This window comes from Eschrichtius robustus, chromosome 11 (assembly GCF_028021215.1).
Source record: "Eschrichtius robustus isolate mEscRob2 chromosome 11, mEscRob2.pri, whole genome shotgun sequence".
Lineage (NCBI taxonomy): Eukaryota > Metazoa > Chordata > Mammalia > Artiodactyla > Eschrichtiidae > Eschrichtius > Eschrichtius robustus.
The window spans coordinates 109,015,602-109,076,549 of NC_090834.1; the positions used below are offsets into that span (position 1 = coordinate 109,015,602).

At 60.0% G+C, this 60,948-nt stretch overlaps 10 protein-coding genes across 18 annotated transcripts in view; 4 read left to right on the forward strand and 6 right to left on the reverse strand.

Annotated features, from left to right (window-relative positions):
* The window catches only part of PPP1CA (protein phosphatase 1 catalytic subunit alpha), a 3,342-nt gene extending 3,068 nt beyond the window's left edge, over positions 1-274 (reverse strand). Inside the window, exon 1 of the mRNA XM_068556760.1 lies at positions 133-274. Within this exon, the coding sequence (XP_068412861.1) occupies positions 133-187 (55 nt within the window). The 5' untranslated portion in view covers positions 188-274. The remainder of the gene's footprint in view (positions 1-132) is intronic.
* A 737-nt stretch (positions 275-1,011) lies between these two features.
* Positions 1,012-7,127, forward strand: TBC1D10C (TBC1 domain family member 10C). Its single transcript, XM_068555291.1, has 10 exons — positions 1,012-1,290; positions 1,523-1,701; positions 2,450-2,549; positions 2,775-2,882; positions 2,970-3,076; positions 3,280-3,394; positions 4,087-4,152; positions 4,278-4,467; positions 6,030-6,184; positions 6,484-7,127. The coding sequence occupies exons 2-10, from the start codon at positions 1,550-1,552 to the stop codon at positions 6,829-6,831; spliced, it is 1,341 nt and encodes a 446-aa protein (XP_068411392.1). The 5' UTR covers positions 1,012-1,290; positions 1,523-1,549; the 3' UTR covers positions 6,832-7,127.
* Positions 7,128-7,943: 816 nt separating this feature from the next.
* Positions 7,944-8,821, reverse strand: LOC137772677 (small nuclear ribonucleoprotein-associated protein B-like). The gene has a single exon (XM_068556761.1). It carries the CDS (start codon positions 8,727-8,729, stop codon positions 7,944-7,946), a length of 786 nt encoding a protein of 261 aa, XP_068412862.1. The 5' UTR covers positions 8,730-8,821.
* Positions 8,822-16,791: 7,970 nt separating this feature from the next.
* Positions 16,792-21,074, forward strand: CARNS1 (carnosine synthase 1). Its single transcript, XM_068556757.1, has 6 exons — positions 16,792-17,279; positions 17,512-17,686; positions 17,772-17,857; positions 18,596-18,827; positions 18,921-19,201; positions 19,848-21,074. The coding sequence occupies exons 1-6, from the start codon at positions 16,797-16,799 to the stop codon at positions 21,072-21,074; spliced, it is 2,484 nt and encodes an 827-aa protein (XP_068412858.1). The 5' UTR covers positions 16,792-16,796.
* Positions 21,075-23,102: 2,028 nt separating this feature from the next.
* RPS6KB2 (ribosomal protein S6 kinase B2) lies at positions 23,103-28,778 on the forward strand. 3 transcript variants are annotated; one of them, XM_068555513.1, is made up of 15 exons: positions 23,103-23,274; positions 23,469-23,683; positions 23,780-23,900; positions 24,248-24,316; positions 24,840-24,987; positions 26,077-26,134; positions 26,254-26,354; positions 26,433-26,523; positions 26,608-26,698; positions 26,816-26,923; positions 27,468-27,530; positions 27,674-27,751; positions 27,835-27,942; positions 28,042-28,154; positions 28,355-28,778. In XM_068555513.1, exons 1-15 carry the CDS (start codon positions 23,197-23,199, stop codon positions 28,545-28,547), a joined length of 1,635 nt encoding a protein of 544 aa, XP_068411614.1. In that variant the 5' UTR covers positions 23,103-23,196; the 3' UTR covers positions 28,548-28,778. The 3 variants fall into 3 exon arrangements, with proteins under 3 accessions (XP_068411614.1, XP_068411615.1, XP_068411616.1); XM_068555514.1 differs by having other exon boundaries at positions 23,104-23,274; positions 23,643-23,683; XM_068555515.1 differs by having other exon boundaries at positions 23,104-23,274; positions 23,643-23,683; positions 27,838-27,942.
* A 127-nt stretch (positions 28,779-28,905) lies between these two features.
* On the reverse strand, positions 28,906-31,133 carry PTPRCAP (protein tyrosine phosphatase receptor type C associated protein). The gene is made up of 2 exons (XM_068555516.1): positions 31,100-31,133; positions 28,906-29,737 (listed from the first exon to the last, which is right to left on the reverse strand). Exons 1-2 carry the CDS (start codon positions 31,100-31,102, stop codon positions 29,123-29,125), a joined length of 618 nt encoding a protein of 205 aa, XP_068411617.1. The 5' UTR covers positions 31,103-31,133; the 3' UTR covers positions 28,906-29,122.
* Positions 31,134-31,803: 670 nt separating this feature from the next.
* On the reverse strand, positions 31,804-37,229 carry CORO1B (coronin 1B). Its single transcript, XM_068555511.1, has 11 exons — positions 37,154-37,229; positions 36,147-36,346; positions 35,625-35,747; positions 35,386-35,515; positions 35,038-35,219; positions 34,830-34,949; positions 34,030-34,134; positions 33,803-33,948; positions 33,564-33,621; positions 32,454-32,732; positions 31,804-32,279 (listed from the first exon to the last, which is right to left on the reverse strand). Exons 2-11 carry the CDS (start codon positions 36,342-36,344, stop codon positions 32,154-32,156), a joined length of 1,467 nt encoding a protein of 488 aa, XP_068411612.1. The 5' UTR covers positions 36,345-36,346; positions 37,154-37,229; the 3' UTR covers positions 31,804-32,153.
* A 4,585-nt stretch (positions 37,230-41,814) lies between these two features.
* Positions 41,815-43,176, reverse strand: GPR152 (G protein-coupled receptor 152). The gene has a single exon (XM_068554068.1). It carries the CDS (start codon positions 43,174-43,176, stop codon positions 41,815-41,817), a length of 1,362 nt encoding a protein of 453 aa, XP_068410169.1.
* A 2,129-nt stretch (positions 43,177-45,305) lies between these two features.
* Positions 45,306-48,119, forward strand: CABP4 (calcium binding protein 4). Its single transcript, XM_068555586.1, has 6 exons — positions 45,306-45,662; positions 46,055-46,085; positions 46,166-46,309; positions 47,369-47,478; positions 47,830-47,977; positions 48,091-48,119. The coding sequence occupies exons 1-6, from the start codon at positions 45,306-45,308 to the stop codon at positions 48,117-48,119; spliced, it is 819 nt and encodes a 272-aa protein (XP_068411687.1).
* Positions 48,120-54,816: 6,697 nt separating this feature from the next.
* TMEM134 (transmembrane protein 134) lies at positions 54,817-59,653 on the reverse strand. Of its 7 annotated transcripts, none has more exons than XM_068556212.1 (7): positions 59,418-59,653; positions 58,402-58,466; positions 57,929-58,018; positions 57,697-57,773; positions 55,548-55,592; positions 55,279-55,332; positions 54,817-55,198 (listed from the first exon to the last, which is right to left on the reverse strand). In XM_068556212.1, the coding sequence occupies exons 1-7, from the start codon at positions 59,589-59,591 to the stop codon at positions 55,116-55,118; spliced, it is 588 nt and encodes a 195-aa protein (XP_068412313.1). In that variant the 5' UTR covers positions 59,592-59,653; the 3' UTR covers positions 54,817-55,115. The 7 variants fall into 7 exon arrangements, with proteins under 7 accessions (XP_068412313.1, XP_068412308.1, XP_068412314.1 ...); XM_068556207.1 differs by having other exon boundaries at positions 55,548-55,691; XM_068556213.1 differs by lacking the exon at positions 55,548-55,592.
* Positions 59,654-60,948: the final 1,295 nt, after the last annotated feature.

Genomic DNA, 60,948 nt, shown 5'->3' on the forward strand with positions numbered 1-60,948 from the left:
CACGGGACCTCGCGGCCCGTCCCCGCCCAGTCTAAGCTGGCCCTGGGAGGGGCAAGTCCACCCGCGCGCCACTTCCGGGCCGGGCAGGGGACCAGGGCGCGGCCGGCGCCCACCTCCCCTGCCCCGGCCAACCTTCCAGCAGGCGCCCGATGATAGAGTCCAGGTTGAGCTTCTCGCTGTCGGACATGGCGGCGCCGCCGCTCTGGCCCCAGCAGCTCCGGGCCCGCTCCTGCCTCCCGCCCTCCCGCTGCCTCCTTCCGGCCTCGCGCTTCTTCCGCCCGCCCCGGCTCGCCGCCCCGCCTCCTAGGCCGCCCGCCCCGCCTCCTAGGCCGCCCGCCCCGCCCCGCCCCGCCCGCTGCCCCAGCGCTCTAGCGCCTCCGCCGGACGCCGGGCGCAGGGGTCGCGGCAGCCCGGGAGGCGGGGCCTCGGTCAGGGGGCGGGACTTGGACTGACTCGTGTGTCTGGGGCGGAGCCTGCTCGGTGGGCGGGGCTTCATGGGGTGAGGTCAAGCCTAGCTCCGCCCTTGAGGAGTTACCCTCCGCTGTAAGGAGGAGGTGCGGTCGGAAGTACTGTGGAAGTTGTTTTTCTCTTTCAGGGGCTGAGCAGTCCTTCCCACTTCTGTCCTGGTCGGGAAGGTGGTGTGACCTCATCGGTTACTCACTGGGTCTCCCCAAACAGTTCAGATTAAGCCCTTGAAGTGCAGGAAAGGAAACTGAGGCTCAGAGATAGTAAGAGCCTCAAATTCACAGAGGACCTCTACCTCCTGAGTCTGGGGCCCTCGGGCGACTGGCTAGGTAGATCCAGACACCTGTTGCTGAACTCCGAGCTCATTTTGGTCCACACTGCCTGTGGTGCATGCTAAATTATTATTTTTTGTAATGTCTCATCCTTGCCTTTTGAGTAGCATAGTAATGCTACATTGTGTGCATATTGAAAGTATTACTTTGTAAAGAGCAAACACTAAATACACCATGATACTCCTTGGACCCTGAATCGAGTGTTTTACGTGCCAGTGACCTCAAATCTGGAGGCAGCCTGCCCTCTCTACCTCTGGCAGGCCCTGGCCGCATCACACCCAGCACAGGAACCCAAGCCTGCACCCACCCAGCCCACCGGGATGGTGGGAGGAGCCCATGGCCCAGGGCCACTGGGGCAGGCCGGAAGAGCCCGGGACAGGAAGGGGTAACTACCCCCCCCCCCCCGCCACGCACTTAGGAGGGGCCCCCCGGCTGGTTGCCGAAGCTGTGGCTGAGGAGGAAGTGAGAGGAGGAGGTGAGGTGCAGCAAGGAGGTAAGCTGGGCTGCAGGGGATAGGGGCCTGGCCTTTCTGCCACTTCTGGGCCCATGCTCCACCCCCACCCCACAAGAGAAGAGGGGACAGAAGGGGCTTGGAGAGATACCCTGAAATCTGCTCCCTCTGACCACGCAGTCAGGTCCTGGGGCTGGGGCCTGGCTGGATAGGAGCCCAGGCACCAGGCTGGCTAGGAGCTGCCTCTCACATTGGCTTTCCCCACATCTTGCAGCCTGTGGCATCAGGGGTCTGCGGCACTATGGCCCAGGCCCTGGGGGAGGACCTGGTGCAGCCTGGTGAGCTGCAGGATGACTCCAGCTCTTTGGGGTCTGACTCAGAGCTGAGTGGGCCCGGCCCATATCGCCAGGCTGACCGCTATGGCTTCATTGGAGGCAGCTCAGCAGAGCCAGGGTAAGTAGGGAAGGGATGGGGTGGGGCGGTGGGGTGCTGGGAATAAGGGTGGGAGCTGAGGGCTGAATTCTAGGGTGAGGTCCAACCTCGAGGGTCCTGGGAGGGTCTGGGGACTCAGCCAGTATCATCCCTTCTCGGGTTCCAGATGGAATTCTAAGGTTAGCAGGGCTGCGGGGGGTGGTCCCTGTATGTCTCTTTTACTCCCAGTCTCTGAGGGTTTCCACCCACCTCTGGGGCCAAACATTCTGCCCCTTTTAATCTGGCCCAGGAATCCCAGATCCAGATCACAGAACCCACACTTCTTCCCCCACCAATCCTCTCCATTCCCAATGCACAGACAGGAAGACAAGTCCAGAGACAGATAGGAAGGTCACACAGCAGATCAGAGACAGAATCAGACTCAAACTCACAACTCCTGGCTTCTAGTCCAGGACTCTGTCTACCCAGCTTCCCCGATGACTTGTCTGTGTCCCTATCCTGGGGGACAATCAACAAGCCCCTCCCTCAACACACACCTACACACCCCCTTCAGTCTCTCCTGCTTCCACCCACATCGGAGCCACATCCTTTCCTGTCCCCATGACAACCACTGGCAACTCCTGGGTGACAGGTCACCACCCCGCCCCAGAGACTCCCAGAGATCTCCAGGGCCAGGAGTTAGGCTCACCCAGGTAGCATGAAGGGTGGCGGACGCGGGCTCTGGGTAACAGCTGCCCAGCGCCTGGATGCCTGTGCCATGTGTCCCCAGGCCAGGTCACCCTCCTGCAGACCTTATCCGCCAGCGGGAGATGAAGTGGGTGGAGATGACCTCACACTGGGAGAAAACCATGTCTCGGCGGTACAAGAAGGTAAGGGGGAGAGTGGTCCCACCCAGGCCTCCGTGGCTCAGCCCCCTTTGCCTCGGCCCATGCCCTGGCAAAATTCACCCCTCCCGTGTCCCAGTACCTCCTGCCTTTTCTCCCTGCTACCCAAAGTGGCTCTTGCCTGATGACAGGTTGTGCTTGGGGCCTGCCGACAGGAGCAGGGGAAGCTGGCGTGGCTGGCCTAACGGGGTCCCTTGGCCTCACCCACAGGTAAAGATGCAGTGCCGGAAAGGCATCCCCTCGGCCCTGCGGGCCCGGTGCTGGCCCCTGTTGTGCGGGGCCCATGTGTGTCAGAAGAACAGCCGTGGCACTTATCAGGTGAGGGAACTGGCAGGGGTCCCACCTCCCCTCCCCTGGCCCTTCACCACTCTGGGCCTTCACATCCACCTTTTTGTCCACACACAGGAGCTGGCTGAGGCCCCTGGGGACCCACAGTGGATGGAGACCATCGGCAGGGACCTGCACCGCCAGTTCCCTCTCCATGAGATGTTTGTGTCACCCCAGGGTCACGGGTATGAGGCCAGTGATGCCCAGGGACCCCCAGCCCCACAACCCCCAGGTGCTTTGGCCTAGTGCCGCCCCGCCCCGGCTTTATATCTTTGCATCTCAGAGGACCCATCAAGGCCCTCGGGGGGCTGAGGCCTGGGCAAGGGCCGCCAGAGGGTGGGGAAGGGAAGCCCGGAGGACCGGCCCCTAATGGGGTCTTCTGGCACAGGCAGCAGGGGCTCCTCCAGGTACTCAAGGCCTACACCCTGTATCGGCCGGAACAGGGCTACTGCCAGGCCCAAGGCCCTGTGGCTGCCGTGCTGCTCATGTATCTGCCCCCAGAGGTGAGTGCCCTCAACCCTGCTACGGGGACCCAAGACCCTGACCCCCTAACCCCAGTGATCCATGACCCCCAACGCTGGTGACCTAGGGACCTAGTAATCCTGTGCCCTGGACCCATGACCCCTCCATCCCCAGGAACTCTGGCCTCAGGGACCTGGGATCCTTGACTCCTACCCAAACCTGTCCTAGTGAGTGACCCAGGGCCTCATGACCACCAATCTCAGCGACCTTCAAACCCAACGACCTTGACTGCAGGAACATGGAGCCCTGAGCCCTGACCTTTGCCCCAATGATCTAGGAGTCTGGATGTTATTACCTTGACCTCATGACTTCTGATTCTGAACCCTGTGACCATGATTCCTGACCCCAGTGACCCCAAGAACCCAAGACTTGAACTTTGGGACCCTCCCTAGCCTTGACCAGTGAGCCCCTACCCTGTGACCCTCAAATTCAACCCCCTGAGCCCTGTGACTTCCAACTCCCTACACCCCTTGGTAGGCTTCTATCTGGGCAACGGGAAGCTTTTTGGTAAGACCTGCCCCTCCCCACCAGCCCCAGCACTGAGTCCAGGCTCCTGGCTCCAGAGTCACCCCAGATGGTGTCCGAACCCTCCCCTGCGCCCCTTTCCCCCGCCCTGCGGTCCCCTCCGTGGTGCCCTCTGCGGTGGGCACTCAAGGCCTGTGCCCGCCCCCAGGAGGCCTTCTGGTGCCTGGTACAGATCTGCGAGGTTTACCTCCCTGGCTACTACGGGCCCCATATGGTGAGAGGCTGGGATGGGGCCAGAGGGCACAGGGGGAGGGGCTGGGCGGGGGGGTGGGGAGGGGCCTGGGGACTGGGTGGGGACCTGGGGACCGGGTGTGGAGGTGCTGATGGATGTGGCCACAGGAGGCTGTACGGCTGGACGCCGAGGTGTTCACGGCCCTGCTGCGGCGGCTGCTCCCGCGTGTGCACAAGCACCTGCAGCAGGTGGGCGTCGGGCCCCTGCTCTACCTGCCCGAGTGGTTCCTGTGCCTCTTCGCCCGCTCCTTGCCCTTCCCCACGGTGCTGCGTGTCTGGGACGCTTTCCTTAGCGAGGGTGAGTGGGTGGCTGGCCAGGTGGGCGGGGGCAGGCGTGGGAACTGGGGCCGGGAGCCTCGGGTGCCTGGTGTGCAGAGGGGATGAGGGTGCCAGCTCTGCTCTGCCCCACCGCCACTGCCAGTCCTGGCCTGGGGTCTGGGTGCTGGGGTGTGCTGAGGGTGACAGCGCCCTGTGGCTCTGGGGAAACGGCCCAGCCCTTGGCCACGGATCACCAATGCAATGAATGATAGCCCTCACCCCCAGCAGTGAGACCACCACAGGGAGGGCACCATCTCCTTGGGGGAGGGCTGGAGTCGGGGGGCGCTTCCGCAAGGTAGATAGGGCAGGAGCTGCAGAGATCACAGCAGTGAGACAGCTCAGGGACTGGGCGCAGTGGGGGCATGGCCGATGGAGCCCCACGGGCCCTTGGTGAGCGCTCTCGGAGGCCAGCGCTGCTCTGGAAGCCAGGGCCACTTGAATGAGTGAGACCTACATTCTGGTGGAAGCCAGGGCCACTTGAGTGAGTGAGACCTACATTCTGGTGGAGGTGGGGATGGGAGGTGACGGTACCAAATTAACAAGATATTTATAGATTGTCATAAGTTCTGTGAAGAAAATAAAACAAAGGATGTGCCAAAGTGTAGGGGGGCGGCAGGAGGAGAGTGCCGTTTAAAGGTGCTCGCGGCTGCTCTGTGGAAGAGGCAAACTTGAACGGCCAGTGTGGAGGCGGAGAGGCCAGGTTACAGACGACTGACTTGGGGGTGCGGACGTGGGAGAGGTGCCAGGCCAAGAGCAGGGTGGTTGGACCAAAAAAATGGTAGAAATCAATCAGTACATCTATTGAGCACCTGCTGTATGCCCAGTTGGCTTCAGGCTGGCTTAGAGCTCTGGCCACGGGTGTCCAAGTCGCCATCTACATGTCCTCCCCTGCAGACTCAGACCTCGAGGGCGGGGCAGGGCAGGGTCCCCCGTCAGGGTGGCTGAGCTACCCTTGCTCTCTGCCTCAGGCTCCCTTTCATAACGGTGACGCCGTTAGTAGTCACTGCTGTCCCTTTACAAGTCACAGTTGTCACCAGACCTCACTGGTCCCCTGACTGCTGTTCTCAGCAGACCCGAGGCTACCAGGAAGGAATTCTGAGGCTCCAGGAACAGGCCCAAGGTCACACCCATGTGCGTGTGTGCGTGTTTATGTGCATGTGTGTCCTATGCTCTTGGCTTAGAGGTGAGGAGTTCTGGCTAGAATCTTTCTAGAACCAGAAGGTCACAGGTCTGAGCTGGAAAGGCCTTCACGTCACCACCCAGCCCTTCCTTGGAGGGACGAGGAACTGAGGCCCAGAATGAGAAGGCTTGGCGTGAGGCGTTCAGTAGCCCCTGGCTCCTGGCAGGCTGCTCTGCCCAGAAGTGTCTGTGGCCGCTGAGACATGCTGGCCAGTGCTCTCAGATTGCCACCCTGCTCTCAGTCATTGGCTCCCAGCAGCAGAGCTGCAGGAGGGTGGAAGGAGTCTGGCTGAGGGCAGGTTCAGGTGTAGACTGAGGAAGCCCAGGGCTGGCCCCCCAACTGAGTGAGCCCCCGGCCTGCAGGTGTGAAGGTGCTGTTCCGTGTGGGGCTGACACTGGTACGCTTGGCACTGGGCACCACTGAGCAGCGCCTGGCCTGCCCGGGGCTCCTGGAGACACTCGGCGCCCTTCGAGCCATCCCGCCCACCCAGCTGCAGGAGGAGGTCTTCATGCCCCAGGTGGGTGCCCCTTGCCCGCCCTCTGCAATGGCCCAGCCCCCCTGCACAGTTGCGGAAACTGAGTCCCAGAGGGGGAAGTCAGAGTAAGAACCGGGGCTCAGTTCTTGTCCTCTGAGCAGCAGAGAATGTGGAAACCCCAGGCCCCAAGTGGCTTTCTGTGGCTCCTTTAGTCTCTTTGTCTGTCAGCCCCTCAGCCCTCAGCCACTTCCTGCGGCTGTGTCCTGCCCGCCCCGCAGGGATCTCATCGCTTCCTGCCCTCCCCCAGGCCAGGCAGATTCAGTATCAACTGTTCCCCATAGGTGCACAGCGTGGCCCTGTCCGAACAGGACTTGCAGCGGGAGATCAAGACCCAGCTGGCCCAGCTGCCCGCATCGGCATCTGGGCCACCCCCGAGGCCGCAGGCCCGCCTGCCTGGGGCCCAAGCCATCTTTGAGGCCCAGCAGCTGGCAGGAACCCGGGGAGCCACCAGGCCTGAGGTGCCCCGCATCGTGGTGCAGCCCCCGGAGGAGCCCAGGCCGCCACGGCGCAAGCCCCAGACCCGAGGCAAGACTTTCCATGGGCTGCTGACTCGGTCCAGGGCCCCCCGTATCGAGAGCCCCACCAGGTCCCATCGAGGCTCCACCTCCTCTCTGGACACCCGATTCTGAAGGTCCCACTTCTGAGGGTACCAGAGACTCAGGGTCCCCCAACCCCAACTGCCTGAATGGTGGATGCCAGCCTCAAAGTAGGCCCCGCACTTTACAGCCGGGATGGATGCCTCAGCTTTCCCGTGGACTGTGTCAGGCTTGAGGATGAAGGAAGGTCAGAGAGTGAGGTTTTGGGGACCCAGGCCCATCATCCGCCCATGGAGCTGCCCTGGTGCCTGGGCCCCTGCAAGCATCAAGCTGGCGCTGAAGGAGGGTGAGGTTAGGGGCACGGGCTGGGCTCAGGGGACCCCAAGGCTCCTGGGGAGGCCTGGAATAAAGTCTGAGCAGAAGCCCGTATGCAGTCAGATGGAATGCCTTCCAGCCTCAACCCTGGACCAGCTGCTCCTTCCCCTCCGGCCCTCACTCCCCTCACAGCCCCGCCCCTCCTAGTCCAGCCCTGGCTCCTCAGGGCACACTGAGGCTTCCCATTGGCTGCTGGAAGGTGTTTACCAGCAACAGGAGCCAATGGTAAGCTGCAGTGCCCAGCCTCTTGGGGTCAGGTAAGGCCTCTGTACCTGGGGGAAGAGGGCTCCCCAAGTGGATGCTGGGCCCAGAAGTGGGACTCTATCCCCTCTTCTGCTCCCTCTCCCTGCTGGTTCAGGATCCCCCCCCAGGGGTGTGGGCACTCTAAGCCAAGTCCGCCCCCGACCCATGGTCCTGGTCCCGTCCTCAGAGAGAGCCAGCTGAGAACAAAGGCCTAGTGTGCCTGGACAAAGGAGAAAGGGCCCGCCAGCCCTTGCCCCCTGCCTAAGCCCCAGCCGCACCCCCTGGGGACTGCCACCGTGGAAACCCCTCCCACACTTGCTAATTGCCCCCGTGGGTGCCTGAGGTGCCTGGGACAGGAGCCATCGCCAGGACAACGGGGGCTGGTTCTGACGTAGGCTTATGTTCCCGCAGGGCCCATTCCCGGTGCCCTGCCTCCCTGCTTCCTTGGGTGCCCTCCCGTGAAGGGGGGAGGGGGAGGGGGGGTACCCGGAGAAAGTGTCTGCAGTCCCGCTTAAATGGTGGAGTGGTTTTTGTTTTTTTTTTTTTGCATTTATAATATTCTCTTAAGAGTTTAATATAAACTAGTGTCACAGGCCACAAGGAAGTAAAAGGACTATGTACAGCCTTACGGGAAACAGGCAGGGAGCTGAGGAGGGCCAAGATGAGTCTAGGGCCTTGGGTGGGCGCATTCCCGGGGGAAGGGGCCCTCGCATCCCTGGGGGAGGGGGCATGCACATTGGAGTGCCTCGTCCAGGGGGAATCCCCACTGGGGGACCCATGGGAGGCCTCATACCAGGAGGTGGGCCCATCATGCCTGGAGGGGGTGCCCCTCGGCCCATAGGTGGGGGAGGACCCGCACGGCCGGGTGGGTACTGGGTTGGGGCCCCTGCAATACTGGCTGTGGCAGCAGCTGCAGCTGCTGCAACAGTGCCTCTTCCTTGTGGAGTCATCACCTGTTGGGATGGCCCACCAACCCCACGGACCGGCCCAGTAAGTCCTGCAGGAGCCTGGGGCATGGGAACACCAGCTGGGATTCCTCTGCCAGCAGCTCTGCCAATCCCTGGGCCCCCAGCAGCTCCAGCAAGTGGCACTCGTGCAATGCCAGTATCTTTGGGAGGTGGTCCCTCTACTGTCATTGAGACCAGGTTCTCCCCTCGAAGTGGCACCAGACCAAGGACTCGCTTCTCTTCTCTCTCCGCTTGTTTTGAGTTCTTTGGTTTGATCTTCCTGAACTCATCACAGTCACAGAGGATCAAATTCATATGCTTGTCAAAAGCTTTAAAGGTGCCAATGAAGATACGGCCATCTTGCAGGATGCACCTCATCCTGTAGTCGATGTGCTGCAGCATCTTGCTGCTCTTGCCCACGGTCATGGTGGCGGTTCTGATGGCTCCGATTCCCGCCGGATTCGCCTCCGCAGAGGCCTAGAAGCCCGCCACTAGCTCGCTTCCCGCCGCCGCTACCGGAAACCGTGGAGTGGTTTTTTTTGGCCACGCTGCGCATCTTAGTTCCCTGACCAGGGATCCAACCCGAGCCCCCTGCAGTGGAAGCGCGGAGTCTTAACCACTGGACCGCCAGGGAAGTCGCAGTGGTGGAGTGTTTGATCCATGCTTCTCAGTGGCTGAGCTGCAGTGTTGGCACCCTCAGATCCAGTGACAGGGCCACGGCTGCAGGAACACGCTCCCTCCACCTGTACTCTTGTGGCGCTGACTGTGTGACTGGCCAGGCCCTGGGTCCTGGGCAGACCATCCCACCCCCTGAAGGAGGGACTCACGGAGGTCCAGACCCAGAGCTGAAGTTTACCTGGGGGGAAACTAAGGCTCAGGAGGGGAGGCAACCGGGCCAAAGCTTTGCTGCCCAGGGCAGACCCAAGGTTCACCACTACCCCCGCATCAACAGCCATGAACCTGACACCTACCTCCGTCTGCCATCCTGGGGCTGCTCTCTCTCCTGCTCCCACCCACTCCCCCAGTCTCGCCCCAGCCTGGGTTCTGAGTGTGGGCCAGGGGCTGGGCTCCCGTGAGTTAAAGAGAGCTTCCTGAGCCCTCCCTCCCCCCTCCCCACTCCACTAGGGTACTTGGAGCTTAATAATAACACAGCCCCCTGCAGCTCACAGACCCCTTTCTCAGACCCCCACACCCTCTCTCTGCAGGTGGCACTGAGAGCCTCTTTAGAGAAGGGGGAGATGGGCAGGTTGAGCGCCCAGCCCAGGATCACAGTGGGGGGCAGAGCCAGCTAGACCTCGCCTTAGGCTTAGGGCGGGTGTCTCATGGACTCTCGGCCGGGAGCAGGTAGGTGGGGGAACCTGCAGGGAGTTTATGGGGTTTGCCCTGCACTCCCTGCCCTCCGTGCGCTCAGCTCTTCTGCTGGGAAGGTAGAGGAGCAGGAAAGCAGCAGCCTTGGCACCAGGGCTGCTGAGTCTGGAGGAGAGGCCACGTGGTAGGCGTTCCCCCTGGATATAGACCCCGGGGCAGGTGGTCTCCAGCACGGGCCTCTCGAGCTGGGGCTGAGTCACTGCCTTGTCTACTGTGGGAAGCATTTTCTGGGCAGTCCTTCTGCAGGTCCCGTTATCAACCATCCATCTGGGAAGCCTGAGCCAAGGGGTCAGACCAAAAGAGGACCAGCTCCCTCCTTGTCGGAACGCTTTTTTACCCACGCTGTTCCCACAGGGCTGCGCTAGCCCCCTATGGCTCCTGTGCACTAGTTGGGAAAAGATGCCCCTCCCCCAGGTACATGCATCCCTTGCAGGACAGAAGGGAAGTGACCACTCAGCAGGGTACCTTTGTGCAGTGAGCAACCTGCACAACCACACTCAGTGAACCTAGCAGCCCCAGCTCCCTACAAACCTGCCTGGAAAGGGGCTCAGAGAAAGCAAGGCATGCATCTGAGAGTACTCAGCCTGTGGGGACCAAAGCTGGGATGGCACCCAGCGATGTCCATCGGCCTGGGTCAGCCCAGGGGACAGGAGTGGGGAGCAAGCAAAGAAGTGGAAGGGCAAATGGACCCCCGTGTGGGGGACCATGGTCTCCATCTCGACTGCCACCCCCCCCCCATAAGTCCCCCCATCCCCACACTCTCCGGAGGCCAGGCTTGGACTCCCTGGAAAGTCCCTGCATGGGAAAGGCCTTCTCACTGTCTCTGAGCCTCAGTCTCCTCCTACAGATAATAGGGTAATAACAGCTCCCACCCTAGTCCCAAGACCACTCTACCTGTCTCATTTCTATGATGGTTATTGTTTAGTCAAGCTGGGCAGTCACCCAGGGATTGCCTCTCGTCACCCCACGCCTACCTGGCTCAGCTCAGCCTCAGGTGACCTCCAGGCTCTCCTGGCACAAACAGAGCAAGACTGCCCTGCCAGCCTGCTTGCCCCAAGGCCCAGGGCCCTGGGCTGAGCTGCAGTTGCCCAACCCTGATTTCCCTCCCTGCATCCACAAGGCAAATGCCATCACAGCCGGTGCCCAGCCAGGGCAGTCTGGGAGTGGGCACAGAACCACACTGCTCTGTGTGCATGTATGCACACACTCTGGCAGAGGGAAGACCCCAGCCCTGCCTCTCACCAGCCGTGTGACCTTGGGCAAATCGCATCACCTCTCTGAGCCTCCATTGCCTCATCTGCAAAAGGCAGAGACTCATAACTGCTACCCAACAGGGTTAAGTGAGATATGGCACATAAAGCCCTCTGTACAGTGCCTGGGACAAGTCAAAAAACGTTTGCTGGCACGGCTACCTTCTGCCAGGTGCCCCCTGTCCAGCCAAGCCTGGGCTAAAGTATGCAGTATAATCCCCATTTGAGGATGAGAAAACTGAGTCCACAGATGCTACACTGCTTGTGTTAAAAACAAGACAGCAGGGACTTCCCTGGAGGTCCAGTGGGTAAGACTCTGCACTCCCAATGCAGGGGCCCGGGTTCAATCCCTGGTTGGGGAAATAGATTCCGAATGCATGCCGCAACTAAAGATCCCGCATGCCACAACTAAGGTCCAGTGCAGCCAACATACATACATACATAAATAAATAAATAAATAAATAAATAAATAAATAATTTAAAAAGAGTTTAAAAAAAAAAAAAGCAAAAAACAAGACAGCAGGCCCAAGGTGGAGTCACTTACGGTAAGCCCCATGTCACCAAACCGGGATAACTTGATTACAGTTTCAGCTCTCCTGGAAATTGTATCTTAAACTTTCAGTCAATCAGGGATTGCCTGACCAGCACTAGCAAGTTCATCTGCCTGATAGACCCCTGCTGTTGCCTAAAAGAAAGTGATCTTGCAATAACCAACCCACTTTTTTGCCTAAGTATAACTTCTTTGTGTCTGCTCCCTTCTGCCTATAAAAGTCTTGCATTTTACACAACTTCTTGTAGCTCCTTTCTCTCTGCTAGACGGGATGCTGCCAGATTCATGAACTGCTGGATAAAGCCGATAAGATCTTTAAAATTTACTCTGTTGGATTTTGGTTTTTAATATTTGTTAAGTGTCAGATCTCATGCTCTTTGGTGACATCCATGCCCCAACCCTGCTCCCTCCCGTGGATCTCCCTGGAGCTCAGGCTACCCCCTCAGCAAGAGGATGGATCTTCTTGGGTGGCCGCACCTCATTCCAGGAGCCTGAGCTGGCCACAGGGAGGAGTGGAGTGTGGATCTGGTGCTGGGGAGCCCAGAGCAGCCCTGGAAAGCTGTGTGGGGAATGTGGGCTGGGCTGGGGGGCCCCAGGTAAGTCACTTCTCATCTCTGAGTCCCTCCACTGGTAGACAGGGTGGTTCCTCACAGGCTGCTCTGTGTACGGTTGTAGAAAGGGGCCAAAGCAGCCACCTTTGCCTCCACAAGTGCTGCGGGGCCGTCAGTACCCTCCCCCAGCCCAGGAGGCTCTAGGGAACAGTCGGGGGTGGGGGGGTGTCTCTGGAGAGAGGGTCTGAGTTTGCGGGGGTGAGGTGGGAGAATTGCAACAATAGCCTACGTGTGCTGGGCTCAGGATGCTGTGATAATCTTCACCGCAGTCCTATGAGATGGTAACTAGACCCATTTAAGTCAGGAGTAGAGGGAGGTTCAGACCAGGAAGGGGAGGTGCCCAGGCCCCACAGCTGGATCTAGGATCGGAATCCACCTAGTGGGACAACACTTGTGAGCGTATGAATCTCTGGGTGTGTTTCTTGGGGGTGCATGTGCGGCTGTGATCCAGGTCTCTTGAGGTGTGCTTTTGTGGGTGTTTGGATGGGTGCACCTGGGGGTAAGGATGTGCGTTTTGGGGAGATTGTGGGTATAACTGTGGATGTCCAGCTGACCTGGGTGTTGATGGGCAGGGCAGATCGTGTAGACAAGCCCCTTCCTTTGCTGTGCTCAGACCCACTGGAGCTCTCAGCCTGGCCACCCTCTTCCCTCTTGGCCCCCAGCAGGGCAGAGGGTGTCCCAGGGAACTGGGACTGCCCTTGTGGGGGGCGTCTTACCTAGTGGCCACTACGCTGTAGGGGCTGGGAGAGCTGAGGAGGGGACCCCGCAGATGTACAGGGACCCCTGTTCAAGAAGGCCTTTCTGGGACTGCTTGCTGCCATACGGCACACTGCTCCTTGGCAGACAGCTGCGGCCCAGGGTGCTGGGGAGCTCAGGACTCCATCCAAGGTCAGGGCTCCGGACTGTGTGCTCCAGCCGCTCTCCTGGCCACCCCACCCCTGAGGGCAAGCCCTGGTAACAGTCTCTGCCGGCTCCAGCTTTCCCCTCCCCCTATATCCTCTTTCCATCTCTCTTCCATTATGGGTCTCTCTCTCTCTGTTTATCCCCCTCTGTCCTCTGTCTTTTCTTAACCGCGGCCCCTAAGTCTGTGACCCTCTCTGACGATCGCTATCCGTTAGAACCTGGCCCTCTGTTCGACTTACTGTGTCTCCGAAGGTCTCCTGTCTGTCCCTCTGCCTGTCCCTCTGTCTCTCCCTGGCCCCCCGGGCGCCTTGCCTCTGGCAGGGTCGGGCCCGCCCACCCCCAGGACCCGAGGTTCAGGATGGGTGGCGGAGGTTTTGCCGGGTCCCCCGGCTGGAGGACGGTGGGGCCGGGCCACTTCGCCCCGCGCCGCCCCCCGCCTGGCACTGGGCATGCCCCGGGCGCTTCTATATAAAGCGGCGCCGCCTCGGCCGGGCGCTGTGCCGCCGCCGCCGAGTCCCGCCGGGTCCGCGCCGCCCGCCGAGCCCGGCAGAGCCCCGCCGAGCCGCTGCCAACCGCCAGGTACCCCGGCTGCTGCCCGCGCCCCGGGGAGAGCCAGGGAGGGGGCTGCGGGGCAGGGGCCGCGGGGACGGGACCTTGAGCGCCCGCGCCCCCCAGCGGGACCCGCGACACCGCCTGCACACCCCTCCCAGACGCGCGCACACACGCGCGGGGACCCGGCGCGCCCCCCGCTGGAAGGGCTGAGCGCCAGGACCCCCGGCCCTGCCCCGCACAGCTTGGGATGTGTGAGCTCGGGGTGCGGGCCCCATGGGGTCCGGGCGTCAGAAATCCCTCTGCTTCCTTGGGGTGGGGGTGGGGCAGCCTTGGACACCTCCTGGCTGGGACAGGAGAGCGGCGCGGTCGCGGCCACTTCTCTGCCCCAGAGTCTTAGGGGCTGGGCTCTGCGGAAGAGATCCGGCTGCCCTGACTCCCTCCTCTGTCTCTCTGTGTCAGTCTCTTCCATCCGTCTCTCATCCTCTCCACCTGTGAGATGGTGAGTCTCCCCTGGTCCCTCCCCACCAAAGCCCAAGCCCCTAATCAGAGGGAGGGCCCGGAGGGCAGCATCGGGCACGTAAAAGCCTAGCCCTGGGGCTGCCTGTGCAGACAGACCCGTGACCAGCTGCGCACACACCCCTTGACCGCCCACTCTGTGTGCCATGGGACAAGCAGCTGCTGTGTGCCAGGCACTGCCTCTCTCCCCCATCAGCTCTGGGAGGCGGGCACTCTTGGTCCCCTTTGGCATTCATTCATCCTGCAACTTATTATTACCATGCGCCCTGCCCCATTCTAAGTTTGGGAACATAGCAGTGAACCCATTCTGGGCTCTCAGGGGACTCAGCTCCTAAGAAAGGGCACCAAGCCTCAGAATTTGGCACCGGCGAACCGGGATTCCAGGCCAGGTCTGAGGCCCAGACCTCTGCCCTCCCGGCTGCCTGCAGTATGCCGTCTCGCAATGACCGCGGTGATTCTCTAGGTCCAAGCCTCATCAGCACCCCGGCGGGGTGGGGGGCGGGGAGAGTGACAGGGCAGGCACCAGGCACCCACAAGTCCCAAAGAAACCTCACGATTTGTCCAAGGAGGCCCAGCCTGTCCCCCGGAAGACAGGCCCACCTGTGTCTGCACGTGTGTTCACAGTGAGCCTCTGAGCAGCCTCATTTGGGAGTCAGCCAGCCTCAGAGAGGGGCAGGGTGTAAGATTTCATCTAAAGTGAGCATTTCCGTGACTCAGAACATCTGAAAAGAAGGGCACCAGCTTTTTCCTTACTAATGCCTGGCCCAGGACTGGGCGTATGGTAGATTCTCCAGCCTACTTGGAGATGACCGTGGACCAGATTCACCCACATATTTAGGTCTCAGCAGAACTCCACGATGGTACATGGGTCACTGAGGCCAGGGAGAAGAGAGCAGCCCAAGAGTGATTGCTTGGTTCATTCGTTCACTTATCCTTCAGTCATCAAATCTTGAGCAGCTACAGCGTGCCAGGGCTGTTTTAGGTCCCAGGGCTGCCTCGATAAACAAAACCGGCAAAAAACCTCTGCCCCTCTGAACCAAGCTGGGGCAGACCTGGACGTGGGGTGAGGGGGCAGTGGTCCAGCCAGCAGTGCATTGCTTTCTGCCTCCACCCGCTGGGGCACTGCACATACAGTTTACAAAGCACTCCCGCTTACATGTTCCTGGTGACAGGCCTTCATCCCCCAACCCAACCCAACCCATCCTCTTTTGTTCCTAGGACAGTGTCTGCCCAAGGTTAGGAGAGTGGGGGGCTTATACCCTTGGGTGACTTAATATGCCCCTTGACCACCCTGCCCAAGACCCACCACTTCTGCCTCCCTCAGCTGTCCCTGGATCCGCTGGGTCCCGAGTGTGACTCCCCGCTGGGCTCCAAGGACCTGGAAGAAGAGGAGGGCCCATGGGGCGGGGGCTCTGGCCTGCCACCCCCAGGCTGCTTCCATGGTTCCTGGCGCCATGACGTGGCCCTGGACTGCAAGGGCTCCCCCGAGGGGGCGGAGGCCCGGGCCTGGGCTGTCTACTACTACAGTCTCCTGCAGAGCTGTCTGCAGCAAGCTGGCCTTCCAGAGACCCAGGACCGCACCCAGGTGCCCCGCACAGGTGCCCGAGGGCTCCACGGAGGAGGGGGGACCCCTGGGGGGAGGGGGCACCCCTAGAGGAGGGAGGCACCCTCAGCCCAGCCTGCTTCCCATCTCTGTCAAGGTCGGCCCCTTCCCCTAGGCTCTGGCTTGGTCTGAAGCCAGGGAGACAAGGCCAGTCAACCTCCGGAAGGCAGGCATTTCAAAGGGCATCTGGCACCAGTAAAGTCAGAGATCAAGGCTTCCCTCCCACCCCCAGAAAATCCAGCCCTGGGATTTGCAATCCATGTTCTGTGGACCCAAAGCTTCTACAGAAGTGTCTTGGGAGCTGCTGTGGAGGCAGCTAGCAGCTGGGACCCAGGACTCCTCCTCTGCTTTATCTGTTTCATGTATCAGGCAGCCACAAAAGATTTTGTGTGGACAGAGGGCTTACAGCTAGAGTGCGTGAACATCACAGACTGGGCCCCATTGTACAGACTGGGAAACTGAGGTGCAGAGACTCCTCCCCTCACCGCACAGGGACCAAGGGTCACACAGAAAGTCAGTGGCAGAGCTCAGGCTAGAACACACGTCTCCAGTCACCCAGCCTCCAGTGCCTTCTGGGCCAGCTGCAGAGGGAAGGGAGCTAGCCTCAGAGGGCAAGGTGGGCAGGCAGCTTCCCCTTCGCTCTCCAGCTTCCTCTGTCCCCTTTACTTTTCTCGTCCGATACCCGGGGAGGACCTGGGGGTCCAAGGGTGAGGGCAGGGCTATGGGGGTGGGGAAAGGTGGGCGGAAAGAGAGCAAGGGGAGCCCCTGGTGAGCTTGGCAATGTTCTCCTCCTCAAGGCTGCCCTGGAGCGGAGGTGACCTTGTGCATTCTGGGATCCCCTAGCACCTTTCTGTCTCTGCTGCTGGAGGGCGGGGTCCAGAGCCCGGGTGAGTGTGTGCCCAAGTTCCCCCACCCCCTCCTACAGAAAGGGCAGCCCTGCCCTGGCCCAGCCACATCCCAAAATACCCGCCAACCCTGGCAACTGCCTGCATTCCACCGGGCCAGCTGCCCTACTCCGAGTGGGGGTGGGTTCTGGGAGCAGCTGTCCCGACTACCCAGGGGCCCAGGCTGGAGGTGGAGGGCATGGGGGCATTAAGTCTTCCCTGGCCAGCAACCCTCCTCCCTCTGCCCACAGGAAACATGCTCCTTTGCCTGTCCCCTGCTTGGCTGACAAAGGTGCCAGCACCAGGGCAGCCGGGCGAGGCAGCCCTGCTGGTCTCCAAGGCCGTGAGCTTCCACCCGGGGGGCCTGACATTCCTGGATGATTTTGTCCCCCCTCGCCGCGCCACCTACTTCCTGGCGGGCCTGGGGCTGGGGCCTGGCTGGGGTCGAGAGGCAGCTGAGCTCGCTCGCGACCTGACCTGCCCCACAGGAGCCTCAGCCGAGCTGGCCCGGCTGCTGGAGGACCGGCTGCTGACGAGGCGACTGCTAGCTCAGCAGGGTGACGTGGTTGTACCAGCTACCTTGGCTTTCACCTACAAGCCGCCGGCACTGCTGCGGGGAGGGGATGCCAGCCCGGGACTACGGCTGGTGGAGCTGAATGGCAAAGAGGGCCAGGAGACACTGGTGAAGGAGGAAGTAGGGGCTTTTCTGCACTCCGAGGCCCTGGGTGATGCCCTGCAGGTAACGGGCTCCTGCCCCCGAGGATGTGCAGAGGCCAGCAGGAGGGGACCCGTGGAGGGTTACCGGGTCCTGCTGGGAAGCGGTCCCCAACTTTGAGCCCTACCACTGCCCCATCTCTGTGGTAATCCCCTGCCTTCTTACCTCAGTTTACTCATTAGCTCCTGTGGTATGAGCGTCCCACCCTGCAGGTCCGTGGGGTGGTGAGGAGGCCCCCTTCCCCTGCCTGTTGCAGGTAGCCGTGAAGCTCAGCGGCTGGCGCTGGAGGGGGCGGCAGGCAATGCGTCTGTACCCCCGAGCTGAGCTGGGCCCAGTGGTGGACACAGTGCTGGCACTGCTGGAGAAACTGGAGGAGGAGGAGAGTGTCCTGGTGGAGGCTGTATGCCCACCTGCCCGGCTGCCCTTCCCAGGTGAGAGCCACCTGTGCCAGCCAGAGGTGGAGCCTGGCTTGGCCTCCTGGCCGCTCTGTGCTCAGGCCTCACCGTCTTCCCCCAGGCAGCCCCCCGCCTGGCCCTGAGCTGGCTCTGCGTATCTGTGCTGTGGTCTGTCGGACACAGGGTGACAGGCCCCTGCTGAGCAAGGTGAGCATGGCTCAGGTTCAGGTCATGCCCCTGCTGCCACACCCCAGCCCAGTTCCACTGAACTGATGAGGACCCCTGGGCAGAGAGAGGACACAAATCTTGCGGGGCGGGGGCGGGGGCGGGGGTGGGGGCGGAGGATTTTGGTTGCCTCTGGGAGGACTCCTGGGTCTGACACTTTCCCTCCTCTCCAACCCTTCCTGTGCTCCTCCCACATCCGGAGCCCTACCTGGTATCCCATTCTGGGTACCAGGGGCCCAGGGCTGAAACCTCTTCCCAGGGAGCTCTTCCCCACAGAAGAGGCTGACCCAGGGTCCCTGACAAACCTCCACGGCCTGGAGCCCTTTAGGAGGGAGGCTTAGGGACCCTCCTAGGTACACAGCTCTGGGCCAAGCTGAGAGGGAGAGACTCAACCTTGCCCTCAGGGAGCTCTAGGGCTAAGCCCACCAGGGTGGAACAGGCCCCCAGGGCTGTAGTGAGTAGGAGCAAGCATGCTTAGAGCCCTTAGGCAGCAGAGACCCCAGCTGGGCCTGGAAGCCTGGGTAGAGTCCCCCCAGGGGGACCAGACGAGCAGTGGCAGGGAAGGTGGTTTGTGCAGCGTAAGTCACATTGGAGCACAGGACTTGAATGTCCAGTGAGGGGTGTGGCCTGGATCGTGGCATAGGGGAAGGTGTGCTGGGGCCGGGGATAGTCCCGGGCGGACTCCTCCTGGACCGGCCCCCTGAGCCTCACCTTGCCCAGGTGGTGTGCAGCGTGGGCCGTGGGGACCGGCCTCTGCGGCACCAGAGCTCCTTGCCACGGACGCTGGAGGCGGCGCTGGCCCAGTGCGGCCTGGGTGAGGCCTCGCAGGTGGCAGTCGTGCGGCAGCGCGTCAAGGCGGCGGCCGAGGCCGCGCTAGCCGCCGTGCTGACCCTGGAGGCCGGCCTGAGCGCTGAGCAGCGCGGCGGGCGCCAGGTCCGCACTGACTTCCTCGGTGAGTGCGGGCCGCCCGGGACGGGGACGGGAGGAGGGGGGCCCGAGGCCCGAAGGCGGCCCGCACTCAGCCCGCGCCCCCTGCCCGGCCCAGGGGTGGACTTCGCCCTGTCAGTGGCCGGCCGCGCGCTGACCCCCGTGGCCCTGGAGCTGAACGGAGGCCTGTGTCTGGAGGCGTGCGGCGCGCTCGAAGGGCTGTGGGCCGCGCCGCGCCCGGGGCTGGCGGCCGAGGAGGCGGCGGCCGCGCCGCTGGTGGAGACGATGCTGCGGCGCTCGGCCCGCTACCTCATGGAGGGGAAGCAGCTGCTGGTGCTCGGCGCGGGCCGTGTCAGCAAGAAATTCGTGTGGGAGGCGGCGCGCGACTACGGGCTCAAGGTGGGCGGGGTGGCGCGGGGCGGGGCTCAAAGTTCCGGCCTGAGTGGTGGAGGCAGGGCCCGGGGCGGGGCCAGGGGCGGTGTTGGCCTTGGGGCGGGGCCTGCGCGGGGCGATCTAGCCGGGGGCCTAGAGCCCAAGCGTAGGGGTTCCCCGTCCAGGTTAGGAGTCTCAACTTTTTCCCGCCCCCTAGCTGAATTTTGTCCCTGCTAGGAGTAAAAGGCCACTCGGGACACCAGACCAGCAGTCCCAAGCCCTAACCCTGGTGGTTTCCCTACGAACCCTGGTGGTTCCCTACAAACCCTGGCCAGACTGAGCCTGACAGTGGGAAAGAGTCCACCAGCCCTCTCTGCCACCCCTCCCATCTAGATGACACACCCCCTCCTGCAGCCATCTTTCCTCTGGCTAAACCTTACTCAGCTCCCAGCTTAAGCACTGCCTCCTCTAGGTTGCCTTCCCTACCCTCTTGGCTGGATTAGGTGTCCCACCTCTGTACCTTCTACTCAATCATCAACAAATATGTTTTGAGCGCGTAGCACTGGTGAAGCTGTCTCCCCCGAGGGCCAGGACCATGTTCTAGGCCCCATCCTATTGCCCAGCGCCCAGCACAAGCTGATCTCGGTGTGTTGCCGCCCTGTGGTTTCTGCAGCTGCACCTGGTGGAGTCGGACCCCAACCACTTTGCGTCCCAGCTGGTGCAGACCTTCATCCACTTCGATATAACAGAGCACCGGAGGGATGAGGAGAACGCACGGGTGCTGGCGGAGCTGGTGCGGGCACGCGGCCTGCAGCTAGACGGCTGCTTTTCCTACTGGGATGACTGCCTGGTGCTCACGGCCTTGCTCTGCCAGGAGCTGGGTCTGCCCTGCAACCCGCCAGCCGCCATGCACCTGGCTAAGCAGAAGAGCCACACCCAGCTGCACTTGTTGTGCCGCCATGGCCCACCCTGGCCCGCACCCTCCCTCTATGCTGTGCCCTGCTGCCCACTGGAGAGCGAGGCCGACGTGGACAGTGCTGTCCGCCAGGTGCCCCTGCCAGGTGTCATGAAGCTGGAGTTTGGGGCGGGTGCAGTGGGTGTACGGCTGGTGGAGGATGCGTCGCAGTGCCATGAGCACTTTTCCCGGATCTCCCGAGACCTGCAGGGCGAGGCCGACCACCCCGGCATCGGGCTGGGCTGGGGCAATGCCATGCTGCTGATGGAGTTCATCGAGGGCACCGAACACGACGTGGATCTGGTGTTGTTTGGGGGGAGACTGCTGGCTGCCTTCGTCTCCGACAATGGCCCCACACGGCTGCCTGGCTTCACTGAGACGGCGGCCTGCATGCCCACTGGGCTGGCACCGGAGCAGGAGGCACAGCTGGTGCAGGCAGCCTTCCGCTGTTGCCTGGGCTGCGGGCTGCTGGATGGGGTCTTCAACGTGGAGCTCAAGCTGACTAGGGCTGGGCCGCGGCTCATCGAGATCAACCCCCGCATGGGTGGCTTCTACCTGCGAGACTGGATCCAGGAGCTTTATGGTGTGGACCTGCTGCTCGCTGCTGCTATGGTGGCCTGCGGCCTGCGGCCTGCCTTGCCTGCCCACCCACGCGCCCGTGGCCACCTGGTGGGTGTCATGTGCCTGGTGTCCCAGCACCTGCAGGCGCTGAGTTCCACCGCCAGCCGCGAGACCCTGCAGGCTCTTCACGACCAGGGCCTGCTGCGTCTCAATCTGCTGGAGGAGGCCCTGGTGCCTGGAGAATACGAGGAGCCCTACTGCAGTGTGGCCTGTGCTGGGCCCAGCCCGGCCGAGGCCCGTCTCCGCCTGTTGGGCCTCTGCCAGGGCCTGGGCATCGACGGGCCCCACTACCCCGTTGCCTACTTCTTGTCCCACTTCAAATAGTGCTGGGGCCAGAGGGCAGGGGCAAAGTGCTGGAGGGGACGCGGTGGTGCTCTCTGCTTCCTGGTGCTCTCCCTGGTTCTCTTCCCATGGCCCTGCCCCAACCGTTGGAGAGGTCTGGTCCCCTCCAAGGCCCCAGGTCTGTTCCAGAGCGGCAGGGCTATTTTGACACCACGGCCTCCTGGACTTGAGGGGCCACAAAAGAAGTAGCTGGTGGGCTGCTTGCCCTCCCGAAGGCCCCAGTCCAGCCCATAGCTTCCCAGGACTCTAGTCATGGAGAAGCAACAACAGCTGCACACACACACACACACACACCCCGCCCCCAGGTTAGTGCGAGTGGGCCCAAACCCAGCCCATCCTTCCCACCCCTCCAGGTCTGTCTCTTCCTGCTGCCTACAGGAGAGAACCTGGCCTCTGGCTTTGGACAAATCCCAAGAAAACCTGAGACTAAACCCCTCGTCCTCCTACTCTCACCCCCTCATTTAACAAATTCTAGATAGTTCTGGAGCCTGCTGACAATGTTTGGCAGTGCCCCACCTGCCTCATTTGGCCTGAGCAGTAGAAGCAGGTGACCTGGGGTCAGCAGTAACCATCTCCCCTCCAGGCAGACACTATTGCCCCATTCTACAGAAAAGGAAACGGGCTCAGAGAGGAAAAGCCACTGCCTCGATGTCATACCACAGTGGATGAAGAGTCGAGGGACAAGATGCAAGGTCCAGGTTTCTGCTTTTACTAAGTTGTACCTGCCCACTCAGCTTCCAGGCCCCACTCACCTCCTATACGTGGCCCTGAGACATGTGAACACCCCTCCCGTGCACTATGCACCTTATCCACCAAGCTTTGGTGCTTTGGCCTCAGGCACACCTAACTAGCATTGGCAGAGGAGACTCTACACTCCCTTCCTCATTCAGGGGAGGCTGCTTTAAGAACTCTGCCTCTGTGCTGCACAGAAGCTGTGGACAGCTCCATAAGCGTCCCTCTCCAAATAAAGGCTTATGGGCTAGTGAAATGTGCAGAGTCTGGGATAGGTTCTTGCGACTTGGCCAACACTTCTCAAGCTCAGGTAGACAGGGGATGGGGAAGGGGGAGGGAGAGGTAGTTAGGGGATACCCATAGCGTCTAGAGCTAAGGATAAACCGCCACACTGACCAGGCCTCTGGGTTGACCTTTGGCGAGGGGCCTGCCAGGGGCACCTACACCAGGACCCAAACCCAAGGGTGGAATTACAACGAGGGCCACACCCAACCAGATAACCCTCCTCCAGCCTGGAGACCCTGAATTCTGTCCATTTGAGCTCATATCTAGCCTCCCCTGTCCAACTGGAATGCACACCCAGACAGCTTCCAAAAATCAGAACTCATCCAAGGCCTGGTCTGGCCCAGTTCACACTCCCAGAGTCCCATCCAACAAGAATCCATCCCCAAATCTAAACTCACAGACTAGGTTTGGTGTGTTCATTATTGTAGTGTCACCAAACACAAGTTCGTGTGTCTGACGCACAGCACAAGCCCATAATTACGGGTGGATCAGTGAGACTCAAACCCTTTCCGGCAGGAATCTGGCAACAAAGCCCAGCAGTGAGCTGAGCACGGAGCAGTAAATGCTGACTTGGCGGGTCCTCGAACGGGAGGCACGTTAGAGACCGTGATGCAGCAGCCGGCTCCCTTTCAGAGGCGAACAGAGAGATATACTCGACCCGCCTCTCGCCACCACCCAACCTGGCAGCGTAGGGCTCCAACGGGGCTGGGAATTGCATTTACACTCACACCTGCATGCACTTGGACTCTGCCCCGTCCAAAGTCAAAGTCGCCCCAGAACCAAAATGGTCGGCTTCCAGGAGGCCCTTGTCCTGTGCCGCCCCGGGGGAAGCTGTGCTGGGAAGACTGAGGGGCCCGCGGAAGAAGGTTCGGCGGGCTTTAGCACCCCTGCACTCAGGAACTACCATTCCCGAGATGCCTTGTGACGGACGCCAACTTTTCTCGCCGCCGGCTCGCGGGAGGGGCAGCCTCTTGCGTTACCGGTGCGCGAGGCCGCCGTCGCGGAGTGATGACGTAAGGCCCGGGCCGGCCTGTCCGTCAGAGCGCGGCTGGGTGAGCGCCTGGGGGCCCGGGGGCCCGGCGCAGCCATGGCGGCGGTGTTTGACCTGGACCTGGAGACGGAGGAAGGCAGCGAGGGCGAGGGCGAGCCAGAGTTCAGCCCCGCGGTGAGTGGTCCGCCCGGGCGCGGCTCGATCCCGGCTCGATCCCGGCTCGATCCCATCATCCAGGCGGTGGGATGGCCCGTGCGCCCGCCGCCACCCCCCTGCCCCCAGAGTGGGCTCCTCTCCTGCAGACCCCGGTCTAAGATCCCGGCCACTATTAGGCTCTGACCCTACCTTCACCCCCACCTGTCTTGCAGGCCCCCAGCCCTTCCCCTGCGTCTCCCTTTCCTGCCCTCGCCTCTCCTCCCCAGTCCTGGCCCATCGCCTGCCAGCTCCCGTTCCTCACCATCTGCACGCCTGGGCCAAGCAGTCCAGCTTGCGGGGAGGGAGCCTGGCACCTCCCTTGCCTCTTACCCCTCGGTTTCTCACAGGACGTGTGTCCCCTTGCCGAGTTGAGGGCGGCTGGCCTGGAGTGAGTGAGGGTCGTGTTGGGGGAGGAGGGAATGGGCTGGGGAAGGGGACCTGAGGAGCACTGGAGCTTGCGCCCATTAACTTCTTGTGTCCACAGGCCTGTGGGACACTATGAGGAGGTGGAGCTGACTGAGAGCAGTGTGAACCCGGGCCCTGAGCGCATCGGGCCCCACTGCTTTGAGCTGCTGCGTGTGCTGGGCAAGGGGAACTATGGCAAGGTACCGGCCCTCCTCCTTCCTCACTGGCCTCACAGCCTCAGTCTTGCTGCACCAAAGGGTCTCAAAACAAATTAGACTTATAGAGACTTCTGTGGCGGTCCAGTGCTTCCAATGCAGGGGGCGGGGATTCGATCCCTGGTCGGGGAACTAAGATCGCACATGCCGCGCCGCCAAAAAGTTAAAAGAAAAAAAAGTTCGACTTGTAAATCCTCTTAGAATCGGACTTGAAATCTTTACCGCCCCACTCTTGGGTGGGCCTCTTGGTTCCAGTGCCAGAGCTTCAGGGTAGGGCTTTTTGAAGATAGGATATGGAGAGGGAGGTTGATCCTGTCTCCCCTGCCCTGCAGGTGTTCCAGGTGCGAAAGGTGCAGGGCACCAATGTGGGCAGAATATATGCCATGAAAGTCCTGAGGAAGGTGAGTCATTTGTTCAGCCGACAGATCCTCACCCAGTGGCTGCCATTCCCAATGTACTACACCGGCCTTTGGGAGACAGCAGTGAACGTGGTGGAGGAGATGGTCACTATCTTGGGCACTTAATTGTTTATTGTCAGTAGCAATTATATTGTTTTGCAGTAATTCTCAACCATGGGCAGTATTGCCTCCCAGGCAACGTCTGGCAATGTTGGCAATGTCGGTGTACATTTCTGAGTCACGAGTAGAGAGGGGCTGCCACAGGCATCCAGTGGGTCGAGCCCAGGGATTCTGCTAAAGGTCTTACAATGCAAAAGACAGCCCCCCACAGCAAAGAATTATCTGCCCCAAATGTCATGAGTGCGGAGGCGAGAAACACCATGCTACTAGGATAAACCAGTCCCTGGAAAGGATGGTTGCTGATAGCCGAAGAATTATGGAGAAATACAATGGGGTGATAGAGAATGGCTGGAGGGACTGAGGGAGTCCTGGGGGCCCACCTTCTAACCGATCCCTGCCTCTGCAGGCCAAAATTGTGCGCAACGCCAAGGACACGGCGCACACGCGGGCTGAGCGGAACATTCTAGAGTCAGTGAAGCACCCCTTCATTGTGGAACTGGCCTATGCCTTCCAGACTGGCGGCAAACTCTACCTCATCCTGGAGTGCCTCAGTGGTATGAGTGCGGGCCCATCCGGGATGTGGGCAAGGCCAGGGAACCAGCACAGGGAGCTCTGGGGGGAGCTGGGAGAGATGTGGTATGTAGAATGGCCAGGGGGGGCCCCACCTCATCCATCCCTCTGTCCGTTTGTTCATTCATTCATTCATTCATTCATTCATTCATTCATTCATTCAGCAAACGTCTGTCCAGTGCCTCTTGTATCCCTCACCGGTGTTGGGGGAGGATGGGAATGGTGGGAGTTTGTATAGATATCCAGAGGGTTGTTTTGTCCATTTCCAGTAGCCCTTCATGTCCTGGTCCTCTCTCCTGTGTGCCCTGCGTCCAGTCAGATCCCAATCCAGGTGGTTCATTCTCTGCAGTGTCCTCTATCCTCTCTACTCTCTTGGGTGGAGGGGAGGTGTCACAGTTGTTTCTTAACTGGCCTCGAAGCCTCCAGCTCACCCTCTTCCTAGTGTCTCCTCCACCAACTTCCAGGGTCATCGTCTCAGAGCACGGGATTGCCCCCAACACTCCTACTCAGAATTCCATGGCTCCCTGCAACTGCCCGGATCAAGCCTGGCCTCCGTGGCCTGGTGTCCCCTACTCGCCACGAAGCGATCCGGGCCTGCTTTTCCCACTGACCCCATCTGTCCCGATGAGCCCTGGGAGCTTCATTTCCTGCGCTCCATCTCTGCATCCCCTTTAAGTCTCACCGCTGCCAGGGACTTTCTCTGTCCCCTCACGTTGGGGTTAATTGTGTCCTCCTGTCTCCTCTGTGAAGTTTTTTGGGTTAGGCTCTCAGAGCCGTTGCCTCAGTCTGGCATATTGGAGCAGCTGTGTGCGTGTCTGTCTCCCCATTAGACTGAGCGTCCTGCGGGCAGTGGCTGGGTCTCTTCATCTCTGTCCCCAGCTTCACCCAGCACAGGGCCAGGCACCGAGCAGGCGTCGGTAGACGTTTGCTGAATTGAATTGAGTCCCCACGGCAGCTCTGGGAGGCAGGTAGGGCGGGAATTACGAGCCCCACTCTCCCCGAGAAGAAACCAAGGCTCGGCGAGCAGAAGAGCTTGGTCCCAGCACACAGCTGCTGACATGTTTGTGTCGCAGGCGGCGAGCTCTTCACACATCTGGAGCGAGAGGGCATCTTCCTGGAAGACACGGCCTGGTGGGTGTTACCTCCAGCCTCTCTCCTGAGGGGGTCCAGGGACCCCTCCCCGCCAGGGCCTGGCTCCACCGCCCCCCCCCACCCCCCGCCCTTGCCTTCACCCTGTCCTGTCTCTGCAGTTTCTACCTGTCAGAGATCACACTGGCCCTGGGCCATCTCCACTCCCAAGGCATCATCTACCGGGATCTCAAACCTGAGAACATCATGCTCAACAGCCAGGGTGCGCATGTGTGGGGAGGGCTGAGCCCTGTGGGGTGGCCTGGGGTCCTGACCGACCCACCCTAACATTCTTCCTCAGGTCACATCAAACTGACGGACTTCGGCCTCTGCAAGGAGTCGATTCACGAGGGTGCCGTCACCCACACCTTCTGCGGCACCATCGAGTACATGTAAGCGGCAGCCGGCTGGGCCCAGGGGTCGGGCGGACAGCCAGGCAGGGCTCGGCCTGACTGATGGTTCCACCTGGCCCCCAGGGCCCCTGAGATTCTGGTGCGCAGTGGCCACAACCGGGCGGTGGACTGGTGGAGCTTGGGGGCCCTGATGTACGACATGCTCACTGGATCGGCAAGTCCAGCCTCCTCGGGAGGGTGGGCATGGGGGCGGGAGGAGGGCCCCCTCCCGGGGCAGGGGCGGGCCCAGTGGGAGGCCCGCAAGGCTCCTCTCACCCTCTGCCTTCTCCAGCCACCCTTCACTGCAGAGAACCGGAAGAAAACCATGGACAAGATCATCAGAGGGAAGCTGGAGCTGCCCGCCTACCTCACCCCGGATGCCCGGGACCTCGTCAAGAAGGTGGGCTCCCTCCTGCCCTTGGTCTGGCCCCCGTCTCTTCTCCCAGGCCCCACATGGGCTCCTGAGTCTCCCTGGGCCAGGGCTGCTGGAGCTCCCCTGTCCCCTTCCCCCACCTGTACGATGTGCCTTTGGGATGAGGAGCACCGGCTGCGAGGCGTGAGACGTCAGCTCTGACGCAGACCGGCTGCCGACCGTGGACAGGTCCCCAGTCCGAGTCCTCATCAGCGAGACCTGCGCCACGCACTGGCCGCTCTCCTCAAAAAGTCGGTCACTGGGGATCAAAGTGGGAGGCGAGGCACCCCACCCAGATTGTGAGTTGGATCCCCACGAATGTGCCCTGGGGTGATGCCAGCAAAGGCTTTGTGGAGAAGGGGCCATGGCACCAAACCTTGGAAATCCTGAGGGTGTCAGTAGGTGGAGACCACACTCCAGGGCCCCCACCGCGAGCCACGACCCCTTTCTCACCTTTCCCCACCTCCTGGGGCCACTCGGAAACAATTGGTACCTCTGCCTGAGACCCTCACCCCCTGCCCTTGTCCTGCAGTTTCTGAAGCGGAATCCCAGCCAACGTATCGGGGGTGGCCCCGGGGACGCCGCTGATGTGCAGGTGGGTCTGGGACCATTACGAGGGGCAGGGCTGAGACCCCAAGGGTGTCTGGGTGCAGGGGGCAGGGCTCTAGGGCAGGGAGAGTCTCTGAGGGAGCCACGGAGGGTGAAATGTTGGCACGTTTGGGGGCACTCTGCCCACAGAGGCACCCCTTCTTCCGGCACGTTAATTGGGACGACCTCCTGGCCCGCCGCGTGGACCCCCCTCTCCGGCCCTCCCTGGTGAGTGGAGGTCCCACTGGCCTGGGGGCGGGTGGAGGGCCCTGTCCTGGACACCCCTGACTCTCCCCCCGGGGTGCCCACAGCAGTCGGAGGAGGACGTGAGCCAGTTTGACTCCCACTTCACGAGGCAGACGCCGGTGGACAGTCCAGACGACACGGCCCTCAGTGAGAGCGCCAACCAGGCCTTCCTGGTGAGGTCTGGGGGCCTGAGGGTTAGGGGGACACGGGCAGGGGTGTGGCCAAGGAGCGGTGGACCCTGAGCATCGCCTGGCCCCGCCTCTGCCCCCTAGGGCTTCACGTACGTGGCGCCCTCCGTCCTGGACAGCATCAAGGAGGGCTTCTCCTTCCAGCCCAAGCTGCGCTCCCCCAGGCGCCTCAACAGCAGCCCCTGGACCCCCATCAGGTACCGTGGGGTGGGGGCCCGTTCTAGCTTTGGCTCTGCCGTCAACCCCAGGGCTGCCTTGGCCGTCTCTGAACCAGCTTCAGCCTCTGTTTCTCTGTCTACCATGGGGACCTCTATGGCAGGGGCTGCCTGGGTGGGCACTTGACTGCATCCTGGCCCCGTGCCAGTAAATGCTGACTCTGCCTTGGTTTCCCCTGCAGCCCCCTGAAGTTCTCGCCCTTTGAGGGATTCCGGCCCAGCCCCGGCCCACCAGAGCCCCCGGAGCCCCCTCTACCCCCTCTCCTGCTGCCGCCGCTGCCACCACCACCGCCCTCGAGCACTGCCCCCCTCCCCATCCGACCCCCCTCAGGGACCAAGAAGTCCAAGAAAGGCCGTGGGCGCCCCGGGCGCTAAGAGGGTGGGTGGAGATGAGGGCAGCGGGACCCCGGGCCAGTTCCAGAGACCTGGGGCTGTGCCTAGGGGTACAGGAGCGAGTGCGCGTGAGTGTGTCTCTGCTGGGGGCGGCCGTGCCCCTGAATCATGAACACGAAGGACTGCAGACTACGGCTGCCAGTCGAGGGGGGCTGCCCCCCTGGCCTCCCGCAGTTGAGCTGTGCCCTTGGATTATTAAAGTATTCAATCATGGCTCTGACCTGGCTTCTCCTTTGGACTTCTGGGGCAGGGGCGGGTGGGGTCGTGCCGGGAGGAATCCCTGCTAAGGGATGGGAGGGGCCGTGACAGGACCACAGAACGGCGGGGCCGGAGGGGTTTTATTTCAGATGGCTGCCCAGTGACCCTGGGGACGGATGGCCTTCCTGGAGGGGCCAGGGATACACAGACTTGGGGACTAGAACTCGTGGCGGGGAGTGACTGTCTGAGGCTCTCCAAGCGGGGGTGTGGGTGACATGAGCCCAGGGCAGGCTGTGTCCAGCCATGGCAGCTCGGGAAGCAGAGGCGCAGTGGCTGGGATGTGGCACCAGGGCTGGCTCCTACAGTGCGGTGACGTGGAGGCCCTGGCCCCCAGCTGCCCTACTGCTGTCGTCCCAGGCCGCGCTGCCAGCGAAGGCATGCAGGTCACTCAGCAGGGCCTCGGCGCTGCCCCTTGAGCCCACCGGCCCCTGGGAGCCGAGGCCCAGGCCCCCTTCGGCGTCCTCGTCATAGGCTTCCTCGGCCGGCTCTGGGGCCTGCTGTGGGCTGGGCCCCTCTCCACGCTGCGCCCCTTCCTGGGGTTCACGCTCCCCGTGGCCACCACCCAGGTCGTAGTCATCTTCCGCGTCCTGCTCGTCCTCCTGCCGCTCCGGGTCCTCCTCTGGCGACCCCAGCTCAGCCCGGAGCCAGCGGCCTGGCGGGCTGGCCCAGAGCAGGCGGCGAGTGCGGCCCCACAGCGCGGCGCCCAGGCGGGCCGGGTGGTAGTAGCCCCCCGAGTCCCGGCTCAGGCGGCGCCAGGCCAGCGCCAGGCCAGCGGCCAGCAGCAGCAGCAGCAGCAGCAGCAGGACAACAGTGACCGAGGAGCTGGAGCCCGGGCTGTCCTTGGCACCGCTGCCTGAGCCCAGGACCCCTGGCAGGGCCAGCAGTGCCCAGAGCCCTAGGACGCAGGGCAGGTCCTGTGGGGAGACAGGAAGGGGCTCACTGCCTGGGGTTGGTTGCCTCTTGGGTAAGACGGGGACAGTCAAGCAGAAAAGCCCAAGTCCTTAGTCAGTAAGGCCTCTCCTGGCTCTGTGATGGCCACCAGTGATGCGTCCTCCTCCCTCTCGCCTCCCTCTCTCCCACTGCACCGCGTTAAGCCGGCTCCTGCCTGGGGCCTGTGCACCGGCTGTTCCTTCTGTCTGGAATGCTCCATCCCCCCCGAGAGCCACAGGGCTCCCTGCTCACCCTGGCTCAAGGCACCTCAGCGCGGCCTAAGCTGGCCTGGATTACTACCCTGACACTCATCCCCGCCGCCCAGCCCTGCTTTACCCTCCTACCCCCTCCCCGACACAGGAGATAACTCTGCCTGTTTAGTATGCTTATTCTTTTATCTTCCCCCCAGGAAGACGGGGATCTTTTTGCCTTCAGCACCTAAACAATTTCTAGCGCAGAGTAGGTGCTCAAGAAATATCTGTAAAGACTCTGCCCCCGGGAGGAGGGGATGGAAGGGAAGGAAGGCACCTGCAAGGCTGGTGTTGGAGCTGGCTCTTCCTGAGGCCCAGGATGGGGGGACCGAGCCCGAGGCAACCGTGTAGCCTCCATTTGGCCAGGTCCCAGGATGGGGGTCACTGAGACCCCTTTACCTCCCTCCCAGCCACGGGGACTGCCCCAGCTGCAGCGTTTCCTGCAGCATTTCCGTTCAACTCTCCGTCCCTGGGGCCTCGGGCCTCGCAGGGCCAGGGGCTGCGGGAGGCGGGTGCAGCTGCCAGAGGAAGCCTGCGGTCGGAACAAGGCAGGTGGGGGGGGTGTGCAGGGGGAGGGGTGCCGAGATGCAAGCAAGCCTTCCCCCACCCCACACTGTCTGCCCAGGCTCCAGGGACGCGAGTAGAGGCTGTGCCTTCCCCCACCCCACACCGTCTGCCCAGGCTCCAGGGACTCGAGTAGAGGCTGTGCCTTCCCCACCCCACACCGTCTGCCCAGGCTCCAGGGATGCGAGTAGAGGCTGTGCCTTCCCCCACCCCACACCGCCTGCCCAGGCTCCAGGGATGCGAGTAGAGGCTGTGCCGAGCCCCAGCTCCCGAGCAGAGTAGGTAAGAGTCCGCCTGGGGGTCTTGAAGGGGGGTCGGGCACGGAGTGGGGCACTGGGGGGCCACCCCCTGAATCTTGAGGGAGGCCCAGGTCTGACGTGAGGTGAGAGGAAGGCCCAGCCTCTGCCCCCTGCCCAGCTGCTCCTGCCCCCGGGCCCACGGGGGGTCCTTCCTTAGCTCCCGGGGCCTAGACATTCCAGCCCTGACCTCCTGTGGCCCCCACCCCAAGGACCCAGCAGGCTCCATGCTCACCATCGGTCTGCTGGCCTCCCAGCGCCGGGCGCCCACCTCCAGCCCTGGCCGTGTGGAGCTAGAAATGAGCTTGCGCTCTCGACGCACCTGGGGTTAACTCGGCGCTTCCGCTTCCTGCCCACGACACCCCGCTCAGCCCTCCCTGCGACAGGACCCTCGTCGCCGCCCCCACCCCTCTCAGAACCACCTTGATCCACACCAGATCCTCACCGGCCTCTCCCCGGGCCAGGCTGGGGCTATGGGGGGCGGGGCGGGGGATGCTCACGGTCCCCCAGAACTTTCCCACATTTATTTATTTATTATTATTATTTTTTAAAATAATTCTTTATTTTATTTATTTAGTTTTGGCTGTGTTGGGTCTTCGTTTCTGTGCGAGGGCTTTCTCCAGTTGCGGCGAGAGGGGGCCACTCTTCATCGCAGTGCGCGGGCCTCTCACTATCACGGCCTCTCTTGCTGCGGAGCACAGGCTCCAGACACGCAGGCTCAGTAGTTGTGGCTCACGGGCCTAGTTGCTCCGCGGCATGTGGGATCTTCCCAGACCAGGGCTCGAACCCGTGTCCCCTGCATTGGCAGGCGGATTCTTAACCACTGCGCCACCAGGGAAGCCCTTTCCCACATTTATGATCCATGGGGGCGCCCTATGTCCCCAGGGGTCCAGACTTCCTTTCCCAGTCCCACCCTTGCAGCAGAAGGGCAAACCTGGCTTTTAGAAAGAGAATTTTATTTGGAATGAAAATATAGAGCCCATCCCTCCTGCTTCCTCAGGGGAGGGAGCAGGGGGGCTGGGTGGGGGTGAGGGAGATGGTCCCTCAGAGTAGAAGCTCTCCTGGGTGCAAAAATCCTCCCCAGTAATAATGACCAAAGCCAGGCAGTGGCTCCAGCCTAGGCCCACAGGATGGGTCAGGGTGTGGACTGGTCCCTGAACCTGCCCCAGAAACCGTCAGCGGGGGCAGGGGCAGCCAGCCAGAGTCAGTGTGACCTGCCAGCGGAGGCTGAGTGAGAAAGGGGTGGGAGAAGGAGGTGAATGCGGAGTGGCATCCACTGGGCCTGAGGTCTAGGCGTCTCCATTTTCCATGCGGCCGAGCTGCTCCTCCAGGCGGCAGATGCGTTCCCCCTGCTCCTTGACCAGCGCTCTCAGTGCTCGCAGCTCCTGCATCACCTCCTCCAGCTTCCCAGCCTCCTGCAGGGACATGAGCGGGGGGGTAGGGGTTTCGGAGCTGCAGCCCTCCCCAAATCTACTATCAGGCAGAGGGGCCTGAGGCCCAGAGAGGGGCAGTGAGTGGTTCAGGCAGGCACAGCAGACCTGGGCAACACCTGGGCTTCCCAACACCACCCTGAGCTGAGGGGCACCTACCCCGGCTCCGGCAAGGCTGCCGCCAGGGGCGGCAATACTGGTGAAGGCAGCAGGCGTGGAGGCCCCCGGGCGGGGGGAGCCAGGGGCCGCGGCGGGCCGGCTGTCTGATAACACGTTGCGCCGGTTGACCTTCAGGTCCCGCTGTTTGCTGGGCACGTAGGCTTCCCGCAGGGAGATGAGGATGGGGTTGGCATCCCGCCCGCTCACCCACTCCTCTGCCTCCAGGGCCGCCTCAGGCCCAGCCGTGTCGGGGTACAGATCATCCTGGAAGAGGTCCGACTGGGCGGGGGGGGGAGGTCTGGGTCAGCTGGGGCCCACCTGCAGGGTCCTCTCCTCTGGACCCTGAATGGCCACCTCCTCAACACTCTCCTGGCCTCCAGGCTTGCACCCTGTCAACCCATCTTCCCATGGCCTGACCCCTAGTGACCTTTCTAAAGCTCAAATCTGTTCTTTCACTTCCCTCTGGACACCACCAACAGCTGCCTCTGAAGATTCCCCCCACCTTCCCAAGCAGGGGCCAGCTACGTGGCTTTGTGGGACGCTGGGATCCAGGTCTGTGCCCCGTGGACAGTTAGTTCCTGGGGCTGGCCCCGTCAAACTCGTCCTCAGCTCTGCTCCCTGGACGTGCCTGGCACGCTACCCTGTGCCCTCAGTAAACGCTGGCTGGAGAGAAATGAAGCACGTTCAAGGCTCTCAGCTGGGGGGCAGAGGCCGAGCCACATGTGGCCGAATCCCCACCTCACGGGAGCCTCCACTGCAGCCAGACTCCCCGCTCCTCTTTCCATTCCCACCTCTGTGCCTTCGCCTGGCTTACTACCCACCCCTCATCGGAGGCCCTGCCCCAGCCATGCTGTTGGTCCTGCCTTGCCTCCTACAGGGAGACCTCCAAGGCTGCCCAGTATCTGTCTCCTGCGGCTCATGCAGAGCGAGACCTCAGTTCACCCTGTGTCTCATCCCTGCCTGCCCCTGGCTGGGCACGCTGGCATCTATCCAGCCCACTGACTACGCCCACACTCGGCCATGTCCCATTCACAAGCCTCACCTTGGTCACCCCTGTGTGGTCTGTCTGCTAGAAAGGGAGTGGGTGGGCAGGGAACCAGGTGGCCTTACCTTTCGTGGCACAGTCATGACAATGGGCTCACACTTGCGCTCATGCAGTTTGTAGAACCTGGGAAAGGGCAGGGAGGGAGGACCCATGGGTGGAACCTGCCCCCTACCAGCTCTCCCAGCTCCCTCTGCCCTCCCCTTCCAGTCCTTACCCTGGCCCCTCCCACGGGCTGACCCCTGACCCCGGGGCCCCTCTGGGCCGGTTCCTGCTCCTGAGCAGCCCCCTACATCCACCTTCTTACCGGGCAATCTCGCACTTGCTGACCTCCAAGCCCCTCTTGGGCATGCTGCCCATGCCCCTCTGGGGCTCTTTGCTGGTGAACGTGTTCAGGAAGTGGATGTAGGGGGGCTCGTCTGTGATCTCAAAGTACCGGATGCTGGAGTCACCCTGCAGGGCGGGAGGGGGCAGGGGTCAGCACCCGGGCCTGCCTGTCTCTTCCCTGTCCCCACCAGCCCTGCCCAGCCCTACCTTGCCGCAGACGTAGACCACGCTGGTGTCAGGGTCGTAGAAGGGCAACAGAGCCCCGTTGCTAGAGTCCAGCTCCTGCAGGGCCATGGGCTCCCCGAAGTTCTCCTGGCACATGGGTTGAGGGGCAGTCAGGCCAGGTCAGAACCTCCTCTCTCCCCTCACTGTCCTAACCCTTCACTGGGACTGGCCCCAGCTAGCCTCACAAGCCGGCTGGCACTGCCCCTACCACTGTCACCCTTTGCCCACACGGTGTAGCCCCGCCAGGCCCTCCTGGCTCCCCTCTCTCCACTCCCACGATCCCATTGTCCCCGCCTACTCCAGGCCTTCAGACTACCCCCAGGCCACCAAGCAAGTACTGAGAAAGTCCCCACCACGCGGGAGCCAGGGGTGCTGGGCAGCACTAGCTGCTGTCTCAGAGGGGCCCCTGGAGGTCACTAGACAGAAGGTTAAGCCTGTGGGACAGAGCACTTCACAGGAAAGGCTGGAAGCCTCCCTGGAGAAGGGGACTTCTGCACTGGGCCTCGAAGGACAGCCGAGTGGAAACAGACAAGCAAAGGAGGGAAGGGCCTTTCAGGGGGCAAGAACACCGTGGGCAGACACGGAGGCAGGTGGAGGCGGTGGGGGAGGCCAGAGAGCAGGGGGCAGGGAGAGGAGAGGCTGGCAGGGCTCCAGGTCCTGGGTGCCTCAGGTGCCAGGCTGAGAACCTGGGAACGACAGGCCTCTCCAGGTGACCCCCGCCCTCCTCGCCCAGGGTGGAGCCCGTCTTGAGGCTGCCCGCTCGGGCCGGCCGGGCCACTCACTGGGTCCCAGAGCGCCAGCTGCCGCTCGCTCATGCGGCTGAAGCCCGTGGTGAACACCTTGCCGTCTGCCAGGAAGATGGCCCGCATGGGCCGGGCCCCCTCGTGAGCCTTCTCCCGCTCCTGCCGGGGAGATGGAGCGGTCAGTGTGGAGCCCCAAGAGAGCCCCTCGGCCAGTCTGCGGCCATCCTCACCCTCCAGGGCCACGTACCGCCACCAGAGTTCCCCGGCGGGGGTCAATGATGCGCACGCTCTTGTCCTTGCACGCGGTGCAGAAGAGACTGCCGTTGCGGTTCCAGCTGACGTTGTAGACGAGGTCGGGGTGCAGGCTGTCCAGGCGGTACAGCTCCTCCGCCGTGCCCACGTTCCAGATGAGCACCACGTTGTCGCAGCCTGCCGGGCGGGGCGCCGTCAGCTCTGACCACCCCCCTGGGACCCGACCCGGCACTCGACCTCTGTGGGCCTCAGCCTTCCTGGGTGTCAGACGGGCCTGGGAGAGGGGGTGGGATGCTGCGGAGCTGTGCGCATCGAGGGGCAGGGCGGGGGCGGCGGTGCAGACCTGCGCTGAGCAGCACGTTGCGGGCCGTCGGGTGCCAGGTGATGATGCCCACTCGCTTGGTGTGCCCCTCTAGCGCCACCACGGGCTCTGTCAGCGGGGAGACCAGCCCGTTCTCCGGGATCTGCCACACCTGGGGAGGGGAGGGGAGGGGAGGGCAGCTGAGGCCTCTGCTTGGCCCCGCTGCCAGGAGCCTTGAGCCACATCTGCGACCCCCGCCCCATCACAGCCCCATGCCTCACCATGACCGTGCAGTCCTCCGAGCCGCTGGCGATGACTTCGTCATTGTGGGGACACCAGTCAATGTCCAGGACAGGTCCTGTGTGTCCGCACACTGTCGGGTAGGCCTTGTCAATGCGGCCGGTCTGCAGGCATGAGGGGGGCAGTCAAGGGGGACCCAAGATGCCCAGGCTCCATCCCTCCCAGAACTTCAGCCCTCCCCTCTGTGGACGAGGAATGACGCGGTTGGCCGGGCCCACAGGTGGCCCAGATGTGACTCTCACCCTGCCTCCTCCTGACCCACCTCTTCCTCACAGGTGTCACCAGGTGAGCAGGAGATGTTCGTTGCCTCTGACCCTGACTCCACGGCAATAAAAAACAGACTTTCTCTATCTGGGCTAACACCTCCCAGGCAGTAAATGTGGATTACGACACCTGCCCGGCAGTGTGGGGGTGGGCAAATTATGGGTTGTGAAGTGCGCAGAGAAACCTGGCAGATGCAACCAAGCTGGCTCCAGTGTCCTCCCAGCCCCGCTGGGGCCCACCTTGCTTAGCGGGAGCACCAGGAAGGCGCCTCCACCACTGGCCTCCACAATCACTGCCAGGAACTTGGGGTTGACGGCGCAGAAGGTGCTGTCCCAGGTGACACGGGACACTCGAATGTCCTCGTAGCACTGGTCATTCTTGACAGGCTGCCCGAACACATGTCGGAATTTGCTCTGCCGAACCACTTTGCGGAACATGACTGCAGGATTGAGAAGCATAGGTCAGCCTCTGCCCATCCCAACAACCCGCAAGCCTCCCAGGGCTGCACGAAGGGAGTGGGGAGGATGCAACAGGGCGCCTGGGCCTTATCACCTGCCTGGCTCTCGGTTTCCCGAGTTACAGGGTAGGGTCACAGGGCAGACCTGGCTGCCTCTCCCCAAGGCGGGATCTGAAGGCAGAAGTGCATTGACCTCCTGCAGAACCACTGCTGAGTCCTGAGGGGCTCTGCTGGACGCTACCCAGGGCCTCTCCCCGGCCTCTGGTATGAGTGTGGGGGAGGGGGGAGGTGCCCGAGCCAGTGCAAGCTTAGCTGCTTGGTGGGTCCTAGTCAGTTCCCAGCAGGCTCCTTCCTGCCCAGGATTTGGAAGCAGGGTGATGGGGAGGACAGACAGAGGAGGCCGGAATGATCTCCGTTGTGCGTCCGCGCTAGGTCACAGTTCTGGGTCCCACGGAATGTGCAGTGCCTGCAGGAATGTGCAGGGAGCCCCAAGCCGGTCCAGGGGGCCTGGCAGGACTGGGCGGGGGTCGGGACGCCGCTCCCAGCCACAGAGCATCCCAGAGCGCCCTCAGAGAGGGGTCCAAGGTGAAGCAGCAGCCCAACTTCAAGGATCCCGGTCTGGCAGGGGAGACGCTGAGCGGCCAGGGGGAGTTGGGACTGAGGGTGGGGCGCCGCAGAGGGGAAGGGCTCCTCGGACTCGCGACCCCCACCCCAGCCCCCTGCGGCTCTGCCCCCGAAGTCCTGCCCAACCCCCCGCCTGCGCCCCCAGCCCCGGCCCGTCGCGCTCACCAGGGACGCCGGGAGGCTGCAGCACTGTCCTCGGGTGGCTCCGTATCCCAGTCTCTGGGAAGCAGGAAGCGGGAATCAGGAAGTGACAGAGGAGAGAGGGGCGGGGGGCACGGGGCGGGGCGGGGGCTCAAGGGGGCGGGGCCGAGGTCACGCGCGGAGGGGCGGGGCGGGAGGCTGTGAGCTGTTGCCTGGCAGGCCGGAGCCTGAGGAGTGCGCGGGCCGGGGCCTCAGGGGGCGCGGGGGCGGGGCCTGGGCGGGGCCTGAGAGAGCTCCGCCCCACAGCCCCCTGTCCCTCTGGGGCAAAGGGGCAGGGGCAGGGGTCGGGATGGGGGTAGGGCCGTAGTGCGGCAGCCTGGCGGCAGACCCGGACCCCTTCCCCATCTTGCTCCTCCTGTCGGCGTCCTCAGGGGTCGCCAGGGTTGGGTTGGGTGGAGCCCACCCTCCCAATCCCCCACCTCAATGCATACTTCCCGGTCGAGTCCACCTCGACTCTGAAATATAGTAAGTACTCGGACAGGCGATATATTCACGTGCCTCAAGTTACAAAGGTATGTGCTCTTGGTACAATGTGAATAAAACAGTGGTGTTTTAGGGGGCGAGTGGAAGGCCCCGCCCTCTCATTCTCCCCGGTGAACACCTTTGGGTCCTGCCTGGCCTCCTGATTAGAAAGAGAAATAGGGCCATGACCTCCAGACCCCTCAAACCTTCCTTTCTTTCCTCAACCATCTCCCACCGAGGCCTGGAGGTCTGTCCATAGATGTCTCCCTCCTCCTGGCCAGCTCCTGAGACAGGCTGGCCTCCTGGATCTACCCCATCCCCATCCCACCCTGGCAGGCTTAGGTGTCCCTGTAGGCCCCACAGGCAGAACCTGCCCCCTCTAATCTGGCATTCTGTTTGACTCCAAAGTCCTTGCTTTTCCCACTGCTCCATAACCCCTAGGACAGGCCAGTCCTTCCAGCCCAGGACCAGAATGTGGGTGGTTTGGAAGAGGAAATGCAGCCACAAAGCTTCCCTCTCTGTTGTGTCTCCCAGGCAACAGCCAGGGGTCTGTCTAAAGCCCACACCAGATCCCCTACCCTGAACCGTCTCCCTTTGCCCTTCATCACATCAATGACCCACCGTCATTGCCCCCTCCCCCACCTGTTACCTTCCTCCATCCTCTCTGCATGTGGCCCAGTGACACTGACCCTCCTTATCCCTGAAATACACCACCTCCCTTCCCACCCCAGGGCTTTGGCACATCCTGTTCCCTCCACCTGGAAGCTCTTCCCCCAGATCTTGAAAAGGCTCCATCCCTCACTTCCTCCAGGTCTCTGCTCAGATGTCACCTCCTCTGGGGGCCCTCCCTGACCATCCCCCTCACCCATCACTCTCTGGCCCTTCCTTGTTCCCCCTGTACGTTCTTAATCACTACCTTATGTTATATTGTATAATTATTTTGTGTATTTGCTTTATTTTTTATTTTTGGCTGCACTGCACAGCTTGTGGGATCTTACCAGGGATCGAACCTGTGCCCTCAGGAGTGACAGCTCAGAGTCCTAACCACTGGACCACCAGGGAATTCCCTAATTATTTGTGTATTTGCTTTTTGTCTGCCTTGTCCCGCTAGGACGTCCGCAAATTGAGGATTGCACTTTGCCTTGTTTCCCACCATATCCCCAGTTCCTAGAACAAGACCTAGCATACGGTATGTGTTCAATTAATGTATACTGAATGAATAAATGAACGGCAGCCCTGAATGTGGAATTGAAAAATGTTCATATTCACAGCTCTCAATGTCTGGTGCCTATGAAGGAGAGGGAAGTGTGTCTCTCACCTGTAGAAGGGATGAATCTTCCAGAGGGCAACAGGAGCCCAGCCCCATGGAATGTATTAGGGGTGAGGGGAGGGGCTGTGGAATGTGGGGGGTAAGCCCTCCCTTCGTCCTCTCTGGCCTTGGGTGTGCATGTTTCCTCCGATACAAAACCCTCCTCTGTGGGCCGGGAGGAGAACTCCTCTTTATCTCACAAAACCCTTCATGGCACTGCTCTTTCTCCTGGATGGCAAGTACCCATTATGAGTGGGGTTCCTTTCTGGGACCTTGGAGGTGGGGCTGGCCCACTCTCCAAGAGGTAGGGTTAGTAGCATCTTTTTTTTCTTTTGGCCGCACACCGCGTGGCATGTGGGATCTTAGTTCCCCAACCAGGGATCGAACCCACACCCCCTGCCGTGGAAGCGCGGAGCCTTAACCACTGGACCGCCAGGGAGGTCCCCCAAGAGGTGGGGTTAGGAGTATGGACCAGAGTTGAAGGCAGGTGGCTGGCACTGAGGATTTAGTCCCTGATCTGCCTGCCATGTGAAAAAGCTTCGGGATCCCTACCTGGGAGAAGGAAGAGGGGCAGGCACTCTGCAAGGGGGACATCAGTCCAGACCCTGCCCTCAGGAAGTGTACAGTCCAATGGGGTGGGGAGTGTGAAAGCATTTGGAAAGTGGAGGAGGAGGCTGTGTGGTGGGGCGGGGTGGGGAGGCAATGCCTGGTGGGCAAGATGCTGCCACTTGGGCTCTGGGGGGTCAGTGCTGTCCCAGGCCTGAGTGAGACCTGGGGGTGTCCACTGGCATAATTGAATTAGTGGCTAACAATTATTAAGCACTGTGTGCCAGGCAAGGATCCGAGCCCTTCACAGGGATTAACACTCTTAGAAAATGGAACCATTGTTATGATCCCCATTTTACAGATGAGGAAACTGAGTCTCAAAGAGGCCAAGAGCCTTGCTGAAGATCACACAGCTGGTGAGCTGTGGAGAACCAGGATTCAAACAACCTCTGAGGGGCACTAGAGGCCATGTGCTAACCCCACCCAAAATGGAAGGCTGGCTGAAAAAGCACCTAACAAGTGCTCAATAAATATTTGCTGAATGAATGAATTCAACAAATTTGTGCCTGTCCAGAAATCTCTCCCACCAGCCTCGGTGCCCACAATTGCAGGAAATGCTGTGATTATGCTGCTGGTATCAGCAACACCACCACCCAGCATGCTTCCATCCCCGGGTTTGGTTAATGATCACAACAGCCACACTTGCAAAGGGAATGTTATCACCCCATTTTACAGAGGGGAAAACTGAGGCAAAGAGAGACCTGGGAACCAGAATCCAAATCTGACTGCACCACTTCAGTCTGCCTATACAGCAAGACCCCTGGGGAGGGTAGCACGTAAAATGTCATTGTCATTTACACCTACTGGTAAGGGCATCTCTCAGCTTCTAAAGGTCACAACGCTGAGCTAATGGGAAAGGGCTGGGGGGCGGGGGGTGAAAGGGGAAAGGGGTCATGATTTTGGAACCCTGGGGATTGGGTGGGGTGAGTGCCAGTAGAGAGTGATGGGTATGAAAAGGAAGTGGCGTGGGGGGTCTGAAAATAGACCTTCAGCACTTCCTAGTTTTTCTAGCAGTGTCTGCAACTTAAGAGGGAGGAGGTTGGCTCTGCCCTAGAGACACCGTGTGACCTCCAAGGAGCCTGTGCTATCTCTGGAGCCACTGGTCCCCAGAGTTCTCTGCTTGGACATCTTCCCATCTCTGCATCTGGGCTGAGTGTATAGAAGGGGCTCAGGCTGAGGCAGGACCAGGGCACTCTGCACCTCCTCCATGGTGGGGGATGGGCAGGTGAACACTCGAACCCTTAAACGTAGCAGACCTTGAAGTCCCCTGGAGCTGCCCGAGGCACGGAGGTGGGCCCATGCTCTCTCAGGCCACCTGGGTGTCTGCAGCCCAGAGCTGGTCATGGGCACCATGATCTGCCCCGAAGTTCACAGGATCCCAGATGCTCAGGCCAGGTGGCACTTCCTCCAATCCATCCCCAGCCCCTGCAGGGACATCCTTGGATGTCCATGAAGAAAGAGCACCTGTTCACTGAGCCCCTACTGTGTGCCAGTTCCTGCCAGGCACCTTGCACACTTTCTCATTTAATCCTCACAATGCCAGATGAAACAGGAGCTCAGAGGGTGAATCAGCTTGTCCAGAGTCACCCAGCGCCGGATTTGAATCCAGGCTTGCTAGCTCTCGCCTCTGCGCCCACCACCTTGCTGAGGGAAGTCCTGCCCCAGCCCCACTGCCTGTTGGGTGCAGCGGGCTGGCAGAGAGGGCTTGGCCATGCCAGGCCAGCTTGTGGGCTCCTAAGACCCTGGGCTCCTGAAGAATGGCTCCCTTCTCTGCAGGGACTTCCTCTTCGGCTCCTCGTATCCAGGTTAGAGGTTGGGACGGGAAGGAGGGCAGGGAGGGAAGGATCAGGGAGGTCAGATCAAGCCCGGAGAAGTCACCCTGCCAGTCTTTCTCCTGCAGGACGGAGGCTAAGGGGAGACTGTCAGTGGGGTCTGGGGGGCATCGGAGGGCAGAGGCCGGCAGGGCACCATCAGCTGTGGTAGCTCAGGGGACTGTTGGACCACCGTGTGTGGGCCAAGCACGGAGGAGCTTGCTGGGATCCGGGCAGGGACATGACGCTCACAACAGACTGTCTGGGACTTTTGGCTGCTTTGCGTTCACGTCGCCCAAGTCCGTCTGCCAGGCCAAGGGCCTCGCTGGGGTTTTCCATGAGGACTTCCTCCACGGCAGCCGTCGTCCTCTGACCGGCTGGTTCCTCTGTCTCCCCAGCTCTTCTGCTGCCCTGGCGGCCCTGGCTTTCCCAGACTGTCACGTGGGGCCTGCACCCGGGGCCTCCTCTTGGGGGGTGCTGCTGGGGCTTTCTCCCTCGGAGGCAGCAGGTTCGGCCGGGTTCACAGGGGCCTCTGGGGTAGAATCCGTGGAGGGGGCAGAGGAGGCTTCGTCACAGGGGCTGGGGGCTGAGCTGGCCGGGGGTCCAGGGGGCTGGGCCTCAGGGCTTGCCTGTGGCTGGGCCCCAGCATCCACCTGGCGCTGGGCCCCGGGGTTCAGCTGAGGCTGGACCAGAGAGTCTGACTGTGGCTGGGCCACGGACTCCAACAGCGGCCGGGCTGTGGGGTTCACCTGCGGCTGGGCCTCAGCCACTGGCCCTGGTAGAGTCTGATCCCCGGAGTCTGCTTGGGTCTGCGGCTCAGCTGGAGTGAAGCTGCCTGGCCGCTCCTCACAGAGAGCTGCGGCGAAGGAGGAGAGCACGGCGTGCAGCAGGGCCCGGAGGTCGGCACTGGCCAGGAGGCAGAGGAAGGGACTGAGGCAGCTGTCGAGCAGGATCAGGTAGTCAGAGTAGGCCAGGGCCTCCCAGAGCAGGTAGCCGGGGTAGATGTCCCACAGGAAGGCCAGGTACAGCAGCTGCGCCAGCTGGTAGGGCAGCCTCAGGACCACATAGGCTGACAAGATGGTCTTGGCCACGCGGGCAAAGCCTCGGCAGGCCGTGGACCCGGGCTGGTGGCGGCAGGTTCTGCAGGAGGCAGCCTGGGTGAGCACGTGGCAGACGAGCAGCAGGAGGAAAGGCAGGAACCCCCCCAGGATCTCGAGCATCCGCAGCGGGAGCTCCTCACTGTCCCAGAAATCCAGGCAGATGACCAGATCGTACCACCAGACGGCGGCCTCGGGGAAGACCAGCCAGGGCGCACTGAAGAGGGTGGCCAGCACCCAGGCCCCGGCACAGACCCAGAGGGGCAGGCGGGCTGGGCGGTGCCCGGGGTACCAGCGAGGGCACAGCGCAAGCAGGCAGCGGTCCAGGCTGAGGGCTGTCAGCAGGAAGAGGCCGGAGGAGTAGGACACACCCCACAGGAAGTAGTAGAAGCGGCAGGCGGCCGTCCCCAGTGGCCAGTGCCCTCCATGCTGGATCTCCAGGATCTGGAAGGCGGCTGCCGCCAGGAACAAAAAGTCAGAGAGGGCCAGGCTGAGCAGGAGCAGGGCGAGCCGCGTGCCCGCTCCCTGCCGGGCCTGCGAGCCAGCCAGCCATGCCATGAGCCCATTGGCTGGCAGCCCCAGGAGCAGGAGGGCCACCAGGAAGACCGTGTCCCAGCCACCCTGGGGGTAGTCCTCATCGTCGAGCTCTGTGCGGGGCCCGTGGCCAGCGGCACCCAGGTGGACTTCCATAGCAGTGTCCATCTGAGGTCCCCAGTGTCCCACTGGACGTGGAGTGGGTGCCTGCTGAATCAATGAAGGCACGAATGACTGAAAAGAAGAGAGAGGATGCTGTGCATCTCCATGCAAGTCGCTGTCCCTCTCTGGGCCATCATCATCATCACCTTTGGGGTAGTTAACCTTTGCCAAGGACTTGAAACAGATGACCTCACCTAGTCCTCATACAATCCATTCTACGTGCAAGGAGAGGAAGGTTCAGAGGATCAGTGACTTGCCCAAGGTCAGAGGCAGGAATGTGGGCACCAGGGCTCTAACCGTTCTGCTACATGGAGTTCTCGCTGCGCCCAAGCAAACCAGAGGCTTTCAAATATATTTCAACTAAAATATTATAGCAGAACCCCTATGTGGACTAAAACTGTGTGCTCAGGATAACGGAGGGAGAGCACTCTTAGGGCTCCAGAGAACACAGTCTAAAAACCACTTGGGAATTCTCTGGCAGTCCAGTGGTTAGGACTCCGCACTTTCACTGCCATGGGCCCCGTTTTCATCCCTGGTTGGGAAATTAAGATCCCTCAAGCTGTGTGGCGTGGCCCAAAAACCAAACCAAAACAAAACAAAAAAAACCACTTGGTCAGAGCATCACAGCCTCCTTTTAGTCGGTATCCAGGGTTCAAATGTTTAAGATTCTGACTTCCCTGGTGGTCCAGTGGTTAAGAATCCACGCTTCCACTGCAGGGGGCAACGGGTTCGATCCCTGGTCGGGGAACTTAAGATCCCGCATGCCGTGTGGTGCGGCCAAAAAAAGAAAAAAGATTCCAAGAAGGAAGGGCTCAGGTCCCCTGGGCCCATGGGAATCCAAGGGTGGACAGGGAGTCTGGGGCAGAGAGTGGCCCCCACTTGTCCCCTGGGGCTACTAAATAGAAAAGGGGGCAGGGGACTCAGCCGTGTGATGAGGATGCGGGTGGCTGGGTCCCAAGAGGCTCGCTGCCCTCACCCCACCTTCCCTAGATGGGGGAGGGTGGTTCCCTCTGAGGGTGGAGAAACTAGATGTCCAGGAAAGACTGGGTCCTGCCACGTGGCCCATGGCTCCAGCCACTTGATCTTTTAGCCTGCTTGTCTCCCCACCTCCAGGGCCCTTACTCAGGCAGACCCCACTCTGCAAACTCCAGCCCCTACTGGATCAGAGCCCTGGGCTCCCCTTGGGCCTGGCTGGTGAGGCCTGGCTTACCTGTAAGGTGCAGGCTGCTGGCTGGAAGGAGCAGGGCGTGCCTGCCTCCCCAGAGGTCCGGCCGTCCGCACGGCCCCACGCCGGGGCCTGATGCGTGGCGCCCGGCGGCACTAAGGCGGCCGGTGTGAAACCCAAGCTGGGAGGACATCAATCATTCATGGGGCTGCTCGCCGGGAAACCCTAACCCCAGCCCAGTAAGGCCAAGTGACCAGCCAGGCCCCCCTATTCCTGACAGGGCCAGATGGCTGAAACCCCTTGCCCTAGGCTCCTCCAGCTCAGGGCAGGCTCTGGGTTCCCCCAGGGTCCACCTCCTCAGAGGTCACCCCCATGACCCTCAATCATCTGTGATTCAAGGCCTCTATGGTCTGGCCTCTCTTCCTGAATTTCACATACCCTCTGCTCCGGCCAGGATGTCGCCCACGTGGGGGCCGCGGTGGGCAACTCATCCTCTCCTTTCCCACCTCCCAGCCTTTGCCCACACTCTTCCTCCTGCTTGAGATGCCTCTCCGTGTCCTCTCTTAGCTAAATCCTGCCGATCTCATACAACTGGGCTGACTTTGACGCTTCAGCAATATTACCTCCGTTTTATAGATGAGGCAACTGAGGCTTAGAGAAGTGAATTTGCTGGATCTCCCAGCTCATAAGCGGCAGAGCTGGCGCTCAAAGCTCACTGCAGCCAACATGTCCTGGCACGCTGTGCTGCTGAGGATGATTCCCCTGACCCATCTGGCTCTGCCTTGGCCACCCCCAGGCAGAGGGCTGGGATTAGGGCCTGGGCTGCCTGCCTCACTTACCCTAATCCCCCTCAGGGCCCGATCCCTGGCCATCAGCTCTCAGGCTGGGGGTGCATAAGCAGCTTTATGGGTCCGGAGAGGCAGGAGTGCACGCTGGTGCTGCACCTCTGAGCCCTGTCACCCCTCTCCGCATGGCCACAGAGCAGGTGAGGGGGCAGCATGGCCCAGACCCGCCCCCCGGACCCCGGAAGCCCCCTGTGGGGGTCATGGCTTCCAGTAGCGGTGCTGAGGGGCTCCCCTTGACCAGGAGGAGGAGCAGCAAGAGGGCGAAGGGACTCCGAGGGTCCCGGAAGGGCACTGGCAGCTCTGGGGAGCAGACCCTCACGCAGGGCCCCAAGGCCCTGGAGAGCAGCAAGAACCCCTCCGGGACTGGAGACGGGCAGGAGGGGCCAGCCTCTCGTCGCCAGTCCCACCGGCATCGTCCTGCCCCCCAGCACGATCCTGCTCAGAGGACATACGGGCCCCTGCTCAACCGCATCTTTGGGAAGGTCAGGTGGGGCTGGGGCAGGGCTGGGGGGCCTGGGGGTGAGGTTGGGGCTCATGGGCTCAGGCTCAGCCCACCCTGCCCCTTATACTCAGGCCTCCTCCAGTTTTTGCTCCAGACTCAGGAGCCTGGGCTGAGGGGGTAGAGTTTCTGCAGTTTGGGGGTGGCCTGGGCAGTGGGCAGAGCTAGACCCCAAACCCAGAGATCTGTGGCAGCGTGGGGCCCCAGGAGCAGGGAGGGGGTCATCTCTTCTCCTGGGGCCCGTGGGACTCCAGCTGCCTTCTCCTGCCCTTGTGGGATGGGCCCTGCCCAGGCCAGCGTGGGCTGGGGCTGGAGGAGGAAGGACGGCCAGAGCCCTGGCCGGCCCCAGGGACATGCCGGACTATGCCCCTGCAGGACCGCGAGCTGGGCTCCGAGGAGCTGGATGGTGAGTGGCCCTTGCTGGCAGCGGCAGGTGGGAGGTGTCCCAGAGCCTGGCTGCCTGCGCCTGACCTCCCTCCCCTGCAGAGCTTCAGGCTGCCTTCGAGGAGTTTGACACGGACAGCGATGGCTACATCGGCTACCGGGACCTGGGCGAGTGCATGCGGACACTGGGCTACATGCCCACGGAGATGGAGCTCATCGAGGTCTCCCAGCATGTCAAGATGCGAAGTCAGTGCTTGACCACATCTGCCTGGGGGCGGGGAGGGGCGGGACGGCCGAGCCATCTGGCTTTGCAGCCCGGGTCCTCTCCCGGCCTCGTGGTTCAGGGGAACGAGAGGTGGTGGGAGGTGGCTGTGGGGTGAGGCCCCGGTGATGGTGGCGTGAGGGGGTGACAGTTTCCAGGACAGTTTGACACTGGCGCCGGGACACAGGGGTCGAGGGTGACAAGGAAGGCACCGGGTGACCCAAGAGAGCCCCTTGGGGCTCAGGTCGAGGACCCCCGTCTCTGACTGAGGTAAAGTGGTCCGTGCTGGTACCAGCCACCAGGGCTGTCTCTGTCTCTCTCTCTCTGACCCTCCCGAGGCTCCTGAAGAGAGCCGCCTGAGGTTCTGTGAGGCTGAGCGTGACAGAACCCTGGCCATTCCTTGCGATTAAATGTCTGATGGGCTGCCCTTGTGTGATTATCATTAGCCGATTTGTCAAATATCAGATTCCTTTCATCCCAGGACTCCTGCATTTGCTTTTTCTTTACAGTTTCCAAAATGGGATGTGATTTACAATTGATGTGAATATTTTCGTGTCATGCTTCTTTCTTTTCCCCAAAGCTGTCAGTTGACCATCGGTGCTTTTTATGATTGACGGCATCTTAGAATCCAGGGACAACCTGGGGATGCTTCTTAGGGGTCTTTGCTGCCGCCTATGGGGTTCTGGCACTTTACAGTCATGAACCCCAGCCCCATCAGCACCCTGTCCCCGGATGAGGAGGGAGGCTCAGTTAAGTCCCCCAAGGCCACACCATCAGTGGCAGAGCCAGGAGGCTTTGAACCTGGGCCTGTCTGGTTGCACAGCCTGGTCTCTTTCCCCCACATCCAGTGCTTCACTGAGAGCACCTGAGCACTTTGCCCCCATCGGAGACCCAGGCTGTAGCCCCCTACCACCCCCACCCCCGCCCAGGGACGTGGACACCGGTGTCCTTCCTGGATGCAGAGCCGGGGAGGGGCTGGCCCTTGTGACGCCCCTCCTCGGACCCCAGCCCTCACCACTGTGACCCTCTGCCTGGGTCCGCAGTGGGTGGCCGCGTGGACTTCGAGGAGTTTGTGGAGATGATGGGCCCGAAGCTGAGGGAGGAGACGGCGCACATGCTGGGGATGCGGGAGCTGCGCATCGCCTTCCGCGAGGTGTGGAGCGTCCAGATGGGTGGTGGGGGGGCGGCTGGGCGGCATCCTTACTGGCCTCTCCCCACAGGAGGCCGGGGGAGACTGGGAGCCTCAGCCTCTGGAGGCCCCAAGCCCTGCAGCTGGTGGGACTAGGGCTGGGGAGGGGTCGGAGAGGGTTTGGCTCACTCCCAGCTGGGGGTCCACCCAGGGAGACCTCCTGGGGCAGGGAGCTCACGGCCTCAGCCTGGGAGGAGGAGGAGCGTGTGGACGGACGAAGGTGTGGGCGTCCAGGCACAGGATGTGGCAAGGTAGAGGCGGGTACAGGCAGAGGCAGCTTTGGGTAGGAAGGGCTGAGCCCTGCTGGAATACCAGTTTGACAGGGACAGGGATGGGCGAATCACGGTGGCAGAGCTGCGACAGGCAGCACCGGCTCTGCTGGGGGAGCCACTGGTGGGTCCTGAGCTGGACGAGATGCTCCGAGAAGTGGACCTCAATGGGGACGGCACCGTGGACTTCGATGGTGAGTCTCCTACCGAGACAAATGCCCATCCCTCCGGCTCCCAGGCTGAGCTCAGTGCCTCCTGGCGTGGCTGACCTGGACTGGCCCAAGCCCCGCCCCTTCTCCCCCCGCAGAGTTTGTGATGATGCTTTCTACCCACTGAGGCTCCAGGAGGGAGACTGCTGCCCCTCTGGCCCCAGACGCCAGCAAGGTTCACGCTGCACACCCGCCCTACAAGGCCCCAGGATGAAAGAAACCCAGCAGCCCCAGGCTTCTGCTCCTGATAACCTCTGGCTGGAGAGTTGGCTTGTGATGTCACCTCCCCACCCTCATCCTCACCTCCCTTCCACCCGAGCTGCCTGGAGGAAACCTGCCCTCAACCGCCCATCATTCCCCGGTGTGAGCAAGATTTGAATCTCTCCAGCCCCTTGGGAGGTAGGGAGCTCCCCGGCACTGGCAGCATTCAAAGACGGGGCAGTGTAGGGGTTGGTTCTGGTAACATGGTGAATTGAGAAGGTGGCTAGACACACCTCCCACTCTTTGTATGTGGAAATGTTTTGGGTTTTGTTTTTATTTAAAGCTGAACGTGAAAGAGAGGGATGACCCCGGGTACCAAAGACAAAGAGAGAACCCAAAGCTGGGTGGTGGGAAGGAGCAGATGCCATGGGGGCTTCAGAGGTGGAGAGGTTCAGGAGCCTGGGCTCTGACACCCAGGAGGGACAAAAGACCTGTAAGAGGCTGGGGAGCAGGACATGACATCAGTACAATCCAGCGTCTCAACGGGCTACCCTGTTCTTGAAAAGGCGACCAAAATATACCTCCACCCACCAGCCTGAGAAAGTGACGAGGTACAGATGTTCAGGACCTTGAGTGGAAAAAGTTACCCCAGTGAACCTGCAACTCAGGTCTGCACGTCAAGCAGGAGTGCAGTCTATCTCTGTGGTGTGCAAAGCAGAAGAAATAGGAAAAAGCTGCGGAGAAAGGCACTCTTTCAACCCAGGGCACATAGGACTTAAAAAAAACCCAAACAACCCCGTCACTTCTGAAGATGAACTCATGACAAAAAATTACAAATCACATAAGGAAACAAATCACCATGAGGGAGACCAGGCAGACGCAGTAAACAGAAGAGTCGGCACCCAAAGTGTAAATCATAAAACAATGTAAAAGAGGCCATTAGGGAAACGCAAAAACAAACAAACAAAGAGAAAAAACTGAGGTGAAAGAAAGGAGACCGTTATCAGTAACAGGATGGTACGAAAACAGAACAGAAAGATTTAAAAAAATAACCCAAAAGAACTTCTAAAACTAGAGGATATAGCCATTGGAATGAAAAAAAATCAAGGGGTAAAGTAAACAGCATATTGGACACAATTTAACAAAAGATTAATGAACTGGAAGCTATATATGAGAAATCACCCATAAGGTAGCACTGAGGAATGAAAGACAGAAAATATTAAAGAGTAGTTAAAAGTCATTAGGAGTCTCAGAAGAATAAAATGTAGAGAACAGGCATGAGGCAATATTTAAAGAGATGATGATTGAAAAACTTCCATAAAGACTTCCACAAAGAGGGACTTCCCTGGTGGCACAGTGGTTAAGAATCTGCCTGCCAATGTAGGGGACACGGGTTCGATCCCTGGTCCGGGAAGATCCCACATGCTGTGGAGCAACTAAGCCCGTGCACCACAACTACTGAGCCTGCGCTCTAGAGCCTGCATGCCGCAACTACTGAGCCTGCGTGCCGCAACTACTGAAGCCCCCACGCCTAGAGCCCGTGCCCGCAACAAGAGAAGCCACCATGATGAGAAGCCCGCGAACCACAACAAAGAATAGCCCCCACTCTCCGCAACTAGAGAAAGCCCGCGTGCAGCAACAAAGACCCAACACAGCCCAAAATAAATAAATAAATAAAAAGAATTCCACAAAGGCAAGAGTCCAGATTGAAGGAGCACGTTGGAGCCAGAGAAGGATATATAAAAGTAAATGTATAGGGACTTCCCTGGTGGTGCAGTGGTTAAGAATCCGCCTTCCAATGCGGGGGACATGGGTTCAATTCCTGGTCCAGGAAGATCCCACACGCCACACAGCAGCTAAGCCCGTGCGCCACAACTACTGAAGCCTGCGTGCCTAGAGCCCGTGCTTCGCAACAAGAGAAGTCACTGCAATGAGAAGCCCGCGCACCGCAACGAAGAGCAGCCCCCGCTCACCGCAGCTAGAGAAAGCCCGAGCGCAGCAACAAAGACCAACGCAGCCAAAAATAAATAAATAAATTTTTTAAAAAAAAGTAAATGTATATCTAGATGCATGCCAGTGAAACTGCAGAATACAAAAGGAAAATCTTGTAAACAGCTCGAGAGAGAAGTCAGATTACTTACCAAGGATTAGCAATTAGACTCTCCAAAGACTTTTTTCATTGACAACAACAGATGCAAGAGGAAAATGGAATAAATTGTTCAACGTGCAGAGGAAAAGAAATGCCAACTGAGAAGCCTGTACTTAGCTCATCTTATTCAAGAATGAAGATGAAATATAAACTTTTTTCAGTAAACAAAGGCTGAAAGTGTTTCCCACCCACAAACTCTTGTTGAAGGGATGGCTTCAGTGGGAAGGAAATTGAAGGCAGAGTATGTACTAAATAATAGGAGAGAAATCAGTAAACATATTGGTAGATCTAAAGAAGCATTAACTATAAAAAAATTATTTGGGGGATTTTAAAAACCAGGAGGGACTAAAAAAAATAATAGACAAAAATAAAATGGAAGATGGGAAGGGATACTCTAGACATGCTTGTTTTTCCTAGAGGAGGACAGATTCATTGATTAACTTTAGATTTTGTTAATCATGTAAGGGTAACCATTAATATAACAGAAATAGAGATAGAATGTTCCATTCTCGATAGTCAAATCAACATAGGAGGAAAAGGGAGAAAGTGAAGAATTCCTGATTAAGCTAGCAGAAGGCTGGGAAAGAGGAAAAAAAAGCAAAGAAAGACAAAGTCTACAGAAAACATTAAAACACAAGGTAGAAATAATCCTTAAAACAAAACAAAACAGTGCTTCCCTGGTGGCTCAGTGGTTAAGAATCCGCCTGCCAATGCAGGGGACACGGGTTTGAGCCCTGGTCCGGGAAGCTCCCACATACCACGGAGCAACTAAGCCCGTGAGCCACAACTACTGAGCCTGCGCTCTAGAGCCCGCGAACCACAACTACTGAACCTGTGTGCTGCAACCACTGAAGCCCGCATGCCTAGAGCCCATGCTCCGCAACAAGAGAAGCCACTGCAATGAGAAGCCCGCGCACCACAACGAAGAGTAGCCCCCGCTCACCGCAACTAGAGAAAAGCTCGAGCGCAGCAGTGAAGACCCAACGCAGCCAAAAATAAATAAATAAATTTATTTTAAAAATTACAATAAATATAGGCAGATTAAGTTTTTTGGTTAAAAGTCAGAGTTTCAGTCCCAGAAGAAAATATCAGTATTAGATTGGGCTCCCTGTAAGTGATGGGAGACCCCAAATAACAATGCTTTAAACTGGATGGACGTTTATTTCCCCTACAGGAAGAGTCTTAGGAGGTGAAATCCAGCTGTATGGTCTTCAGGGACTCAGGCTCCTTCTGCTGGCTGCTCTGCCATTCTGAGGGTGTAGCCATGTTTGTTTCCCAGCTGGCAGGCTGGAGGCAGGAACAAAGAAGAAAGGGGGCAAGAGCATGAACCACTTATACCCCATTAGGCAGGGCTCCCCACCTGGTACGCATAGTTGCAAAGGATGCTGGGAAATGCAGTCTTTATTTTGGGTGACCTTGTGCCCAGCTAGAAACTAGAGGTTCTTTTACTACAAGGGCAGAGAGCAGATTTCAAAAGGCAGATACCAGGACTTACGTGGTGGCGCAGTGGTTAAGAATCCGCCTGCCAATGCAGGGGACACGGGTTTGAGCCCTGGTCCGGGAAGATCTCACATGCCGCGGAGCAACTAAGCCCGTGCGCCACAACTACTGAGCCTGCACTCTAGAGCCCGTGAGCCACAACTACTGAGCCCACGTGCCACAACTACTGAAGCCTGCCTGCGTAGAGCCTGTGCTTCACAACAAGAGAAGCCACCGCAATGAGAAGCCTGCGCACTGCAATGAAGAGTAGCCCCCGCTCACTGCAACTAGAGAAAAGCCCGCGCACAGCAACGAAGACCCAACGCAGCCAATAAATAAATAAATAAATAATCTATATATATTTAAAAAAAGGCAGATACCAGGCTCTTCCCCACAGCTAAGTGCACATATAAGAGACACATTCAGGACTTCCCTGGTGGCGTAGTGGTTAAGAATCCGCCTGCCAGTGCAGGGGACACAGGTTCGAGCCCTGGTCCAGGAAGATCTCACATGCCACGGAGCAACTAAGCCTGTGTGCCACAACTACTGAGCCTGCGCTCTAGAGCCCACGGGCCACAACTACTGAGCCCGCGAGCCACAACTGCTGAAGCCCGCGTACCTAGAGCCTATGCTCCGCAACAAGAGAAGCCACCGCAATGAGAAGCCCGCGCACCGCAACGAAGAGTAGCCCCCGCTCGCCGCAACTAGAGGAAGCCCGCGTGCAGCAAAACGCAGCTAAAAATAAAATATAAATTAAAAAAAAAAAAAAGGACACATTCAAAGCATAATGACAACTGAAGGGCTGAAAGTGATGGCTTGGAAAAAAAAGACTAACTAGGAGAGAATTAACCAAAAGAAAGCTAGTATAACTACAGGCATATCAGACAAAATGGTCTATGGGGCAAAGAGCATCAGGGATAAATTGAGTCACAATTCACTAAGGAAATCTAATGTTCTTAATCTGTGCACAACTATTAATGCCTTTTCCAACTAAAAATAAATCATATTTAGAATTTGGGTATTCATCATTTCCTGAGGATGGCGTTGCTGTCAATCCAACTTGGATTACATAAATTCACCAGCAAAAATCAAGCACATTGGTCACATTAAAACTTTAAACGTTGCGATTCAGTGTTCTGTCCACATGTTCACATGGACCAAGGGTTGGCAAACTTTTTCTCTGAAGGACCAGATAGTAAAGATTTTAGGCTTTGGGGACCATATGGTTTCTGTTGCTCTGCTGTAGTAGTTTGTATGGCTGAGCAGCCAAAGTCAATACAGAGTGTGGCTGTGTTGGAAATTCGATAAATAATAATTAAACTTGACTTACTGACATCAAAATTTGAATTCTATAAACTTTTTTGTGTCACAGAAGCTTATTATCCTTTGACTTTTATCCCAACCATTACTAAAATGTGAAAACCATTCTTAGCTTGGTGGCTATATTGGGCCTGTGGGGTACAGCTTGCTGACCCCTGAGATAGTCTTATAATATGGCGAATCACCACTTCTGGGATCACTTGCTGTTTGGCTAAGATTGTGAAGTGACAGAAAGTTATGAGTGTAGTAGCAACTCCATGTTAATTGCTAATTTGCCCACTTTCAATGAATGGTGTTCATAATTTTTCTTTTTTCCATGTTTGTTCTGATTTTATCTGTTGAAATGTAATCTTATGTCTGATTAATCTGATAATACAAACTGTGGGCTTATATTCTGTATCTTTGTTCTTTTCTTTCACTTTTTTAGTTTTCATTTTACCTTACAAAAGTATTGGTCCATGTTGCATTAGAAATGAAAACTGGTCCTTTACCCCCAGCTAATTTGAGAATCACTCATTTAGGAGTTCCTGCATCTAACTGGTACCCCCAAAAGTGCCTTGATTGGTGGCTGAGGGTGGGAAGTCTGCGTGGGCCAGGAGATCAGGAGCGAGAGCAGGGGTCTGGGTGCTCATTCTTTCAACAAAATCACAGAAATCTAAAGGCACTGTCCTGGCCGCTGCAGATACAGTGGAAGCCAAATACCTTAATGGCACTCGCGTTTCACTGGGGGCGGCAGACTGTAAACACAAAGTACACGAACAGGGTCTCCGAGGCCCACATTCATTCGGCCAGCCCCTCAGTTGGTCAGCTGGGGACCAGGCCAGCTTGCTGAGCCCCACCCCCCTCTGAGTCACAGAAGCCCTGGGTTGTGTTCCTCACTCTGCCCTCGGCCAAGCCAGTCTCTCTGGGCCTCAGTTTCTAAGGAGGGTGACCAGAAAGAACCTGTGTCAAGTGCCTGGCACATGACGCGGCGCCTTCTAAGAATCTGATACATGGTAGCTATTATGACCTCAGATTTCAGGGTTCTCAAAGATTCTGTTTCCTGGTTGTTGAGATCCTGAGATGCTTGGACCTTCCAAAATTCTGTAGTGGTCTGTTTCCAATGTTCTGTGGTTCTAAGAGTCTTTGATCACTGAGGTTTTCTGTTATACAGGCCCTGCTTCCTATGTCCTTTGACCCCTACTTCTCCCAACCTCTGGGCCTGGGAAGTAGGGCAGTGGGTGGAGGAGGCTGGGCTGCTGCGTCCTGGTGGCCCACATTCGGAGCCGGCTGTGGCAGCCCAGGGCCCCAGAGCCAGGCTGGAACCAGGATACCAGCCTCCAGGCCCCAGGCCTGTCTCATCCGAGTGCCCTTGGCCAGGGCCGCCAGGGGAGGCACCAATGCTGCCTCTCTGAGTGGAGAGAGGGGCAGGACTGACTCTGTCAAGGGCTGGGAGTCTTCTCCAGGCTTGCAGGGTAGAAGAGCCCCAGGCCCAGCTCTGCCCCTGACATGCTGTGTGACCTTGGGCAAGTCGTGGAGTATCAGGACTGCCATGTGTACCATGGGGAGATGGACAGTCCTAGAGCCCTTCAGCCCCAGGGTCGGTCCTTTCCTCAGCCTTTCCGGAAGGGGGCTGTGGCCAGGCTGATGGGCTGGTCAGGGCAAGTGGGAAGTAAAAAGCAATTGTGGGCTGGAATTAAGCACCCCTTTTATTAGCACAAAACACCACCAACCCAGCAGTCCCCCAAGAATAAGTTAAGGCACGGAGCAGGGAAGGGGCGACTTTCCCAGGTAGTGGCCCGAGGCCCACTGCCCCACACTTCCGGAGCAAACTCCTGAGGGGACTGGGGCCTCGAGGGTCCCGCAGGGGCTTTTCCCTTGAGATGAGGGTACCGAAGCGGGGCGCGGGCCCCAGGAGCGCCCCCTAGGGACGCGAGGAGACCGCGCGGGGCCTCTCGGCGCCGACGATGGATCCCGCCGTCCGCCGCCGCCTGCTCACTTCTCGAAGTAGGGCAGGTAGAAGAACTGGAAGCCCCGGTGGCCCTTGACCGCGCAGTAGATGAAGATCACGTGGTAGACTGCAGGGCGGGGTCTGTCAGCGCCGGGGCCCCGCCCAGGGCCCGCCCCCGTCCCGCCCCCGCCCGGCGCCCACTCGCACCTCCCGGGACCAGCAACAGGAAGCCGGGCACGAAGAAGATGGCGCTGGAGACACCTACGAGAGGGGAGGAGGGGCCGGGTCAGGGCAGGGAGGCTCCCGGGCGGGACTGCGGGGTCACTGCCTGGGCAAGTCTCACTCTCCGAGGTAAAAGGGGCCGTTTCCTGCCGGGAGGGTGCTGAGCGCTGGGGGAGGTGGAAGGGCTTGCCGAGGACCTCCGGGCACGAGAGGGGCGTGACCGCTGCCTGCGGAGGTAGGAGGGGGGCGCTCACCTGGCGAGGGGGCCACCTCCAGTCCCACGCCGGTCAGGATCAGCACTGCACACAGGTGGAGCCACGAGGGTGAGGGCAGGAGCAGGGGCAGGAGCTGGTGGCAGGGTGGGGACCTCCGCCCGCAACCCCCAGCATGGCTTAGGCCTGAGGAATGGTGTCCCTCACCTAAGCTGAAGGTCCCCTGGGCAGAGAACCGCCAGGGGAAGTTCACCAGGCTCTGTGTTTTCAGAGCAGGGCACCTGGCAGGCCCTGGGAAATGTCTGTCCCTGTCCCCATGGCCCTTCCCTAGTGCAGCAAGCAACAAGAACCTCCAAGCTACCACCCTGGTGATCAGACAGCTCGGGAGCCTGGGGGATCAGGGAGGGCTTCTTGGAGGCAGTAGCATCTAAGCTGAGCAGGGACGGCAGCAGCAGTAGCAGTTACCTTTTAGCGACCACCTACCAGCTGCTGCCAGGCACTGGGCTAAGTGTGTTACATGCAGTGCCTTATTTAATTGTCACCTTGACTGAGACAGGTATTACCATCCCCATTTCACAGCAGAGGAAACTGAGACACAGAGAGGGGAAGTAACTTGCCCAGGACTGCATTTAGAAGGTGGAGGTGATCTGACTCGAGAGGCTTTGCTATGGGCATGGCACAGGCAGAAAGGGAGAGGAGTATTCCAGATGGAGGGAACAGCCTGGCAAAGGCCCAGAGACTGGAGGGAACTCGGAGCTTTCTAGGAACTTCCAGTTTTTGGCGAGACAGGAGAGGCAAGAGTCCAGGCTTGAGGAGTTTGGCAGGATCTGTAGGCCCTGGGGAGGGATGTGGACTTTGGCTAAGGACAGTGGGCACTGGGGAAGCTGGGGTGGTCATAGCTGGATCACTTTTTCAGATGCAGAGAGAGTCCTGGGTCCCCAGTTAGAGGATGGGATGGTGGGGGGAGATGGGGGGCCGTACAGCACAGAGGCTTGAAGGGCCACCATGGACTGTTGTGTGGTTTGTGCCCTGCACAGAGCACCTCAAAAAGGGTACGGTGGGGGCTGAAACTCACTCCCTGTACCCTGGCTTAGGGCTGTGGGCTCTGCCCACTCAGAGGAGGCATCTTTTTCTAATTCCTGCAAAAGGCCTTTATGGGCTATGGTGGCCCACAGGCCTGGCAACGTCACTGATGTGGGTTTAAATCCCAGCTCATCTACTTCCCAGCTGTGGCTCTTCTGCAGAGTCTGTGTCCTTACTTTTGAACTGGGATAGTAATAATGCTTGCCCTGTCAGGTGCTGAGGATGAAATGAGATAAGGCAGGTGGCCAGTGCAACTCGCAGGTGCTGGGGAAGCCGCAGCTCCCTCCCCTGCACATAGACACCCAGAGCTGAAGCAAGGGTGCTGCTCAGCTTTCCAGCTAGGGGACTCTGACCCTCCTGGAGGAGGGCGGGCAGGCGCCACAGTTGGGCCCTCCCTAGGGGCTCCCCTTGATCCCAACCCTAGATCCCTTTTGGAGACCCTGACTCCTCAGCCCCACAGAATGAGGAGCGTGGGAGTCAGAAAACAGCTGGCTGTGGTTTCTGCCTGCTCTGGGCCTCAGTTTCCCTATCTTGAGTATCTTGGGGGTGGGAGAGAGGTCCTTGTCAGCTCTCAGACTCCAGACGAGGGGAAGTGACAGGTGCCCTGTGGATTGGGCTGGCAGGGCACTCCGCAGTCCTGGCCACTGGGCTGGGCATATCCCTGAGCACTGCCCCTACATATAGGTTCTGGGTTGTGGCCCTACCTCTCACTTGCTGTGTGACCTCTGTACGGAAGGAAAATAAGCCTGCCCTGCACCTGGCTCGAAGTAGACAGAGAATAAATAGTAGCTGTTACTCTCTGTTCCCTGATGGATTAAACAGGCTGAAAAAAAAAAAAAAGGAAAAGTTTGGAGCACGGAACCAGGTTCCATTTTCAACTATGTGTGATTTCTTGGCTGTGTGACCAGGAGGCTGGACCTGCCCCTCCCAAGGCCTCAGCTTCCTAACCTGTAAAATGGGGTTGGGGTCACGGCAGCCAGCTGCCTCCTCAGGATGCTGGGAGGCTCAGTGTGCCAACGGGGGTGCGATGCAGAGCCCGAACGAAAGGAGGGTGGACCCCCCTCATGGGGGTAGGCAGGGTATGCAGGGGGCCCTCGGGGGCACTCACCCAGCCCCAGCAGGAGGAGCAGGAAGGAGGCCAGCACTACCCTGTGGTTCTTCTGGATCAAAGGGTGTTGAGTCCAGCTGGATGGCAGCAGAGCAGGAGGGGTGTGAAAGAGGCGACAGGAGGCCCACCCCCTCCCGTCACCATCCCCCGCCCAGAGAGCCAAGGGGAAATAGTCAGGGCTGCCTGTACTGGGGCAGGGGCCCCAGGTGGCAGGAGCGGGGCAGGGTCTCACCTGCAGCAGGCGTTGTAGGAGCGCTGAGTGCTGGTGCTGATGTTGCTAAAGGACCACTGGGAGCTGCGGATGGATGTTCGGCCAGAATCCCTGCAGGACAAATGGGCCCGGTGAGGGGGCAAGGGGAGGTGAGCAAGGGGACCCTTTGGGACAGGAGTCATGATGACGTCCTGGGGGATGGTGCAGAGACTGGAACTGGGTGTTCCCTGCAGGATAGGGGGCACTGAGAAGGGACAGGGTGAAGAGGAATTCAAGGGCTGGGGGTTTCTGCAAGATAAAGAGCCTGGTGGGGTGGGTGGGTGAGGCTGGCACTAGGGTAGGGTGCAGGACAGGGGACCCCGTGTAGGAGTCTCTTGTAGGACACGATGTGAGAGAGCTGAGTGAGGTGAGGTGGAGGACTGAGCAGGGGCCTGGGGACAGGAGACAGAAGCATGGGGCTAGGAGTATGGGGTGGGTCCCCACCTGGCCCTGACCTGGTGCTGGCTCCCCCATCCGGCTCCGGAGAGGCCTGGGCTCCATCCTCATCGTTCTCCAGGTTCTATTCCAGAACACAGGCCTCAGAAGGGTGACTGGGCTCAAGCCCTTCCTCCCTCCCCTCTGGTGGAGAGGAAGAAAGCGAGCCCACACCGCTGTTTGCTTGGACACACAGCTGTTTGACTGGCCGCTTGACAGCTGCTCCCTCTGCCCTCCGCCCTCCCCGTAGAACGGGTTTGATGATTCACAGAAACTGAAACCCAGGTAGGAGCTGGGTGCTGGGGGCTTTGGCAGGGAGGAGCCAGCAGGGGCTGGTTGAGGGCTCCCAGGGCCAGGAGATCTCCCAAGCTTGGGAATCAGGGTGGAGTTGTCAGGATGGTATTTCAGGGGCCCAGTGTGGAGGCCCTGGATTTGCGGTGCCAGGGAAGGGCAGGCCAATGGTTTCCAGGTTTGGGGCATAGGAATCTAGTTCAGGTTTCCAAGAAAAGGATTCTAGAGTTGGTGGAGGTCTTCTGGAAAGGGGGATTTCCAGTTTAGTGGGAGCCAAGTCACGGGCAAGGACTCATCATGTGAGCTCTGGAGGGAAGGATGGGGTGGGGACTTAGAACAGAAGAGGGGGTGCTGGTTCCCGTTGGATTATCTGGCCTGGGGCTCAGGGGACTCCTTCTGAATATGGACAAAGTCTGGTTCAGGTACAGAAGAGTTCCCCGTCCCTGCGTGCTAAGGGGAGGGAGGGTCAGTACCCAGGATCAGTGGGGACTCCAGGTTGGGATCTCCAGCTGGGGGTGAGGGACGAGCTGCCAGGTCTGGGCTCTGGGCTCTCCAGTAGTGGCTGGGGACCGAAATCCGAGCTGAGAGGGTCTGGGCAGTGATTTGGCTCAGTGGCCACCTCCGGGGGCGGCCTCCCGCTCCGGCTGAGGCCTCTAGTCAGATTCTCCCGAGTTGGGGTTCTCCAGGGTCCGGCCTGGGGTCTGCCCAGACCCAGGCGGGGGGTGAGGTGGGCCGGGCGGTTCACCTGGTAGCGCAGCCGGGACTGCTTGTCCTCGTCGGCCACCTCGAACCGGGCCCGGCGCTCGAAGTGCAGCGGCCCGAAGCGGGTGACCCCGCTGGACTCGGGCCCAGGGCCCGCGTCCTCCAGGGACAGCTCGAAAGCGTCATCGATGCTGAACTGGGGCCGGGCGGCACTCATGGCCCCGGCCCGCTCAGACGCCCTGCACCGTCGCCATCCGCGCCCGCCGGTCCCACCCCTGCGCGCAAGCCCCGCCCCGTGCCGTCGTCTAGGTTGCTCGACGGTCCGGCGCCCTGGCCGAGGCCCCGCCCTTACATAACGGCCCCGCCCCCGCCCGCCTTCAGCAGGCCAGAGCTGCCGAGCGCCGAGCAGACTAGTGACCGCACCTTCTCTCGCCCGGACCGAGCTGGGCTCGCCGCGCCGCCCAGCGGCCGCCTCGGCGAGCGACAGCGGGTGCCTCTCTCGGAAGCAATCCCTGGGTCTGTATAAGGGGCTTGGAAGGGGCTGCCACTCGCCAACCTTTCAGGCCCGAGTTGGAGCCGTCTGCATCCCAGCCCGCTCCTCGAGTGCTGAGGAGACTCCTGGGGACCGTTTCCCCACCCTTACTCACCACGGCCCTGCACGGGAGGGGGATTGTCGCCACCGTGCAAATGTGGAAAAAGGCTCAGAGAGCTTATGTGGCTTGCATTCTCCTCCAGTTCTGTCTCCACGCAGCAGGCAAAGTGGTCTTTTAAAACATCTGATCCTTTTCCTCTGTGTGTTAGTCTTAAATAAAACTTTTTTTTTTAAATTAAAGTATGCTGTCAAGTCACTCCTCTGCATAAAACCATCCCTTGGTTTTCCACTGTGGTTAGAATAATATGTGAACTCTTGACTAAGGCCCACAAAGCTCTGGTCCCTGCCTACCTCTTCCAATCGCATCAAGTCCCTCTCTGCCCCGCTTTCATCTCATTCAGCCACACAGGCCAAGCTCGTTCCCATCTCAGGGTCTTTGCACGTGCGTGCTTTTTTCTATGCCTGGAAAGCATTTAACCTTGCTCTTTCACAGGGGGATCTTTTCATCATCGGTGTCCCTGCTCCAGTGTCACCTCTCAGAGAAGCCGTCCCTGACTATGCAATCTAAAGTCAGTTTCACATCACACAGCGCTTACCTGAAATTACCTTATTTTACACTGTCTCGTTCACCACTGTGTCCACTGTGCCCAGAACAGTGTTTGGCACTAAGTAGATCCTCAGTAAGTATCTGTGGACCACATGAATGAGTGCTTTGCCCAAACCCCAAATGCTTTCAAGTGAGAACTGGGATTTGAACTCGGGTCCACCTAGCTCTAGGGGTGCTCCTCCTCCTCCACTCACCCAACCCACTCCATTTTATGACCTCGTGTACAGAGCTGAGTCAGTCCTGCTTCTCAGTTTATGACACATCATCACTATGAACAAGGCCCCTCTTGAGTAACGTTAATTTATTTTCCCTCCTTCTCTTCACCATTTTCCTCCTCCCTTTCATCAGATCCCACATCAGTGTGCTCAGTCAGCT

Bases quoted from the DNA above. Each gene is read 5' to 3' on its own strand.
- LOC137772677 (XM_068556761.1), bottom strand. From the start codon at position 8,729: ATGACCGTGGGCAAGAGCAGCAAGATGCTGCAGCACATCGACTACAGG.
- GPR152 (XM_068554068.1), bottom strand. From the start codon at position 43,176: ATGGACACTGCTATGGAAGTCCACCTGGGTGCCGCTGGCCACGGGCCC.
- TMEM134 (XM_068556207.1), bottom strand. From the start codon at position 59,591: ATGAGTGCCGCCCGGCCCCAGTTCAGCATCGATGACGCTTTCGAGCTG. The intron at 58,467-59,417 runs GTGAACCGCCCG...GTTCTGGAATAG, and splicing joins AGTCCCGGCTGCGCTACCAG to AACCTGGAGAACGATGAGGA. The intron at 55,199-55,278 runs GTGCGAGTGGGC...CCCGCCCTGCAG, and splicing joins CCTGTTGCTGGTCCCGGGAG to TCTACCACGTGATCTTCATC.
- CORO1B (XM_068555511.1), bottom strand. From the start codon at position 36,344: ATGTTCCGCAAAGTGGTTCGGCAGAGCAAATTCCGACATGTGTTCGGG. The intron at 35,748-36,146 runs GTGGGCCCCAGC...TCATGCCTGCAG, and splicing joins TGGTGCTCCCGCTAAGCAAG to ACCGGCCGCATTGACAAGGC. The intron at 32,733-33,563 runs GTAAGGCCACCT...CCCCCCGCCCAG, and splicing joins TCATGACTGTGCCACGAAAG to TCGGACCTCTTCCAGGATGA.
- TBC1D10C (XM_068555291.1), top strand. From the start codon at position 1,550: ATGGCCCAGGCCCTGGGGGAGGACCTGGTGCAGCCTGGTGAGCTGCAG. The intron at 2,550-2,774 runs GTAAGGGGGAGA...CCTCACCCACAG, and splicing joins TGTCTCGGCGGTACAAGAAG to GTAAAGATGCAGTGCCGGAA. The intron at 2,883-2,969 runs GTGAGGGAACTG...GTCCACACACAG, and splicing joins ACAGCCGTGGCACTTATCAG to GAGCTGGCTGAGGCCCCTGG.
- RPS6KB2 (XM_068555513.1), top strand. From the start codon at position 23,197: ATGGCGGCGGTGTTTGACCTGGACCTGGAGACGGAGGAAGGCAGCGAG. The intron at 23,275-23,468 runs GTGAGTGGTCCG...CCTGTCTTGCAG, and splicing joins AGCCAGAGTTCAGCCCCGCG to GCCCCCAGCCCTTCCCCTGC. The intron at 27,943-28,041 runs GTGAGGTCTGGG...TCTGCCCCCTAG, and splicing joins GCGCCAACCAGGCCTTCCTG to GGCTTCACGTACGTGGCGCC.
- CABP4 (XM_068555586.1), top strand. From the start codon at position 45,306: ATGGCCACAGAGCAGGTGAGGGGGCAGCATGGCCCAGACCCGCCCCCC. The intron at 45,663-46,054 runs GTCAGGTGGGGC...ATGCCCCTGCAG, and splicing joins TCAACCGCATCTTTGGGAAG to GACCGCGAGCTGGGCTCCGA. The intron at 46,310-47,368 runs GTCAGTGCTTGA...CTGGGTCCGCAG, and splicing joins CCAGCATGTCAAGATGCGAA to TGGGTGGCCGCGTGGACTTC.
- CARNS1 (XM_068556757.1), top strand. From the start codon at position 16,797: ATGCTCCTTTGCCTGTCCCCTGCTTGGCTGACAAAGGTGCCAGCACCA. The intron at 17,280-17,511 runs GTAACGGGCTCC...TGCCTGTTGCAG, and splicing joins CCCTGGGTGATGCCCTGCAG to GTAGCCGTGAAGCTCAGCGG. The intron at 17,858-18,595 runs GTGAGCATGGCT...CACCTTGCCCAG, and splicing joins ACAGGCCCCTGCTGAGCAAG to GTGGTGTGCAGCGTGGGCCG.